The 67278-nt window shown below is 30.7% G+C and overlaps 7 protein-coding genes across 7 annotated transcripts in view; 5 read left to right on the forward strand and 2 right to left on the reverse strand.

Moving 5' to 3' along the window:
- LOTGIDRAFT_165684 (hypothetical protein) overlaps nt 1-2859 on the reverse strand; it is a gene marked incomplete at both ends in the record, with an annotated part of 3710 nt that extends 851 nt beyond the window's left edge. Inside the window, 6 exons of the mRNA XM_009062723.1 lie at nt 717-814; nt 1115-1230; nt 1454-1525; nt 1636-1707; nt 2033-2160; nt 2776-2859. Of these exons, the coding sequence (XP_009060971.1) occupies nt 717-814; nt 1115-1230; nt 1454-1525; nt 1636-1707; nt 2033-2160; nt 2776-2859 (570 nt within the window). The remainder of the gene's footprint in view (nt 1-716; nt 815-1114; nt 1231-1453; nt 1526-1635; nt 1708-2032; nt 2161-2775) is intronic.
- Nucleotides 2860-3455: 596 nt separating this feature from the next.
- On the forward strand, nt 3456-6650 carry LOTGIDRAFT_193495 (hypothetical protein). Its single transcript, XM_009062724.1, has 6 exons — nt 3456-3561; nt 4104-4534; nt 4714-4928; nt 5165-5387; nt 5688-5911; nt 6102-6650. Exons 2-6 carry the CDS (start codon nt 4121-4123, stop codon nt 6292-6294), a joined length of 1269 nt encoding a protein of 422 aa, XP_009060972.1. The 5' UTR covers nt 3456-3561; nt 4104-4120; the 3' UTR covers nt 6295-6650.
- A 22302-nt stretch (nt 6651-28952) lies between these two features.
- Nucleotides 28953-30722, forward strand: LOTGIDRAFT_165688 (hypothetical protein; the record flags this gene model as incomplete). Its single annotated transcript, XM_009062725.1, has 2 exons — nt 28953-28957; nt 29546-30722. 2 exons carry the CDS (start codon nt 28953-28955, stop codon nt 30720-30722), a joined length of 1182 nt encoding a protein of 393 aa, XP_009060973.1.
- Nucleotides 30723-31861: 1139 nt separating this feature from the next.
- On the forward strand, nt 31862-32284 carry LOTGIDRAFT_165689 (hypothetical protein; the record flags this gene model as incomplete). The annotated part of the gene is made up of 1 exon (XM_009062726.1): nt 31862-32284. The coding sequence occupies one exon, from the start codon at nt 31862-31864 to the stop codon at nt 32282-32284; it is 423 nt and encodes a 140-aa protein (XP_009060974.1).
- A 1140-nt stretch (nt 32285-33424) lies between these two features.
- Nucleotides 33425-38116, forward strand: LOTGIDRAFT_234592 (hypothetical protein; the record flags this gene model as incomplete). Its single annotated transcript, XM_009062727.1, has 3 exons — nt 33425-33659; nt 36199-36298; nt 37276-38116. The coding sequence occupies exons 1-3, from the start codon at nt 33557-33559 to the stop codon at nt 38114-38116; spliced, it is 1044 nt and encodes a 347-aa protein (XP_009060975.1). The 5' UTR covers nt 33425-33556.
- A 3101-nt stretch (nt 38117-41217) lies between these two features.
- On the reverse strand, nt 41218-45088 carry LOTGIDRAFT_165691 (hypothetical protein; the record flags this gene model as incomplete). The annotated part of the gene is made up of 3 exons (XM_009062728.1): nt 41218-41318; nt 41836-41919; nt 42322-45088. 3 exons carry the CDS (start codon nt 45086-45088, stop codon nt 41218-41220), a joined length of 2952 nt encoding a protein of 983 aa, XP_009060976.1.
- A 1099-nt stretch (nt 45089-46187) lies between these two features.
- LOTGIDRAFT_219325 (hypothetical protein) lies at nt 46188-50193 on the forward strand (the record flags this gene model as incomplete). The annotated part of the gene is made up of 11 exons (XM_009062729.1): nt 46188-46271; nt 46738-46876; nt 47057-47178; nt 47454-47559; nt 47736-47872; nt 48087-48161; nt 48393-48515; nt 48900-48979; nt 49400-49526; nt 49862-49935; nt 50124-50193. The coding sequence occupies exons 2-11, from the start codon at nt 46801-46803 to the stop codon at nt 50191-50193; spliced, it is 990 nt and encodes a 329-aa protein (XP_009060977.1). The 5' UTR covers nt 46188-46271; nt 46738-46800.
- Between the last annotated feature and the right edge of the window lie 17085 nt (nt 50194-67278).

Below are 67278 nucleotides of genomic sequence, written 5' to 3' on the forward strand. Positions count from 1 at the left end.
GGGGGGGGGGGGGGGGGGGACTTCTTTTCCGCTATTCTATAGTTATTTTCTAATCCACACTGTTTTCAGTTATAACAGTGTTAGTTTGTCACACAGTGGACTACTTAATTGAACATTGAAACCTAAACATTTACACTGCAGTTAAGTTAAATTGTCTAGCCTTTCAAATAATTAGGCAATATGATGGTGTAACAGATTTGAAAATTGTACAATACAACAGATTTGAAAAACAGATTTGAAAATTGTACAATACATTAGGCAATTAGGCAATATGATAGTGTAACAGATTTGAAAATTGTACAATACAACAGATTTGAAAAACAGATTTGAAAATTGTACAATACATCACAAACTAAAGGGATATGGAGACTGACTTCTTTTCCGCTATTCTATAGTTATTTTCTAATCCACACTGTTTTCAGTTATAACAGTGTTAGTTTGTCACACAGTGGACTACTTAATTGAACATTGAAACCTAAACATTTACACTGCAGTTAAGTTAAATTGTCTAGCCTTTCAAATAATTAGGCAATATGATGGTGTAACAGATTTGAAAATTGAAATTAGGTTGAATAAACATTCATCTAACTGTAATTGATATATATTTTACGATTGTTAAAGGGCTATTTGAAAGATGAACCTGATTGATTAGTACATTTTGGTTGTTAAATAAGCCGTTAATAATGTTATATAGCAATATCATGTATCATACTAACCTTATTTAAACATTTATAACCATGATAACCTGTTAAACAATCACATTCAAATGTTCCTGGACCAGTGTTTTTACATTCAGAATTAGCTGGACAAGATACTGTAATTAATAATGTACAATGTGACAATTAGCAGCACCAAGATGTATTATAAATGTGATGATAAACAAGTACCCTCAGTGGAATATTTGGGGGTGGGTTATCGGGCGATGTCTCCCCTACCAATAAGCCTGTGGAAGGTCTTATTTTAAAGCGAAAATTATGATCTCTATATGCTCATAATAAGTCTCAGGTGATCTGAATCTGAGACTCACCTCAGGCATTTTCAAGATACACCCTCAGAGTACACAGAATTTTCCCGAAAACAAAACATTAATTTTCATTTCTTTAGAAATACTTACTGTTAAAATGTAAACATGTATCTATTTGATTATGACATATTGTTGAGGTATTAGATTTTTCAATTGATTCCCAAGCTTCATTATCACCAGGACAATCTAAAGATGGAGGTAAGGATCTAAAAATTAAACAGGTTGATGTTAATATACATGAACTCAATGCTTTTTAAAATGTTTAAATGCCACCCAGTCACTTATCCCAACATTAAACCACCTTCATGTATCAAAATACAAAATACTGATCAAATTTTTGTTATGGATTAGGCCTACAACAAAGTGAAATATTAACAGCATCACAGCTTTTGTCAGACTCAAGTCAATTATAATGGGATCTAATCTTACAAATATACAGCATTCCTTAAACCATTAAAATCTGTATTTAAATCTGATTTAATTGGATTATCTTCTAATGATCTGAAATAAAGATATATAATCTTTACAATGGAATATAACAGAGCTAAGAATGCTAGGATTTGATTTCACAGATCAATTTTAGTATGTGTGCATATGAAAACATAACTTACATGACAATCAAAGATTCTATAACTTCATCCAAAGCCTTAATAGTACTTATATCACATCCTCTCAAATCAATTCTACAAATAAGATAAATAAGTATTTGAAATTATAAAAAGCATAATTTTGTAGATTTAGAGCACACAAAAATTGTTTTATACAAACCATAATTTTGGAGGAATATTAAAAAAAATCTTAAACGATTGAACAAATCCTCATTACTCTGGCTGCAAAGATTTACAAGAATTGCTTTTCCAAATCAATTTAGGATGTATTGAGTTTAATATATAGGTTAACATATTGTTCAGTAAGTATCATTTGGTGTACAGAATACCGGATATTGTTGCAGATGGTGGTTGATACTCATGATATACTTGTAAAAGAAAGAGTAATTCAAAATGTTACCCAATAATACGAGGTCTTGAAGAAGATGTATTGAAACAACAGTGACTATTGTTTAATGTTAAATCTACACCAGTACAGTGTTCCTCTAAGAAACCTTTACTTTCATTATTACACGCTTTGTAACAAATCTGAAAAAATATCCATAGGCTTCATGATTGATATTGATATCTAATTTTCCAAACTGTCAAAGGCTATACGCCCATATAGCAGAAAAATTCATGACAGGCTAAACTACAAAATTAAGTTTATCTTATGAGTCATTTATCATTTATCGATAAAAAAAAACAAGTTAATATCATACAGGATATCATAATTCATATACAAAATCATATCAAGTTATATTATCAAAACTGTAACCTCTAACTAAAGCTTCCTAAGCTTATTGTACCATATTTTGCCAAGTCAAGGGCATAACTCAAAACACTCCATTCAAGAAACTTCATGAATGAATTATATGTGGCATATATTAGCCATAGGATTATTTTTATTTAACGTTCACAGCCTGTTGCACACGGGGCCTCAGTTTATTGCCCCATCCGAATGACTTTTTCCATGTCAGCACCTCTTACCTGCATCACTGACAGGGGAAAACTGGGTTGGAAAATCTGATGGTGGTATCTCGACCTATGGGCTATACATTGCAGGGATAAAACTGAACACTAGCTGGACCTCTCATAAAGACTCTGGCAGTAGATTCAGTGTCGTTGTGTTAGGGATCCGTTTAGGGCTTAGACTTAACTTACATTATCTATATCTGTGTCTTCAGATGATACAATGGATGAGTTGAGCAAACTTGTGAAGACAACAATTATCACACTAAACAACATTTTAAGTTTTCATCCCTTCTTTCTCACACTGTTCAACCATAGGTCTACTAAATTTTTGGAATATTTACACTTCTTTTATTTGTAACAAAAAGAGAAAGTATTGTTGGAGGTATATTTACTTTAGATTATTCTTCATCGATAACTATGAATATAATAAGTGGTTTTAGTGGAACATAGATTTCCGACAAGTCTTATTATGATTTACTTCAGTGAGGTTAAAGAGAAAAAAATCTTGGTGAATAGTGAAGTGTAAAAGTCGGACTTGTACAGATCTACAATATAATTATTCAATTAACATTATTATAAAATCAATATATTATATCGATCACTTGACAACCAACATCCCTTTGCTTCTAGGAATACCTATATCAAAATTATTTCTTAGCGAATTTGTTTGCATTTTGAAAAAATATAATGCTTAATCCTGATCTTAGTTTTACGCACAACAAGTCAGAATTAAAAGGAAGGTCAAGGTCAAATGTTTCCCTAACAACGCGTGGTTAGTGACGCCTTAATCCAACTAACGGTTGTTTTGATTGGCTTCAACGATACAGAAAACAAATGAAAAGAGTGGTTATAAAAATCACAGGTTGAGAATGTTAGGTAGCAACGAATAGACAGTGACCATTATTACTGTACACTGTTCCTATTATTTCAATCAATTTATTTACAGTAGTGTAGTGATTTGTCAAAAATAATCAGGTAAGCCAAAAAATATAAGAGGTCCTTTTTTGATACAAAAGTAGCTGAGTTTGGGACTTCAGTTTTTCATTGTCTTGTTTGATACTTTACTTATTAGGCTTACTTAAAACTATATTGACGTTTGAGTGTCATTGACAACATACATCTACATGGTAATGGTCTAGGCTATAGAGAGACATTAAGTAGTAAAAGGCTAAAGGTTTATTCTTATTTTGATTCTCTGTGTTCATTTGTGTCTACTTCACTTGCTATGGTTTGTTTTGTACAGTAATAGGGTGGGTCTAACCTTGATGCTGGAACCAACTGTTCAGATAGCTGGTGTTCAAGTATTGATTATTATTGATTGCAAAAGGCCTTGTTGAGCTGATTGGTTTAATGAATCAAGCTCAATTGAGGCTGGGGTATCAATGATTATTATGTGGTTAGATCTAGTTAGTTAGATTAATTATTTATTCAATCAATCAATATTGTACAAACATATTGACATTGCTATCATTTTATTGTGAGCTTTATTTATTAATATTATCACTGTTTATAATCAGGATTGATTTTCTCAGAAATGGCTACTCAAGTTCGTCCAACAACAAGATTCCAACCACCAGATTGGTTCACCAATAACTACACCATTTCAACCAATGCTGAAAGACAGAGAGATGCTTCACATCAAGTTAGACAAGAAGGTCGTTTTTTAACCAATGAAACTGATAATCAAACAAAATGGGACCAACACTCCAACAATGTTAGGCTTGCTGATCGGGTTGATCATATTAGGAAATGGAAAGAAATCTTAGAGAAAACCCTTGCTGATTTAGATCAGGAAATAGCAGATTTATCTGATTCTAAGGAACTTACTGAACAGGCTCTTGAAGCCAAGAATCTTCCTTTAGATGTAGCAGTAGAATGTTTAACATTACGTGAGGGGAGACAAGGTATTGATATTGTTCAAGATGAAGCAGAAAATCAACTACACAAGGTACGTCTTTTATTAATATTTCAATGAATATTTAATTTTGCAGTTCATTCAAATGTAATAAGAATCATATCTGTTTATTGCAACTTTTAAGGAACCCTTTTCAGGACAGCCTGTTTTAGAAATAAGTTTTTTTCTGGACATTGCCTCTACCTACAATGTTTTATGTTGCTTTTTTGTAGGAAGTTGAAGTGATAGAAGGAATTAGGAAGAATTTACAACAAAGAGTTTCAGATTCATTTGAACAGATTTGTCTATTACAAGAAGCAAGACAACAAATTCAAGCTGATTTACAAGATAAAAACATAGCTCTTGGTATTGATATAGATCAATATAATTTAACTGATAGATCACCTAATATTAGTTATAAACCAGATAGCTTAAGAGTTCCTAAAGGGTAGGTTTAATAATAAACTTTTTATTTTATATGGTGCAAGATTAGGTCCAATTCAACAAAGTGACATGGAAACACAATATTGATTATGTTGCTGCAATCAAGTCTACAAGATGTACTACTACAACTGTTTAAATAAGATGTATTCATTTAGTCTTTGTGAAAAAAATGTTCAATGTATCACCGTAGACGTTCAAGTGAGATTAGCTTTTAATTTGACATGTCAATTATATTTACAGAAGCACAACACCTCAACAATGGGAAGATTTTAGTCGATATAACAAAGAAAGGGCCGATGCTGAGATGCAAGCATCAGGTAGACTAAGAGAGGCAATTCACCACACTCTTCAAAAAACTGATAATGATTTAGAGGCTCAGAAAATTGCCACAGAATTTGCTCTCAGGAAGAGAATTCATGAATTTGAAAGAGCAAAAGATGAATTGGAATGGCAGAAGAAAAATGTAAGTAAATTATCATGTAAAGGTATTGTTTGATATGGAAATGTACTTTAAATTCACTTTACAAATGCATCTCTTTGAAAATCATGAAAATTAGAATGTAGTGAACTTCATCTTTCTTAGCTTCTGAGCAAGGTGGTTATGTTCTTGTGGAGAGAAAGTGAAAGAATCTCACTGGTGATATGTTTGTGGTACTTCTGATGGCGCATCAGCTTCTTTTAACTTGGCTTCTACCTGACTATTGATCTAACTTGGATCATCCTTTCCATGTCACTGATCTTTTGGTTTTTATCGATTTTCCAGACTGAAGATGAAATAGCAGAGCTAGAAAATGACATCAGAAAATTAGCTGAAGCTATTAGAGCTAAAACTAATCCAATGAAATTAGCTCAAACCAGATTAGAGAACCGTACATACAGACCTAATGTAGAATTATGCCGAGATGCTCCTCAATATGGTTTAACTGATGAAGTCAAGCAACTTGAAGCTACAAAGAAAGCTTTAGAAGAGAAACTGAAACAAGCACAGTAAGTACAAACTAATTGAACTTTTGATCTTCATTACTTCTGGTTTTTATTTCCATATAACAAACAAACAATTTGCATTAGAAATCTAAAATATATGTTTAAAATTCTTTAATTTCTCCAAACAATATTGAACATTTCCACTGTTCATTTTATGCTCAAAGCTAATGTGAATTTCTCCTTATTTTTTCAGACATGCTTTAGATGGTTTAGAGAAGAACTTGCACAGAATCAATGATGATTTGGCCCTGAAGAACAATTCTCTTATGTTGGACAAACGTAATATGAGTGTACGAGAAAAACTGAATGCCAGACCACAAACCAGTGTTGAAAGAAATTTAACACTTACTGGCATTGAAAGAGAAAAAACAAAAGTTTTAGCATAAATCTCTTAAATTATGCAAGTTTTATCTTCATTTTAACATTCATCACTTCTGCAATAAGTTGATTGTAGAAAAACTTTAATTATAAAGCATTAAATTTGCAGCATTTCTGTAAATTATGAGACTGAACTGCTGAAATCAAACCTGAATAAAGTTTATAAGTATCTGAACCATTTCAGTTGAACTGAAAAACTCATTTAAATTATTTGTTGTGATAAGTAGAGATCATGTAATATATTTTCAACTGATTGGCAATGTGTGATATGTATATATACAATATATTTATAGATTTTTAAACTATGCTTACTATATTGTACATAATGCTTTGGGCTTAGAGAAATAAATCTTATACATGCATATATATTGAATTTTTTTTTCTATCCACCTAACAAGATTAAATCTAATGAATGAGCTGTGAACACTAACATGCTTGGCTTAAAAAATTTTCAAAACTCCAATGTTTGTGTGAATTGACAGAAAAGTTCCAGCTTAAAACATTTAGACTCTCTTCATGGACACCACCATCTTGAATATTCAGACTATTTTGTGATGTTGCTGATTCAAATTAAAGCATATATCTCTCTGGTTTTCTAGAACTAGATACATGCAGTCATGTTTTAGTCTAATGATATCAATGTTAAAGTCTTATGAAATGAAAGAACAGTTTCATAAAGGGTGATAACCAAAACAAAACTGGAAATTCAGAGACAGTAACTGAGTTACCTCTAGACAACCCCTTGTTTATTTAAATATGAATCTTTACAAACAAAACAATTCTAGTAATGACAACAATTAATGATGGGACGGACTAACAGACGGATACAATACAGGAGAATTATGTTTCATTTAGAAAAATACATGGTGTAGTATAAAAAGATACCTTTATTCACCGAACAAAAGACATTAGCACTTTCAATCTACATGATACAGATACTCAACTGAATTAAAGACACCATTACTTATCAAATATACAACAAATGCTGAACACTTTTCTTATCTTGCACATTATTTTTATAGTTTGTATTGTTTATATTTATACATGAAGTGAATTGACTCAAATAGCATGAGTTTTAAAACGGTCTAAATCCACCTTTTGCTCCTCCACGTGGAGGTCCTCTCCAAGCACTGCCACGACCTCTTCTCGTTCCACGTCCTCCCCTACCCTGGTTAGCTGTTGGAGGGGTTTGTGTACCTGGAGTTGTCTCCTGCTCACCCCAAACTATTCTTTGAATTTTTGGTCTGTTTGAAGCGCCTGAAAGAAGAAAAAGATTTGTGTTTAGCAATGACCATTTTAGAGATATCTTTCAAGTATAGAGTATTTTGAGTATAAAGGAACAGTATAACAGAAAATCCATTTTTTCAGGACACACATACATACCTGAATCTCCAGTAGCTTTATCATCATCTTGTTGTGTCATACCACTACTAGTACTAGGTACTTCTTCTGGTTGATCTGTTGATGACATCGATTCAGTTACTCCTTCACCTAATAATACATAAAAACTTAAGAGTTAAACACAGAAGGATCAAATTGAAATGTGAAATCAAGATTCAGGTCTGACTCCTCAAAATATCATGAACGGTATGATTAAAAAAAGTTTTCTTTAGCAATTAATATAGTAATAATTCGTACTAATTTCAAAATAAGAGACAAGATGCTAGTAAAGAAATACCAAAACAGAAATCAATTTTACTTGCTTCATGAAGAACAGTGGCTCTTTAAAGAAATCAATAAGTAATTTAATATTCATACCAGTTTCAGTATCATGTGTAGTGTCTTCACCAATATCTTCATCACCTTGTAAACCTTCCAACAGTGCTTCATCATCATCTTCAAATTCTCTACAATATACTTCAACATTTACAATTTCTAACATCTTCAATTTTAACTCATTTCACATCATAGCTTACAAATACTCAGAAAACTATTCCACCAAACCAATGAAGACAACTCCATGTAGAGAATGTAGCTGTTTATCAATTACAAATCATTTCCGTTACATTGAAACTCACTTCATACAATATATCAACTTATATCGATTTTTGTTTCAAATATTTACTTACATTGTTGGTTGACCAGGTTCTGCAGTAACACCAGTGGATGTTGTCATTGTTGTATCTGATGATGTTGCTGCTGATACTGCTGCTGTTACTGGGGTAGCTGATACTGCAGATGATAGAGATGTATTATCTGTACTTACAGCTATAATAAGAAAATACAGGTGATATAGGACCAGATGTAACAAATTCATCTAAGATTCTCCTTTAGTATTATTCTTACAATCTGGATGATTTATTCTTTGACGTTAAGAACACTAATTGATGTTATATATGTACAAACCTGATCTAGGTACAACTTGTGATGGTGTAACAGGAACTCTACCATCATCCAGTTGTGATAAATCCATACGAGTATCATCCATTCCAAGAGCTATAATAAATATCAACTTACGTTATACGATCATACTATCAAATACAATACATCAAATAAAATATAAACCACAGAAACCACCAAATTATTTTAGACTATATGGATTTAGCAATGAAATAAAAAATTTTTTACCTCTCTGTGATTCTAACTGAGCTAATTCTGGTTGATTCGATGAATTGTCACCACCAAAAACAAATCTTTGAGGTGCTGCAGGAGAACTGAAATAGATAAAGGTTTATTTCTTACTATATATAGTATAAATTAAGGCAGATGAACGCTATCCACTTGTTGCCAGTAAAAATTCAATAAGCCTCAAATAAAAATAAACATACCTTATTGCCTCAGCAAAACCATCTGATCTTCTGACAGGTATAAATAATGTTGGTGTACTAGGTACTAAACCATCTTCTTCTTCAAATAAACCAGGTTGATTCTAATATATAATAATAAATATTACTTTAAGTCTTAATGTGAGGAAAAAGTAAAATTGTCCGCTTATCATGGTAACAACATATGAAGTGATGTTACAACATATTACAGTCCCGTAAATCTTACGATGCACTTGCAGGTTTTATTGATAACAGACAAATCCAATGTCTTGTCTCTAGAATGCCATAAAATGTTAATATCAAATTAATCAACTGCATCTGGCCTGAATCCATTTAAATATTCAACTGGGAATAACAAAATTAGTGATATTTTACCCCTAACATAAATGGTGTTAATGGTTGTGATCTAGTTTGTAGATCAGTTGATGTAGGTCGAGATGTAGCATCTACTACTGGTTGTATTGGTATAGCTTGTTGTGCAGATGATGTTGCTTGTTCTACTTCATCTGATTCTCTTCTCTGTTGACTCTGTTCATTGTCATCTAATAAACAAAATAATGATTTTTTAAATAGGGATATGATTTTCTCAAAATGTATTGTGTAATCTCATGAGCTGAATGTTAGACAGGACCATGCCCTTGTGTATTGCACCTCATTTTGACCAGTGTAAAAGAAAGATTTTATTATTATTATCATAATCCTATAAACTTTTATTTGGGAAATAATAATTTATGGTTAATAAGAGGTAATGGAATATTGGCCACTGGAGAAATTGACAATAATGACAATATATTTTACAATGTTACCTATAATCACTACATCATTAGAGTCTTCTTGATTACTTTCTCCTATTTCATCACTTTCTTCATCTTCATAGTCATCTTCATCATCATCCTCATCATCATCATCTTCTTCATATTCCTCTTCATCATCCATCTCCTAAAAGATAAAGAACACAACTGATCAAAAATCCCAAATAAAAAAAAACAAGAACTAACAGTCTGAACTGCAAAACAAAGCCTGAAATATACAGGCAATACAGTGGTAGCAGCTAATGAACTTTTCATATGAGAAAGTATATCAATCATAAAGAAGGCAGTATTTCATAATTCAGATATAGTCAGAATAGTCGAAACATTCTAAATAATGATCTGATATATCGAGATAAATTAAGGGAAACTTACAGTATATGCCTTCATATTCTTGTCATCATTTTCTCTATACTCCTCCATTTCATAAACCTACAAATATATAACATATCTTTCAGTTCATCAATCTATTTAGATTTCTCCTCCATTAAATAGTCTTTTCATATATTGATATTATATTGAATGTAATGAAGTGTGCAATAAGGTTAATTCAGAACGAATGCAGCATATTGTAAATGTAAATTTCAAACGTGGATAATTATGGATAGACTTGGATAAGAAGGCTTGGATGTGAACACCATTACTGAAGGGCTGAGCCCAAAGATCAAGAGCATGTCTCTTGGACAAGAAAGTGCTGAATTATATCAACATATTCCACAATAATAATGAATTAAATTTACCTGTTCCTCATCATCACTACCCAGAACTATAATTTCACCACCATCATCATCATCATCTATACCAATTGGTGTAGCTCCTTGTGTTTGGTACTGCTGGTTTCGTGGTGCCACAGCCTGTCTTTTACGATCAGTCTATTGTTAACAAAATATGCAGACATTATCAGATAATTATAGACAATAATCTATTGCACACAGTAATTCATTCACAAAAGAAATTGATCTTGAACAGGCTTTTGACCCCTTAAAGTAAATCAAGATAAGAAATATATTTTACCTGAGACTGTTCTTGTAGTAAAGATTGTGATTGTGGGCTCAGATGTGTTATAGTCTGAGCATGTTCATCAGTTACTGTTATAGCTGGTATACCTTGTTCCTGTAATAAAAGTCATGTGTCATCAGCAATTTAGGCATGCTTTATTGCAGTTTCATTTGGATACTTGATACTATTTGACCTAAAAGATCAATGCCAGGATTATCCAATGACCAAGTGGTAGTAAGGATCTTCATAAGCCTACGTTGTTATCCTTGTAAAATGGTTATTGGGTTCTTTTCTTCTGCTACAGACATCAAATCAAAACAGCAGACATGCCTTTATGAGACCCATTGGCAGACACAATCAAACATAGTTTAATCAAGCTCACCTGTGATTGTGTTCTTGTCCTTTTAGTATAAGCATCTGACTCTTCTTGGCTGATAAAAAGAAGGATATAAAGTTATTGGAACATTGACAAATTGCAGAAATCACAAGAAAACATTTTGGATTTATTATGTTTTGGGACAGAAAATATTTTCAAGGTCTTTATTACACTAAATCAACCCTACCTATCAGTATCCTCTCGTTGACGTTTACCAAGCTGTGTACCAGATGTAGAGGGTTGAGGAGTCACCACTTGTGTACCACTAGATGGTGGTTGTGGGTTGACAGGGGTAGTGGGCTGTGGAGTCACTGGAGTAATACTTGGTTGAGGTGTAACAGGTGTTACACTACTCTGTGGAGGAACAGATACTGGTGTTACGTTAGTTTGAGGTGTAACAGCTACAGACGTTGGTTGTGGAGTTACAGGGGTAACAGTGGGATGTTGAGCTATTGGTGTCACACTTTGCTGAATTGGTATTGGTGAACCTGAACTGCTTGTATCGTGTGTTAAAACAGTAGCAATGGGAGATACAGCACTAGCCTCAAGGGTTGATGATTCCATAACTGTATCTGAAATGAGCACAGTGTTCATAAACAACTTGTTTAATGTTCAATCCAATCAGTGGACTCATTAACTGTGGTCTTTATTTTTTCATCTTATGTACACTTCAGATCCTTCATTCTTATAAGAAACCATTTGCTCGAGTGCTAAGTCTATCATTACTTGCTTTGTCAGATTATACATTTCCGCACCTTGCCTAGTTAATTACATGAAAGTAACAGCTGAGGCTCTATGGGTAAGGAATATAATAATTAATACTGACCATTATTAATAGTTTCTATCTGTGGTGTGACTATCTGTACTTGTTGTGTTAATCTAGGTGTAACACTAACAGCTGGTATAGTAGCACTAGGTCCAGATGAACTACTTGTTTCTAAAATATAACATTAATATTAATGATGGGGTTTAATCTGTATAGGGATACACAGCTTTTATCTCATGTTCTAATAATATTCATATTTCAAGCAATTTTTGTATCTGATAGCCATGTTAGACAACAAGATCAATCAAGCACCTGTTTAAGGGATTTTTAAAGTAACTGTGTGGTGAAGTGTTATGTGTTTAAGCAAAATCCTACCAAGCTAATAAATATCATTCAAAATCTTTGTAATGAACAGATGAGATAGGACAAATATTAAAACTTATTGTACTCAATTTTACACTTAAATTTTAATGCTCACCATCAGAAAGTTCTTGTTGAGACAATGTTGTAGGCATGACAGTGGCTGTAGGAGTTATTCCCCCTACTGATGTTGGCGCTATCGCCATAGGCCTAATACTTGCTGTTACTCTAGCAGCGGCTGATGGATGTTGATGTTGTATTGGTGCTGATGGTCTAACTGGAGCTGTTGATGGTGCCATTGGTTTAATATTTGCTGTCTTAACTATGCTTTCTGATGTTGGTATACTGAAGTGAAAAATTGAAAATATTAGTAAAAGGCGCTGGTGAAGACCAAATTCTTTGCTATGCAGAATGATAGGTTTAGGCTTGATGTATTTGATGTCATTCTTTTTAGAGTTTTAATCAAATTGAGGATAATATCATACACTTACCTAGCTACTGTTACTGGTGTCCTAGAAACTTGTTGTGGTGTTACCATTTGCTGTTGTTGCTGTTGTTTTGATAAATTCTCAACTTGTTTTTGTAATTGCTGAATCTATAATAAAGGAAAGAATTGTAAAGTTTTTCATTTCACAAATCATATAATGTAATGTATCTAGGTAATATAATTTATATTATGAATGCTAGAAATGCTCTTACAACCTACATATATATTATAGAATATATTCAAAGAACAGAATTGGAAAATTATAAACAAACCAGATTAGAATACAAGGAAATAAAAACGAGGTTGAATGGTAGATAAAAAGTTAACGTCTGCTTCCAGCTAACTTATATCGCAGACACAGTTATCGATGGTAGATTACATGTTAATTTCTGCTATCGGTTAACTGGTACCGCAGACTAAATGATACAAAATATACTATTAATGGCAGTTAAATACCTTGGACTGTAATTCTCCATTTTCTTTCAATACTTGATCTAGTTGTTGTTGATTATCAGTAGAAGATGAAGGAACACTAGAAGGATTTCTCAGACTGGATAGTTCTTTCTCTAGCCTATTTATCTTATAATCATACTGAGATTTTAATGTATTTAATCTCATCTCAGCTTCTTCTGCAAAATTTATATATAAAACACATTAATACTTTTTTTTATTTTAACTACTGAAGACTGCAAATTCAAAATATTTTAAATCACCCAATTTACTCAATAGAAAATCAAATGAATGGAGTTTTGCGTCTTACTCTGTTACACATTATTGGGCTAATGAAGATGGACAATGTCATACAGTGTGCATTAAGGGTTATATTGCCATGGAAAGCAGTATTAGCAAGCTCTTTTTTGAATTCCCAACTGTCAAGGAATCTTTAACATGCACAGCCTGTAGCATACAGGGCCTAGCATACATGTACTTTTACCAAGTACTGCACATCAAATATAGATCAACCTGATAAGAAAGTACTGTTCTTCTACCATCCATAACATTAAAATAACATACCTTTGGTTTGTCTCTCAATATCATTAACTTTCTGTTTTAATTCATTAATTTCCCCATGCTGTTTTTCTATCTGTTCTTTCTGTGTAGTTAGTTTAGATTTAGCAGTAGATAGCACATTTCTAGATTGAGTTTGTTTCTTTTCGTGTTCTGCTATATCTTCATCAAATTTCTTCTTCCTCTCTTCAAAGCTTGCTTTTTCCTGTCATAAAAAAACACACATTCATTTTCTTAACACTTAATATATTCAATATGTTCTATATAGTGGCTTATTAACGACGCAGAAACCTGTGATTGTAAGTAATAACATCACAGAGTTAATGACATCATGAATATCAATTTTGTCATGAATATGTGTGTCCACCAAAGATGAGTGGACACGCTCCACAGTAATAAAACTATAACATGTGTTGTATCTGAATTTTACAATGGCAACTGCACAAGATAAGATTTAGACTTTATTTCTTATCAAATGACAATACCCACCTTATTTAATTCATTTATTTGTTCTTTATGTTGATTTAATTCTTGATTTAGTTGATCCATGGCCTGTTTTACATCATTCTTCTCTTTTTCGACAGTATTTAGTTTCTCTGTCAATTCTTTTCTCACCTCCTCTACTCCTGTAGATATCTCACTAGTCTGTTTCTCATTCTCTACTTTCCTTTTATAATCTTCTAATTCTTTACTAGTTTTCTCTGCTTGTTCTTTATACTTTCTACCTATTTTCTTCAGCTGTATATAATTATTAAATGAAATACAAGAACATGAAACAAAATGGCGTCCAAGATCTTTAAGAGGCCTGAAGATACTGAATTCTCACCAATTGTTTAGAAAACCTATCTTTGTATCAATTTTAGAATTTTCTATTCAACATTTCTAAATGATCAAGTCATTTCTAGAGATGTAAAGAATGCAGCTCCAAATAATAGGCTAAGATCCACTAATAAGTTGATTCCCAAAAAGGCTTTTCATTGGATGATATATACATGGTATATCAAGTACCAACAATTGGTAGGCCTACAGTTTCTAAAGTGTTTAACACAATGATTGGATAATACACAAAATAAAATAGATCTCCATTACAAACCTGATTAATAGTTTTATTTTTCTCTTCAGTATCAGTGGCCTGTTTGGTAGCTTCTTGAGTTTTTAACGTTAACATTTGCTGACTGAAATATAAGTAAGTAATTTTATTGCCTTCCGGCCCACACTTCAAAGTTACAAGATTATCACACTATATAGCAGCCAATCAAATCAAAGGGATATTTGAGATATTATAAAAAGATTGCTTACTTTAATTTCATATTCTCTTGTTTGGCATTATTAAGTTCAGTCCTAAAATAATAAAATACATGGGCATTATATTCAATAAATTATATAATCAATCAAGTTCAACCTATCATCATTCATTATTAGCCACTATGGATGTCATTTATTCTGAGATGTCACAATATGGCACGTGACATTGGCGATAAAAATTAGTCATTTGAAATTTCTTTGACTTTATGACTTGATGAAAAAAGAAAGCTTACTGTAAATTGTTTATAGTTCCATTCATACGAGATATTTCAGCTCTGAAAATAACAAATATTCAGTAATCAATTTTTCAGAGAAAGCAAACGGTTAAGGGAATGCTTAAGTTTGGATGCTTACTGAAGGCGGTAGCTTAATGGAGCCATGCTCTGTGTATTTAAGGTTTGCCTTAGTTCTAATTTTTTATAAATAAAAATAGTTAAATTAGTTGAATTTTGTTGAGTGAAGATTGTAGGCTTACTTCTGTTTTGCTATTTCTTCTGTTAGAGTACTGACTTGACGTTTCAAAGCTTCTTTTTCTTGTCTAAAATTGAAATAAAATTTGTATATCTAAAACCTTTTTACAAAGACTTACTATACTTCATACAATCCTGCTAATTTAGATATAGCAAGTTTGTTTGGTATTATTTATATTTCCTTTCAATAAAGCAAATTCGTACAAGAACATGTAAAAATGATTAAGTTATTAGCTTACATTAATTTCTTGTGTTCTTCAGGATCTTGTTTATTGTGTCTCTCTATGAAATGATTAGTCCGTGATTTCCAGCGAGTCACTTCTTGTTGTAATGTTGTTTTCTCCACTGATAAGATATCTTTTTGAGATTCTAAATCTCTGACTCGTGCTTGGAGTGGATTGATATCTTCTTCCATTTTTTTAACCTATAATAAATAATAATATCTTTTAATCACACGATATAAATTCCTATAATGGTATTTACCATGATGCAAGTATATCGGGTAGTCCTAACATAATGAAAATAGAGAATACTCTTGATTTATTACATGTAATATCTGATACGTACCCTGGCCTCTAATGTAACTTGTTCTTGTTTCAATCTATCTCTTTCTTCACGTAATATCTTATTACTATCAGTTAATATATTCACATTTTCTATTTTCTTCATGATATCAGCATGTTGTGATGCTGTTTGTAAAGCAACCTGAAATAAAACCAATTCTAGCTTTTAGACAAAGAATGTTTAAAGCGACCTTTGTCTAATACCTTGACAGCAATAGTCACTGTTCTTGTATGACAGATTAGATTGGATTGAAATTATGAAATAGCTCGTCATTGTAAATATGTGGAGGAGTATGCTCATCGACAATATAGGTTGAAAAATCATTTTATACAATACAATATCTGTTTTAACCCGTATCAAAGTCTTGTGATATTCAACTAACCTGTGAATCTTCACGTTCTGCAGTCAAGGCATTGTTAGCTTCTTCTAATTGTTTCTCTAAGTGTTCAAATCTCAATTTCAATCTATTACACTCTATTTCACTGACTTCCATTTTCATTTCAGCTATCTCTTTCTCTCTTCGTAAAAATCTTTAAAAAAAAACAACACAATGAATGTTACATTTAAAAATTAAAACATATCATGTATAGTGTTCCATATTATTGTCTCTGGCGCTCACAGTTTAATGTGAACATTAATAAAAAAATATCTTCAAATTATAACTTTTATCTTATTTTTTAACAAATTTAGTTGGTCTTAGGACACCCTTCTTTTGTAAAGTAAAACTACTTTAAGACAGAGTGTTTAATAAGCATAATTTTTATCATACGTACTTGATAACTTCTAAAAGTTGATCTGAAGATTTCTCACTTTCTTCAGAGAATGACATATTAGCTGTATCAGTAGATTTCTGTTGTATTGTTGATACTTGACCACTCAGCTAAAACCGAACAAATTATAAGTTATAGTCAAACATTCAAATGCCCATTGAAGGATTTTTTGGTAATTTTTTAACATGAAATCTGATATTTTCTGTTTCTCAAAAGTTGCAAGAAATTACCTTAGACATTTGATTATGAAGAAGTTTATTTTGATTAGATAAATCATTACATCTATCTTCTAATATCTTATTTTCTTCTTTTAATAATTTCTCTTGTTCAGCCCATGATGTCTATAATAAACATACATAATAAATATCAAAATATATAATAAATATCAAAATACATAATAAATATCAAAATACATAATAAATATCAAAATACATAATAAATATCAAAATACATAATAAATATCAAAATACATACTGAAATACATAACAAACTTTGAGGTTGCATTAATCAGTAAGAGATTGAGCAAATAAAACAGACCTGTGATTCTAGTAGTTGATTTTCTAGTTTTTTAACTTCTTCTTGTAACTGAACAACTGGTTCATTAACATTCTCTAACTATCATAATTAAAATAAAGACATAACATCATACAATTCAATTATATTTAAGGCCTACTCGCTTACAAAAAATCCGAAACCGGTTTGGTACATCAGATTTGTGTTGTAAACGAGTGAAACAGATTCGAAAAGCAAGACTAATTTAAAATTATAAGTGCCCTATGAATGATGCCATCTTGAATCTGCCCTAGGAGGAGGATTCACGAATTCGAAATCCAGATTCGGATTCAGGGCAAACCGTTGTAAACGAGTGACACGGATTTGGAATCCAGTTTCAGATTGGTTGTAAATGAGTAAGGCCTTAGAAATAAATAAAGATCAGTCCCGATGAGTAAGAACCGAATAGGTCACTTTATAGATCGAATAATCAAAACAACCACAAGCTATTAGTGTGAAGTGTTCTCATTGGACAACAGCATGATAAAAGATGAAAAAATATATATTGCATAGAAAAAGATTAACAGGAAACTTGTTTTACCAACATACCAATACATACCTGTTGTTTTAATGAAGTTAAAGCCTCAACATCAGCAGCATGCAATATCAATTCTCTTTCATATTTATCTTGAGCCTAAAACATTATCACTCAGTATTATTCATAGTATCAAATAATTGTATATCAAAACAAAGAAGGTACATTTGATAAAAACAGCCAAAAGGCATACATATGCTACCCAAATATGAAGAAAAAAATGGAAAAATGGTAAGTATACATACCTCAGCAGCTATCTTAACTTGCTGTTCACATTTTATCTTAGCAGCTGATTCTGTAGCTATGGCTGTTTCACGTCTTTCTACAGCTATCATTAACTCAGACTGTAGATTAGTTAACTGTTTCCGCAGATCATTATTCTAAAATTATTATATAAAAAACAATATAGAACTAGAGTGAAAATTTTCATTGCTTTTAAGCATCATGTTTTTTGTTAAGAAATAATATATATCTTTATACATAGAAACATTTAAAATTTTAATATAACACAAGAAACTTACTAAGTTATGAGCTTCCTCTGTGACTCTTAAATTTTGTTCCTGTAGTTCTTGATTTTCTTTTTCTAAGTTTTCAATGTTCTTCTCCAGTTTATCTTTAGCTGAAAAACAAAAAAATAAGAATACAGTTTGTGTCACTTTTCAAAATTTCATTCCAGCATGCCCTTTGTTTAATATATAAATATGATTCAAATGTATATGCAGATATTGTTTAAAACATTGTCTCTATTTTCTATGTCATTTAATGTCAATTTATGAGATGTTTTCAATTGGTTAAACACCTACGTTTTGATGTAAAGATAAGATATATAAATACCCAGATTAGATTCTTCCATTCGTTTCTCTAATGCTTGTTGAAACTCTTCACTAGTCTGGTTTTGTTGTTTAATACTTTCTTCTACATTACTAGCTATCTCTTTATATTGTTCTAATTGTCTTCTAGATTCTTCACAACCTTTCTCTAGTCCTATAGTCAATATATCACACTGAATATACTTCAAAATCTTTCACAAAAACAAAACTAGAGAGCTTGTTATTTCATCTTTTAAAGATTCTTATAATACCTCATTAACAAAAAAAAATAAAAAAAATTTCCAATCTTTTTCATATGTAACAAAATATCTACAATGCCCTTTTCCAGTAAATATTTCTGAAAACTGCAAAAGTTTGATTGAAGATTTTACCTTTGATTTTATTGTTAGCTTGATTTAATTGCGATTTTAAATCTTTAATTTCTTCAATGGACATGGACACAGCAGTTATATTCATACTATCATCACCAGCTGAAAATTGAAAAACAACATTGTTAGGAATATAAAATGATATAACCATTACATTACTACAAAATATATTCTGCGTAATAGTTATAAAATAAAAGGGGTGCATTTTTCTCATACTAACATATAGCTTTTATCACATACAAATAGCAAAAGTACCTACCTAAATTAGAATTTGATAGTTTGATTTCAGCTGCAGACAATTTGGCTTCTGTAGTTGACAACTAAAATAAATAGGTTATTTGAAATATACATCATTAACTATCAATATAACAATATTTTACAAAGTTTTTCTAGCAGCTTCATTCACCTTAAAGTCTTTTCATCAATGTTTTCTATGCATATTTGAATTACTTGACACCCTATTAGAACTAGATAAGATTAATATTAACCCACCTCCTGTTTAAGATTATTGATGAATGTCTGAGCCTCAACAAGTTTAGTTTTTTCAGCCTGTATCCCTTCTCGTTCTTTACTAACTTCTGTTTGTAATTGACGTACAAGATTCTGAAATAATCAAATCTTAAAGTCAGAAACAACATCTTTGTGTATTAGCATTCAGCATAAAAATTTGATATCTTTTTCCAACAATAAGAGCTGGAGTCAATAACACTAGACAGAAACTAAAAATCTTCATAAAATGGCTGCTAGAATGCTACCAAATTTACCAGTTATGAAAAGGTACTACACAAATGACACGGATAAGTTATCATAGTAAAGGAACTAGAAAAGAACTCATTGGATTCTGGATAGTATCAAGTATCAAAGTGAACAGTATACTTACCTCCCAATGTCTAATACTTGACTTATGATCATCTTGTATATTATCTAGTTTTCTATGTAGACTAGCTATTTCTTTATCTTTATTATCTAACTGTTGATTTAATCTAGTCTTATTCTCAAAATCAACTCTTTCTAAATTATTCTGCAACAAATCAAACAATTTCACTTTTATATATTTCTATTCAAAGAAGGAAAATGTCAAAGGATTTAAAAAAAAAGTCAACCCTTTTTCTCAATCAGATGTTTCGTTTATTGTTTTCTTTGCAGGTTACTAATCTGAAGAGATTCTTCATTAAATCATGCTCTTAGGAATTTAAACCCATCGGTATTTAGTTTGTTAACCAATCCAAAACACTGGTCAGTATTGAACAATGAATATCCCAGAATACCTCACATATTGTAACACAAAACAATGCATAATAATTTTGATAGATCATGAATGGTAATGACATAGTAAAAATACAATATGAAACATCCAAGATTTTCATTTTAATTAGATTGCTCTTTATCCCATTTTTAACTGAGCCTTGAATCTCTGTCTATGCAAGCCACTAGATCAACATTTCTGATTAACAATCATATCAAGACTAATCAATATTACCTGTATAGCTTGTAGATTTAACATGACTTGATTCTGAGAACTATTTTCACGTCTGATTCTTTCTATTTCTTGTAACATATGTTGTTCAGAATTCTTTAATAAATCTTTCTCAGCTCTTAAATTTTGATTCTGAATTTCATATCTTGATAGGTTTTCTTGGGCAGACATCAAATCCTGAAGAGAAATTTATCATATATTTTATATAAATATCATTTATTCACAACAAATAATCTTTCAAAAATGTAATATAATTGTGCTTTCATTCTTCAAAAGTTGTTGCCTAAATGTTCATTCACATCTTAAATTGTGATGTCATTCTTACAATTGAAGGTATTATAAAGAGGTTTTCTAAACTTTTATGTACACTGAAAGTATCGATTTGCACCATTCCAACTTTAAGTCAGATGTCTGTAATTTGAAATAAGCGTTAATGATGTAGCTATCTCAAAGGCCCTTAGATATTATGAGCAGCCTTTACAACAATTACGTCATTTAGGATTAAGCTTAGATAACATTATTTTGTTGTATTACTGAAATCTGATGGCTTGGAATAATATTTGCATCTTTTCCAGAAAATGTAGTAAAAGTGTATTGAAACTTACATCTCTGAGTGTACTAACTGTCTGTTCTAATTTCATAACTTGAGTAGAATATTTCTGACATCTATTACTTAATGCTGTAACTTCCTTTTTAAAACTATCTATATTATTCTGTTGTACTTTATTTCTTTCAGCTGAGAAATCAAGCTACAATTGATCAATTAACAAAAATTAATAAATTCAAACATTGATTCTGATCATCATGGAGCTAAAGAAATTTCCAGGTTTTTTTACCCTCAACAGATTGTAGCCTGTTAGTTAAGTATTTTCAACTGAGAAAAATGTTCACTTACCCTTGATGAAAGTTTGGCATTCTCAACACGCAATTCTGATTCTCTATTTCTTGCTGCTTCAATGTGTTCATTTAGAATTCTGGAAATGATAGAAAATTGATGAAAAAAAATAATGATGCGTGCATTTTTTCTAAAGAAAGTACTTGTAAAAACAACATGGGAACTTTTTGAGGAAAATCTGTTTAAATGATCAATGATTGAGAGAAAAGGATTATTGTTGTTATTATTTTTACTTACTTTTCATTCTCATTGCGTTCTACTTTATATGTATTAAACTCTGATTGTAACACTTTTAGAGCATCTTTAGTTTGTGAGAGTTGTTTATCTATATCATTAGCTTGTATAGACATCATGCTACCACCCTTCACTGGACTACTGGTAGTTATCTCTGGGGTAGACGGCAACTAGAATAAATGAACAGAAATTTAATGAAAGTAAGAGTGTAGTTGAAATGAAATCAAATTTTCTAAACCTTATTGGGCTAAGGAAAACTAAAATTAAGTATGCAAGAATTCAAATTTTGCCAAGATTGTTGCAAAAGCCTACAACCCTAGATTTTTAAATCTGAGATAGGCCTACCTGTTGCAAAATTGTTCAAATATTTGATGAATATATCATGATTTATTTGATAGACCAGATTTCTTGACATGAATTTGTACAATATTATCATGATTTGCAATATATATACAATCAAATAAAAACTGCACAACTAAACTTACACAATAACAATTAATAACTAATCAAATAACTTACCAATGTATTAGCTGAATTCTGTAACATGACTTTATACATATCTCTTTGACGTACAATAGATTTTACCTTGAATAAATAAACACATTATCTAAATGAAAACCAATAATAGCTTTGAATTGGAATGCAATTCATTTGTAATATACTTATAATAATATATGTATGTAAAAGATGTTTCATTATTCATACATGTCATAATTAGAAGCAATAATAATATCTGAACCAACCAGTTCTTCTTGTCTTTGACGTCCAGACTGCAATGTTGATAATTCTTGTAAAGCTGTTTCTAACTGTTCTTTCAAATCTTCAGTCCTAAAAACCAAGATAAGTAGACAATAAGTAGGGGAAGATAAACCGAATGACAATCAATAAATGTACCAACAACATTAGCTAAGCGGCATCAGGAGTTCTGGAAGTGCTAGAATGTCCTCTCTCACTAGTGACATTCTAAATATTGAACAGAGCTCAAAGCCAATAGGATTACCTTGTGAGAAATACTATCCAAATTTAGTTAGATATGAAATATTCAAATCTGAATCACTCACTTTAAATTGACAGCCTCTTGTTCTTCCTGTTCTTTTTTCTCACTGAATTCTCTAACCAATGTTAATAAACGCTGATTCTGTTCCTGTAATTCTTCTACGTTTCTATAAATAAATACATAAAATACAAAAGTACATAAATAATGAATAATCAGAGAAAATAAAATTCAATTTAATAATGATAATTTGTATATATGTATAGCACAAAACTTCACACAAAAGTGTTAATGGCACTTAAAAATCAAAACAAATATTAATATAAATCTGAGAAGCTATGCAAAATCTCTGAAAGAGACGTTTTAATGATCATTGTAATAGCCAGAGTTCAAGAGCTATCAAATTTCAGAATGGTTGTATATAATAAAATGACAAAGTTTTCTATTTCGAGAATAAAAACAAACCTAAAAGTGACTAGATTTTCTGTGACTACATCAGCAGCAGTGACATCAGCACTAGATGATACTATAGAACTTTCACGTACAATAGGACCTCCTCTTAATTCAGATATTTCTTGAACTAATCTCTTGACCTGAAACAATAATTCACATATTTCTTGAACTAATCTCTTGACTAACAACAATAATCCAGATATTTCTAACGTATTGCATCTGAAATTTCAATTTTTTATTTTTTTTTATTCTTATGCAATAATCCAGTGACAAAATTTCCATTCATAATATTCAACTCTAATCACTGCAGTAGGTTTAATCAATATTTTGACAATTAAAAACTAATTTATAACTAGACATGCTCTTAAATAAAGACTGTTCATACCTGTCTACCTAAATCCACTGTCTGTTGTTGTAGTCTTTGATTTTCTCTCTCTAGGAAATTAGATTTACGTTTTTGTTGATCTCTATCTTTTAATAACTCCTCTCTTTCCTTTAAAACAGAAAATGTTGAAAATTTAAAGATTTTCATTTGGTATCATTAACAGACAAATATAGTAATAAAAGAAGAAATGCCAATAATTTTAGAGAAGACAATTTTATTATTGACATCATCTTTAAACAATGGTATTGTATTCTTTCTTTAATCTATATTGAACATATCTATATTGGCTCTATTGGACATATGAAAATCAAGTAGAACTTTGTATAAATATATCACAAAACTAGAATTTCACACTAACCACCATGGCAGTATTTAACTGTATAGTCATTCTACTATTACTCTGTAAAGCAGCTTCATAATCTTCACGTTGTCTCACCAATAATGGAGCTTTTTCTTCTAATTCCTGTAATAAAACATAAAAAATTGACCAATGTAGATATCAAAGACAAGAACACATGCACATTACATGCAGATAACACGTATCTGAGAACTTATCATATTATTGTGGTGTAAATATCAGTATGCATATCAAATCTAACTTCAGGAATTGTTTGAACACAAAATATAAGTGAATGTAAATTAATCTGACCTTTCCAATTTCATCTAGATAAATTCTTAGCTGACTTGTTTCAGCTTTTTCGGCCTGTAGGTTGTCTGATACCTTGACATATTCACTGTATATCTAAAAGACAAAAGAAGAAAATAAAAGTATGGATTTTTTTTCATGAAGAATAATTTAGTGAATATTTTCAGGGTAACCTCCTTCTAAATTTGTGATTGGTCCACAAATGAAACAATGTAAAATTGAACCTAAATAAATAATAATGCTAAGCCAGGTCAATGAAGAAATTGTTATAAAAAACTAACCTCTGTTAAAGTCATGCCAGATTTTAAAATTTTACTGGTAGCAGCTGCTGTAGGATATAATGTTTCTAAAGCACTAATACTCATATTACCTACAAATATACAGACAATACTCATTCACAACAATTAAACTCAGAATGTCAATTTTTGTTAAACAAAAACTCAAAAGTTCACCAAATTTATTACTAATTTGTATTGTGCTCACAGAAAGTCAAATCATACATAGTACAACAAAATAAAATTTGTTACTGATGTCTTATAATTTCTATACATAGGCAAAAGAACACACCTACTTTCAATAAAAAATGACCTGACAACCCCGAAAAAGTAAGCTAAAAAACACCATGTATTTAATTGTATGCCCCACAATGATACACAAAAAATTTCCAATATTTCATACCTTCGCCTTTTATCTTTATAATCAAATCATTAGCATTACGTAACTCTTCTTCTAAGTTTTCAATTTTCAACTCTTAAAATAAACAAGTTAAATTGTCACATCATCAATCAAAACTTTAAGTTTTGTACAATTTCAAAATTACTTCATCAAGAAACACACAAACAAATTTCAGTTTATTGATATATTCATAAGTAGTAAAACCAGAGATCAATTTACCTTTTTCATGTATTTGGTCCATACATTGTTCAATCTCCAAATGTCCCTGTTCTTTTAATTCTTTATGAGCTAGAAGAAAAACAGAGAAAAATGACAGACATTTAGATTAATATCTCCATTTTAAAGAGGCACAAAATTTAGAGAAATTCTGAAGATTTTTAGCTCATCCAACCAATAATTCTCACAACATCCTGTCAAAATCCAGTTTAAGTACAGGTCAAAAGGTTTAAGAGTACTGGATGGAAATATCTGACAACTTCTCAAGTTGAAGAATGAATTTTTAAGAAGTTTTCAGTGGTTATGGGTGTATAACATTAATGAATATGATAATAAAAGATTGTAGAAGAGAACAATTGAATTTCAACGTCACTTACCCTCAGCAGCATTTTTCAACATATTCTGCATATCTTCAACTGCTTTTACTAATTCTTCAACCTTTTTTTCATTATCACTGGCGGAATCCTGCAAGCAATTAATAGCATTGTTTATATTTATAAATCAACAAAATGAAAGCTATAAAAGTATCCTTTGAAAATGATCTAAAATTCATGTTAAAATGTTGAACTGTCTTACCTTATAAAGATCCACTAATTTAGTCTGTGCTTTAATTTCCTGTCTGAATTGTTCATCTGACTGCATTTGAGCATCTCTTGCCTAAAAATCAGTATCAGAATAAATAAACATAACATGTTAACATAACATAAAAATGCATCTCTGTGGTTACCAAACCATTTATACAACAGTATCCTCATGAGAATATGAAGACTTGCAATTTCATTAGAGAAAGTTTTCTTTTAATGAAAGAATCTCACAAAAACTCTTGTCACAGATAAAAATTCATTACTTACATCTTTCAGTTTTTGAATTAATTCATTAATCTTTATGCCTTGATCACCATTGGTTTTCTTTAAACCAGTTACAACATCATTCACATGAGATAGCTTTAAAACAAAACAATATTCATGATACAATTGGACATAATCACTTTTTTCCAGAAAATACTATTTCATAGTACAGCTCTTTGTTAATAGACAGAATTATTATAAGAATATATAATGAAAACCCACCTCATCTGTCTTGATCTCCAACTGGGACATCAATTCTAAAACTTTCACACTCTGTAACATAAAAATTGTGAAAATGTTTAATATACATGACCAGCTTACAACAATATTTAGCATTGTCAATAGCTTACAAAATAAACATTTATAGAATATGGTCATCTTCACAGAGATCAACATGAGCTTGCAAATTCAGATTAAGAAGAATTCAGATTAGTATGTCTGAAACCAAACAGAGCATAGTTTTTATACAATAGCTTCACAGCTGGCATCATTCTTCCATGCAAAAACTACAAATCACTAAATTTTATCTAGGGAGGGGGAAACCAACACAACCACTTGCGTTACAGCCCATCCCTTGAAAAAAAAAATAAATGAAGAGACAGGGCTCATTTGTCAAAGACTGCTCTCTTTATTAATGTACCTTTTCTTTTCTATCAGCTATCAATGCATTAGATTTTTCTGTTACTTGACTATTCAACCATTCAACACGTTCTAATAGCTGATCTCTTTCTTGTACTAACTTTGATTCTTTAAACTGTCAAGTAAATACAACATTAATCATTACCATTTACTTCATAACTTTAGATATTCACTCACTTGCTGCACCAGATGATTTCATAACAGAACTTGGTACACTAATCATATTTTTTTCAAAACTGGACTTAATTTTAAATGCACAATGAAAAGTGACATAAAATGGAATGCTCTTCCATATTGACATGCATTGAACATGTGACCTTAGTTTAATGCAAGTAAAGGAATCATTTCTTTTTTACCTCTCTTGTGACATCTTTTGATTGATACTCTGAAACTTTAGCCTGAAGTTCACATCTTAATCTATCTCCTTCAGAAACTTTTTCTGTTAAATTTTTCCATTCCTCTGTAAATGTGTAAAGAAAGGTTGTGTATTTACAATGAGCTATTTTTTACCATTCAAACAACTTTCTTAAATCTGTGAAAATTGAATGATTTGAATAATTTCACTAATACAATTTCAAAGATTTAAAAATCTGAACACTGTTTACATTCATATATTCATCATTAAATATAAAGGACTCAATATTCACCATTTAAAGCTTCTATCTTTTTGTCTTTCTTTTGAACCATATCAGTAAGTTCTTTCTTATCAGCTTCAAGTTCTTGTGCCAGTCTGGTAAACTTGAGCTGTTAAAATAATTATTAAATTGTAAATTCTTTGTTATTTGTTACTTGCAACTTAAGGATTTGATCTGTCAAATTTGTAATCACATCCTTTCAATATCATATCATAAAAAGAAATAAACAAACCTCCCCAAAAATGAAAGGACAGAGCATAATTTCAATCACATTCTTTTGCACTTATGATCTTAAAGAAAATAAATATACCTCAGCTTCATGAGCTTTTTCATAATCTGATTGTATAGATGATAACTTGTCATCTTCTTCTGATAATTTCTTCTCTTAAATAGTTAAAGAAAAGAGTATAAATGTAAAATTCATTATATAAGTTTATTGTGTCTTTTTATTAAACACATTTTAGCATGCACAGGTAAGTATAGATTACATGCATAAACTGCAGACTGATTTTCTCTCCACTTATCTAAGAAATTTAAGTTTTAACACTTCAGGGAAGTATGTTCATTACCTAATTCTTCAAGCTTATTCTTTAAGTCTAGTTTAGCAGCAGATTCTGTCTCTAACTGTGTTACAGTAGATATTAACTTTCTTTCCAATTCATTATATTGTTGTTCTGAAAAAAATAATCAGCATTATATCATATCATTATTTCAACTAATAGTAAATGTAGTTTTAAAAATGTGATGAGTTTCGCTTCAAAATGAGCTAATTCAAATTAAAACTGTTCTATTTTTTACTGATATTCACATAGTGATAATCAATATTTCCAAAAAAATCCTCATTTTCTTCTATTATGATTCCTGTGTTAATGTTATTTGTCTGCGACCTGGGAATGTAAATATTCCAATGCATTATCTGTATCAAAATGGGCCTATCGAAAATTAAACTTGATTTATTATTCAATCATTGATAATTAAGTCACTAAAAATGTTGTTACAAACCCAAACTTCCAATTTAACCGTCAGATATTATCGTCAATTAGCCTATCATCATTCTGACATTCATTCATTGTTTACATTTTGATTTTGTATCTGCAGTATCTTAGTAATCATCTTAGTTTACCTGAATTTACTCGAAGATTTTCAAATCGGGATTTGGCTTCAGTGAGTTCATCTTCTAGGCCACCTAAAAAGGAATCTAATTTGCCCTTTATAGGCTGAGATAATTCATTAATTTCAGCCGAATCTAAAGCTTTTAAAAGAAAATCGCAACCCGCCATGCTTGTCTATGTCGCGATAACTCTCCATGTACTTCCGGTTTCTTTTTTGTTGTTGTTGAGAAAACGTGAACGCCGAGATGAAACGAAAGATTTTGTAAACGGTGACAATAAACAAAAACTTTGACAATAGTTTTCAGTTATTGTTAAGATTGAATGTGAAGAGAAATGGCATTTTAAATCAAATTTCCGTTACATGAAAAGTAATAAAAATTGTTTTTGCCCTTGTAATTTTGGCGGGAAATATCACGTGTTTATAATTTTGCTTTTCAAAAGTTACGTGTTTGACCAGGCCTGCCTGCCTAGCCAATGTCAGTGACTTGTTACGATGTCGTAAGTTATCCTTGGAATAATGATAGCATCGATTGACACCCCCATACAAAGAGATAAGAAATAAGTTGGCAAAAAAAAAAAATGGGTGGTTGACACACATCAACCGAGCTTAGTTTCAGCCTATAGATAGCCTACTGTAGGCCTATCTAAGCCTGTGGAATGATTTCGTTAATCAAAGATGTAGTCTAGCCTTTGTTGTTTGAATTATAGTAGACTAGGCTTACATTCTTAAAATATCATACTACTTCCAAGTGCCCATAAAGGAACCAAGAAATTATAGGCTACAGAACTAACACCCTGGTTCCCCGGGGTGTGCATGGGACTAGGGTGTCAGGGGTGTGGCCAACTGGTGTAGGAGAAGAATTTATTATGAGTTGAGAGAGCAACTCACATCATCACATGCTGGAAATATGGATGAAACAAATTTTTGGGGTGTGAAAGGTCCACGTGATTGCTCCAGGGGTATGAAGGCTGAAATAGGTTGGGAACCACTGAACTCTTAATTACGAAAATGTAGAGGTTATTGGGCTTATATAAGCACCTTCCAATTTTGCTGCGATCAGTCTGTACTTTATTGTTTTCTTTCAGAGTCAATACCATTTTAAGTTATGCAGCCTTTTCAAGACTAACATCTTCAAATGATGATTTATTGGCAGATCGAATAAGTCACCTGTATACAGTTCTTACACTGATAATATTCGCCATAATAGTTGGAGTGAAACAGTTTGTAGGAGATCCGATACAGTGCTGGACGCCAGCGGACTTTAAACCAGCTCAGTCAGCGTATGTTTTATCAAATTGTTGGATCCAGAGTACATATTATGTGCAGATGGAGGATGTGGTACCATCTTCAAAAAGGGAACGAGAAGCAGCAAAACTTGCATATTATCAATGGGTGCCAATAATCCTTCTATTCATGGCATTCCTATTCAAACTTCCGTATATATTATGGCGAATGTGTTGTGAACTTTCTGGGTTCAATGTTTCTAATTTTGTTAGTTTAGCATATAAGACCCAATATGGTCTTTCAACTACACACGATGAAAACGTGAAAAATATTTCAGATTATTTGGACAGGTGGTTAGCGTTTAACAAAAAGTTGGTTACGATTCCTTCGCTCGGCGATGAAGTTCAGAAGCCCAGATATTTTTTATTTGAAAGTGCCAGTCGATGGTATCTTATGATTCTTTACTATTTCATTAAAGTCCTGTATTGTGTAAATGCTGTAACCCAATTCTTCTTGTTGAATCAGTTTCTTGGTGGTTGGTATGCTATGTATGGTAGTGAGGTAATTCAAAACATGATCTATGGCGAACCTTTCATGGAGTCTCATCGATTTCCCCTTGTTACCCTATGCGATTACCAGATTCGTCAAATGAACAATGTCAATGATTATACCAGTATGTGTGTACTGTCCATTAATCTTTTTAGTGAAAAAATCTTCATATTTATATGGTTCTGGCTAGTATTTGTCTGCGTTGTTTCCATCATTAGCTTAATTAAATGGACATTGCTCATCGTGATCAACAGGAAGAGATTATCGTTTGTGCATGATTATTTACTATTGTTGAATATTCTTTGTGGTGAACAGGATAAAAGTCATGTGAAGAAGTTTGTATTGGATTACTTGAAAGGAGATGGCATGTTTATATTAAAGATTTTAGATGCAAACGCTGGAGCTATGGTTACTTCAGACATAGTCAAACAGTTGTGGTACATCTACAGGAATCGACCATCTCCCATTACGGCAACAACTCAGTTTTAATACAACTAAAAAAAATGACAAACCAAACGATTTTCCATGTCTTCATATGAGTAACCATGTGCTTACATTCAGTCTAATAAAGGGCACGATGATGCATTGCAGCAATTCATTATAAAATACCGATTATCTTTAGGATGGATTAACTTTGTTGTTTTTTGTAACATCTTTAAATAGGTGTAAAATTTATAAAAGTTCGAAACTCCGCCACAGCAAATCGATATTAGACTAAACTTTGATCGGATAAAAAAACATGATGACGACACAATCTGGCTGTCACTGTTATTTGCTTTATATGATATATTATAGATTTAAGGAGCCCGTGTTCTACTGATTATGTTGCTGTAATCTTATACCATAATTTGTTTCGGTTTTTTTGCCATAACGATTTGTCAAAATCGATCAGAAAACTACACTCAATTAAAGCTGTAATGGCGCAGACAAATATTACTCCTGCCTTTACCTGCAACTGATTGATTTGTAGCCTAATGAATCATATGTGTCAATTATGGAAAATACATACATTTGCCGACCCTGCACGTCTCTTGTGTGCAATATAGAAAATATGAATAAGTGTAATAATCAAACTGTCAAAGCATTATATATATAAGACGATCGGGGACATGAGGGCAACATATCTTTAAAGAGAATTGTAGTTATAGTTATTATAGAAATGAGCATTGTTGATCTGTTAACCCGGATTACAATGGATTAGGTTGATTTTCATTCTTTGCATTCATTCAGTATCCACTCATAAATAATCTATACTTATTTACAATCTTATAGCCATTTATTATTGTTAGTCCTGCTAAAAACGTAAGCTTATTATCTTATCTTATTTTATTAAGTGTTTTCTTATCAAAAATTGACGATTCGATTCAGTTCGACTATTTTTCTGTGGGAATATTAGAAGAGTGCACATTTAAAGGATTAAAAGAAGTGAAATGGATTAACATGAATAGATATTTTATGTGTTAAAGCAGATCTCTGTGTGAATATCATTATGATTTAAAGTCTTTAAATTGAACAGAATATATGAATTTTGATAGAGTGGTAATATATAATTTTGGAGTGAAAATATAATTTATTTCTGTGGATAAGATATAATGTGACGGGAACTAAATGAACGTATGAAATTGAGCATGGCAAACACAAAGAAATCCGCTCAGACAGACCGATGCCCAATTGAAATGGTCGCTCGTGCTAATTCACAAGAAGAATCTTGTATCAGAAGTAGTCTTCCAGTTATAAATTCCAAAACATGTCTAGTTCATACACGACGCCATGGTCGGAATGATTTAAAATACTCTACAAATCATCATGGTCGATCTAATCATTCTCCAGCAAAGGATGTGTTTGGTAAGAGAGAACCACCAGAAATTCAACCGGCATCACGACGATATCCACGAAAACTGCCGAAAGCTTTAATAGGACAAGACTTTCTAATGAGTTGGCTTTCCCATGCCTCTGATCGCTCCGAACACTTTCCAGAAATAATTGACTATCAGAATAAAAGATCTAAAACTAGAAGTAGTGACCAGACATATTCGACAGCTAATGAATAATGAGACTTGCAAGTGCTAAAACGGATCAAAGTCTTTTGTGGGACAAAAAAAAATAAAATGGGCAGTAATTCATAACTTTAACTATTAATATGTGACAATACACTAAGAAAATGATTCAATCATTGAAGCTAAATTTAAATACACTGAGCTAAAGATCTTCTCGTTGGATCCTACCATGTTATCCTTCTGTTCGTTAGATCATTTCATCATTCCAAAAATCACATGATGGCATATATAATATTCATTTTACATTATCATCAAGATGATGATTTCATTTTTTTGTTTTCATTTTATAAACCTGTATAACATGTACATTATTATTTGTGTTCTTCCTGTTTTCCACATTCAATCAAATTACCTCCCTTGAACAATTTATTTTGAAACGACGAAAAAGTAATTTTTGACAAAAGTTGTAATTTGTTAATTTTATCAAAATATGTAAATATGTTGTATTATGTTTATGGTATTTATTGTATTAAGAAGCATTATAGGTGTATTTTATTTAACACTAAAAAGTTATGTGTACTAACCAGATACTATGTATCGCTGATTGAACGGGGGCTTATATAGCTGTTTCAGACATCGTCTTATTGGAGCGTGTGTCTGGTTGACACGGCTGAACATAGATCGCTGTTTCGTCGGCAGATCTGTTTAGAATCGATGTCCCGCTTAAACACAAGTTTCACGTATTCGGGTCTCCCGCTGCCTCGTCGCACGGTAGAGGCTCATTCTAAATTGGTCGCTCTCCCGAGTGCACCGTAGGGTTTACATGTTCACTGGTCCTGTCTAAATTCAAAGGTAGGGTTATAACTCGACTACAGTTTATGACGCTCCAATACGGCACTACAAGTGGTAGTTTGCCTTCCTTTTTTTTTTATATTAAGCAATATAAAAATACTTTGCACATTTATTTATACCATTTAGAAACAATGCATAGAAGTTATCTCCCCTACCACGACAAAGTTTGCCAACTGTGGCATTACAGCATATTCTGATAAAATGAAATAACAATTTTATGTCAAGGTTGGGACAGCAAAGTCACGTGATCACAGGTAAATTTCCTTTTTACCTGTGCTATTTATAGACCACAGGTAACTATAACAGTAAAGACTGGTATACCCCAGAAAGATATGACGTATGACGGTATGATAATAACAGTACATCTTATTAATCCGTAACATATATTCGTGGTGGAACATGTTTGTAATAGATTGGGAAATCTCTTAAAATGAAACGCCGTGGCTCTATGGTCATTCAGGAAATAGTTTGGGGATGGCTTTAATTGTGACATCATGTACAATGGGTAAACAGCCCAAACAACTGTTAGATAAAGGTCCTGACTACTTGAGAACGAAAACCAACAGACAACTATTTGGTGAGTACATAAAAAGTTACAAAGTAAAATTTCAGGTTTACAATTAGCCTTCTCATTCTTGTAGGAAAATTTAATTTTATCAATTATTGTTCTGTGACTTTGAAAATCAACTTCAAAATGTTAATGATATTCTTATAAAATGACTTGATTTAAATATCTAGGCATGATGACATATCTTTTTGAAATTTCTTTTTAACGTAGGGTATTTATCAGCCAAAATGTGGATCATTATTGGTTAAATTTTTCAGGTTGAGAGATATGTCCATATTCAATTTAAACTTAAAAATTTCTATATTTCTATTTATGCAAATGTCATTCTAAGATTATAAGCAGTATTTGTAAGCTGATATTATAATTCACACATCAGTATTTATAATTGTTGAAATTCGATTTATTAATTTGAGTGCCAAGATAGTACAACCGGCTCGTTCCATGAGTTATAAAGATTTGAAAGTTAATATTATAAATAATATTGAATCAAAAATACTGTTAAAAATTACAAAAAATTCATTTTCTCCATGTGCTTTATTTTGACTATTATGATGTGATAATTGTAAAACATCTGTAAAGTGTCCCCTTCCATATACATGTACTGACTTATTTGTCATATTTGGTTACCATTTCAAAATTTAGAATGATTAATTTGGGTAAGAGTCAGGCCCTAAAATTTGAATGTGAGCATCAAGGAAAAACTCATCAATTTAAAGTTGTAATTTAGACTATTAATTTTAAAAAAATGCCCCAAGCAACACAAGATAAATTTCTACAGGTAGAATTAATCAATAAAGGATTATTCATGTCCATACAGTGATTAATCATATATATGGATGTGTAATACTGGTAATAATAGAATGAAATACCAGGAAAACAGATAATACTTATTCTATATAGTAACAGCTGGACATGATAATTTAACAAATTTCATGAATTTTCAATACTTTAAAGGGGCATTATATTTTAATCTTGGGTCAAATTTATGAAAAACTATACACCAAAATCTGGAGAAATGTTTCTCTTAACTTATCTAAAAGTTTTTACTATAAATATTCTGCTGTTAATTTGTTAATGTCAAAACTAATAAAAGGGTTTACATCACCATTTTAAATTAATTATGCTGTTTAATAGCTGTAGGGATTAAAATAAAATTTACATTTAATTGTAGAGAAATATGTCTCTAGGTACTCCAAAGGTTTCCATATACAAAATTGAGTATTTATGAGGACCAAACATCAAAAGTAGTTTAAGCTGCTTAGGAAGCAATTACTACAATTCGTTTTTAATTAACCCTTTTAAAAAGAAATCAATTTAATCAAGTAGATACATTGATATAAATAGAAATATTTTCAGGTAACGTCTACAACATTTTATGTAACGAATATTTTGCATACTACCTCTTTAAAACTTAAACAAACTTTACTTGAAGCAAGGCAAAACATTTGAATGAATGTAGTGGAGGACTAGATCTAAATAAGTTACAGTGATAAACAACTATTTGAAATTTATAAACAAAATAAAAATTGTAACGAATTGAATTTGTGTCAAAATCTTTTGGAGTAAATAGTTTACTAAAATCAATGAAGTTAAAAAACAAAAAAAGGGGATTGTAGATATCCCAAAATTTGTGTGTGTATCTGGGACACTGATAAGATTTGCTCCATACCAATATTCAATAAGACATCTATGGTTTCTGCAATTCTACTAAAACTAAGTGTCCCATGTCACAAAATATGCTTTATCACATAAGGCCCTTTGTGATTAGTAACGTCATCAAACTCTTAGTTTTACAGGAATTGCAGGAACCGCAGACGTCTTATTGATAATTGTAATGGTGCAAATTGATCCTATCAGTGTCCTTTACACGCATACAAATTTTTCGAAAACCTCTTTATATTCCCTATAATGAATGTGCTACAATTGTAAATATGCAGAATATGGACAAATTCAGAAAACACATGTAGATTTTACAATGTCAACAGGTAGAATGAAAATGCAAGTGTCTATTTGATGAAAAATTTAAAAGTGGCCCAAAGGATCATTCTTTGAAGACATCCTTAGACAAATGGCATGCATGTAAAACAAATTTATTTGTAAATTTTCTGATTAATTAATTTTAATTAATTAAGATTAATTCAGAGTTATCAGAGCTTCTGTGAGCTTGTGTTTTTGTGGTTGTACTATTAAATACTCTGAAAGATTTTGATTGGAAGATATTGTGCTGTTCTTGTGTTTAAGTACCAGTATAGTGAAAGTATAGCAGTTCATAGTTCATGTAGAGAACCAGATGTTATAAATAGGTTAGAAGGTGAAACCTAATATTTCTTCCCCAAAATAACCTGCTATACCTCACTCCATATAGCTATACTCTCATTCACTTCAAAATATTTATTCTCATTTTTTTATGGATTGAGGAAGTTCAATTGAAACTTTTGAATTCAAATTTCAAGAGATTTTATTATCAAGGAAGTAAGTATTTATAATTCTCATTTAAATATAACACTTAATGCATGATAAGAAATAATTGTTGCATTATTTCTTGCAGCTCATCACCGAAAGAGTGCAGTCGAATTGTTAGCTGCCAGTAGACCTCAGTTTGTTAAAAGTACCCAAGCTTTAAATAAAAGTTGTAGCTTTGATAATAGGTTGGTTTATTGTTTGAATTATAGAATATCAGACTAGTTTGTTTCAATATTAACTAAGCTTAAGTCAATAAACTTTAGCAAATACATCAATGATTAAAGTGCATTTCTTCAATCATTAATGTTGAGGTATTCTAGAGTTATGAATGTTTGAAACGTTAACACATTCAAATTACTTGGCAATATTCACTGTAATTCTGCCAAAAAGTATGCCAAAAAAACTGCATTCATTAATTGTCATACACCGAAAATTGACAGTTGGGTTATTCAGAGCACTGGTAGTAGATAATTATATTCTCCAATATTCTTTGAGTGTTCTTTCCTTTGCATTGATTAGCTATAAATTTATATAAAGTTACAGCTTGTAGCAATATAGTCTACCCAAGGGCATTTTGTCAGACTATATATTTGCATCTTCATTGAAGATTGTGTAAAGAATGAAGCAATTGGTGTGAAAAATATGAAAATAAGCTATTTTTGGCAAAGATTATTGCTTAGCCTCACATATTTCTTTTTAACTTTTTCCACTAAAAGTCACATACCAGATCTGTGCTAATTTGTAGGGAACATTGTAGCTCTTCAATAAAGCTGGCTCAGAAATGGCTTCATTTATCAAAAATTCAAATTGTAGCTCTTCAATTAAGCTGGCTTGAAAGTGGCTCTAACCTAGCTTTATTTGCATTATCAGTGGAAACAAGATTGGAGCTCAAACATTTTTAGAAAAAGCTGTTTCTTTCGTGTTGAAAATTTTAATTTATGTGCCATGTCTGATTCTCATTTCTGTTTTACTTTAAAATGTTTATTTTTTGTTTCTATTGATCTGGCATTATCTTTTATAATGACTTGAAAGCACCAATTCACAATTATTGTATTTAGGCATGACTGGGTTTCATTGTTCAGACGTACTATGTGAAGAATTGTGTCCTAGATAGTTGACTTTTTTCAGAACCATAAAGGATTTAATTTTTTTATGTTGGCAGCATTCAAGGTTCCAGCTTTGGTAAGTCTGGTACCAAGTCAAAATCAGAATATAGCCTATGCCAAGATATACCGGACGGTTTGGAAGACAAGAGAGAAATTGACCAGCTAGATAGTGGAATAGTGAGAGTAAATATACAGTCAACTACCAGGTCTGAAACACACTGCTGTATTAATGGAAGCCAAGGAAGAAAAATCAATAAGTCTCACAGAAACTATGTGGATCCTGATTCATCATGCTTTAAACAACTACACAGTTTAGTCCCAACTCGTTATGGAAATAAACTGAAAGAAGCAAATAAGACTAATATTAATCAGGAAACTGTGCAGGATACTGAGCAGGATACCATGTCAGAAGAAGAGAAAATGATGGTGGATAATGTAATGACATTAAGTACAGACATGAGCTCTACACAAGATGTGGATATGGAATATAAAAGTGGGTTTGTTCAAAGGTCGCACTCAGATTTGAGTTGTCAACATTCGAGGAGTAGTCCAGTATTAATGGATCGTAATAGTGCTCGATATTCACGTGCAAGTGCAGACTTGGAAAAGTTCTTCAATGGTATGGGAATAGAACGGAATATATTAGACCCCATGTTACGGAGGCAGGATAATACTACTCAAAAAGACGGTGATATATTTGAAAGCATTAGTTCTCTAGATTCCCCGGACACTCGTAGTGTGTGTAGTGGTGTTTCAAAGTTAAGTGAAAAGACATATTCAAGTACAGACTGTTTAGAAAGAACATTACAATCAACTTCAGTGGTAGAGCGTAATGCACGCATAATTAAATGGTTGTGTAACATTAAAAAAGCTAAACAACCTTTAACTAGTGATTGAGTTCCTTAGCTTTAAAATATCACTTTGACACAAGTGCTTTCATAATGCTTCGACACCTACATTAATAAACTTAGTAAAAAGAAATATAGAGCAAAACTATAATCGAGGCTTCAGCTTTGGACTATGTTGTACTCCTTACCTGGTACAAAAGCACAGCAAATTTAGCAAATACCATGCCTGGCATTTAATCATTTTAATCAAAAGATATTTAAGCAATAATTTGAAATATAATTTATTATCTGTGATTCAGGCTTCATTTATGAACCATATATTTATATTATAACATAACTACTGTCTTCGTACTCTTATCTGTAAATCATATTTCTCTTCATTTGTGATTTGAAATATTGGGGTTATTATTGATAACCTTTGAATGACTTAACATTGATAAAATTATGGGTACAGATTACAAATTAGAAGGGGTGCTTTTGCACGGAACAAAGTTCTGGCAAAATGTTGACATTTTTGGTTTAAATTTCTATGAAGGAAGTGTGTTTACATTAAATGAATACATACAAAATTTATAGTATTGTCCATACAAAAGCATTTGCTGATTATCAATACTGTTTTCAAGATCATATTCATGTTAATTTATAATTAGTGGTGAGGAGGATACCAAATTATTTGTTATTGGGAAAAAATATTTATTTGTTTTTTTGTTTTAAACCAAAGGTATATTTATGAGCTTTAAACTTATAAAGAAAATGAAGTAATCTAAATATTTGCTTTCAGTACAATTCAAGTTGAGACTGTTCAGGCAATATTTTCATTGAATGAAGACATCATTGATGAATGGCATCATAAGAGGAAAAACTGCATGTGTGAATGTTACTTAATGCCTACATACATCAGGTCAAAATTACATGTTTTTGTTGAATTGTCAGAAAACTATTTATTTTTAAAAAATTGAGACCTGAAATAGAGCTGTTTGTAAAACAAATATTTAGATGACTATATTCTTTTAAGCATTTATTTCAGGTTATGTGTTTAATTTTTTTTTACATTGATTACTGCCTATGATATAATCAGTGGGTCTAAAATATAATGACCTTACTAATTGTGGTGCATTTTATTTAATTATGAATTCTAGTTAATTTATATATACTACATATCATATCAGTTTCAATTGAGTGGAGTCAATTTTTAGGCCAATATGAAACATGTAATTATAAATTTTGAATAGTAAACAGTTTATTAACCTATTAGCATCATAATATTATTTCACTGGTTTGGGGGTTATGTCTCCTCCAGTAAAAGCATTGGTAGAATTTGATATACTTATTACTATAACCAAAATTATTTAATTACCCTTCTATAAGTCCTAATATATATGTTTTAAAAGTATTATATAATATAAATGATTTCTAACAAGAAATCAATAAAACTTGTTGAATTGTGAAGCAATGATTATTTATTTTGTACTGGTTTTTTGTTTGTTTATTTATATAGCTATATGAAATATAGACTTAGTATAGGAAAGGGTTATTGATTTCAATATCGTGGTTTCAGAATTAAAAAGCTTCATTGACGTCATATATATTCAAAGTCTTGTTTGTTAACCAATAGTTCTTCCTCATTCAAATAGTTTATTTCGTGCAAATTCTTGTTCTGGGTTGTTTTAAGAGATAAATTACTGCATGTTCTCGTTCAAACCTTTTCAGAAATTAAGTATAAGATTAAAAAGATAATTTGTCTTATGACATATATATAAATAAGAAACTAGCAATCAATTATCCGTAATATTTAAGGATACAACTAAATCATATTGCATTTGTTATATTTATGTGTCAACTTGTTAAATTTTATGAATTATATTAGCATGAAGACAAATAATATGCTGATGAAAATTATATATCTTTTATTTATTAAGTATGCCTGAATAGATTGAAAAATCTGTCAAGGTGCTCCATCTGAAATTAGTGTCCAAAAAAGGCTCATATATCATAAAATGAGATATTTTTGTTAATATAACAGCCAGGATGCATACATTCTGAAAGATTTTTAGCATGTGCACACTATTGTTCCATCCAACCTTATGCTTAATCCATGTCAGCCCCTCTAACCTACATCTCAACCTCAACCAGGATGAGAATTATCTTAACTTATGCAAGGATCAAGTCTTGGTTTCTCAGGTTAGCTAGCTAGCTAACACTGCCCCATACCCTATTCTTGTATTCAGAAACCAGAATTTTTTTTTCGTTCACTGATGATACTTCTATTAAACATAAAACCTATAAGCTTACTTCATATTAAATAAGATTCTACAAGAAAAAAAGCTTGGCATTTCCTGTCATGTAGAAGATATTATTTCCTTTAACATTTTCATTTAACATCAATCAACACTTTTATTTAATATATAAATATTTCATTTCCCAAAACAATAGTTAGACCAGCCAACAAATAAACAACAATACGAATTGAATCTAAAATCATCTTTAAAATATAAATATATAACATTTTATATTACAAATGTAGAAGTCTAAATATGCTGTGCTAGCTATGGTGCTTAATTTCAACTATCTGTACCATTTCTCTAAATTATAATCCCATAATAGTTATTTTAGTTAATATAACAAAACAAATTTACTATGGAAATTAAGAATATTACAAAATTACTGATATGTTGTCATACTGGCCTTTGGGAGTTTTAACAACAACCTGGAAGTGACAATATTATTGATATACATAGACAAAAGATCTCCATTGCAAGTATTAGCTTTATTCCTTCTTTATTCTCCAGAAAACACTCAAAAGCTAGAATGTCTTCTAATTTAGAATGTCTTCTAAACACAACTTAGTTCAGTACCAAGCAGACAATTCAGATTCAAAGCAACTCCGAGAAAGAAATCTTGGTTAAACATTAAAATAATCAAAAAACTATATATATTTTTACATTAATATCACAGTGGAGCTTAGAGAAATTTTAAGAGTACAATATCAAGTTATAAAAAGATTTCACAAATTTAACAATTTTACAATAAGATAACTTTCTCCCATTTAAGTTGCTATTTATTTATTTGTTTCAATCAAATTAATTACAAACAATTATAATAAAAAACAAGTGATCAATGACACAAATTAACAGTTTTTCTCTGCCAAAATTAATTTCTATGCAGAGTTTTTGTCTTTTGTTTCTTTGATAAACCAAGTCTAAGAGGACGTGAACATGTCACCATTGGTTTCATACTGATAACCTCTTCACCTGAAAATTGTTACATTAGAGTCAAACTTTGTAACATTCGAATTGGGTATTTTCTCAATAAAACAAGAAAACTTTTTGAAGATACAATTACATGTACAAAATTTTAATTATTAACCCCTAATTAAAATATTGCACTTAAAACTAACCACTTAAAACAGCTTTTATCATCAATTTTCTTATATTGAACTGAGAGCAATTTGAAGATAAATAACTCGCTACTGAAAAAATGTTTTGCAATGACAATATTTAAGAGTGATTTTGAGATAATATCAAAAACCATTGAAGAAATTTCAGTATTGGCTCCTTGCCTATTCAATATCCTATGGAATATCATATACTAACTGCATACCTCTCTGTAAAGCTATTACTAAATGAACTGTATCCACCCCTAAAAGCTATCAACTACATACTTAAGTGGCTTCATAAGGGATGCATAGACTGTTGGCAAGCCTTGTTGTTACATGGTGATAAGAAAAAGTGTGTTCTTTGCTCAGGATTGAGAATACAGAAAACATACCTTTGATATCTGCAGAAATAGGCACTGTCTGATTCCACTTGAAGCATGGATTTGATATTTGACTATTTCCTTTTCTTGATTTCTCTAAAAAATAATATTTATCTTTCCACCAAAATATCATGCATTCTAGCATAATTTTAATAAAAAAAAAATCTATGTCAGTAGATCAAAGATCATAAACAAGAGACATTAATGTTTGCAGATAAGTTATATCCGTAATAAAGTAAATATATTAGTCATTACAAATGCATTCAAACATTTAAGATCGTTGAGCAATAATAAACTTGGCATGTAAATATTTTCAAAAGGAAAATCAAGGTTAAATTTCAGTAATTTCTGATGGTTAGATAGATTGTCCCCAAGGATTGAACTTGCTACAAAGCTTCCTTACTTTTCAACTATTTCACTTGAAAATAGGAATATATATATAGCTTGAACAGACACTATTCAGCTGCCTATCTGAAAAAGCATAGAAACAGAACTTACTTATCTCTGAAGCATCTTGATTTCTTAAATAAACTTGTGATATATTTCTTTTATGATAAATATCTGGTACTTTCACATCATCCAACTCAAATACATTCATATTATCAGATTGGTAAGCTTTATTTGTTTCTGCTCTGTCACCAATGACTTCTGATGGTCGAATGGATGGTTTGAAACATTGCGTTGCTGGATACATGAGAATATCTTCCAGGTCTTCCTCAAGGTCAATATAGACATCAGGTGTTTCAACTTTACTTCTATAAACATCTGATTTAACAACCGTAGTTTCTCTATTGGTGGCCTCTTTGGCAACCTGGGAGATGTGGTATGATGGCGATTTAAACGAATCGTTAAATAATTCTTTGGATTTATTCTCTTGTACTTGATCACCTGACTCCAATTCTCCTGAACTATTTATAACAGATATATCCTGGAAAACTGCTTGTGCACATGGAATAAGCTTATATTCCTGGGAATTCTGAATATTAGTATCACTACTTGTATTCATAAATTTTGAATCATTTTCACTATTACTCAAATGTTTGAAAGGTAGTACAAACAAATTATCACATAAATTGGAATCATGCATTAAAGTTGATAGTTGCTCATTGCATATTTTCTGTTCATCATAAAGGGAATCTTCCAATATTGAGCTGTCATTATCCTGAAAAATTTCCACATTTTTATGAAACATTTCAGTTGAATTGAGTTTCATCTGAGATTTTGATCTATGAATATCTGAACATCTATTTACTTTAGTGCAGCTTTCTTTGTCTGCTAGAGTATCATTGATTTTCCATTCTGCATTATTCCATGCACATTCGATATTCTTGCAGTTACTTCTCTCTCTACTTATTTCTCCTCTTGTACATTTTTCATTCACTTCAGTTTCTTCCATAAAACTTTTATCACACTCAGTGGTTTGAACTTCATTTAAAGTGAGATTCAAATTCTGATCAGCAAATTTTATTTTGCAACAGTCTTCAGCTTTAAGGTACCAAGTGCCAATATCATCATTTAATTGTTCAAGTGATTCCTGTGCTTCAAAACATTTTTTATTTTCTCCTTTATCGCTACTGACCACTTTGGTTTTATGGTTATTATAAGATGCCTTGGTTTCAATATCAATCTCTTCTATTTTACAACCCCTATCAGCGTCAGCATTCTGTGAATCAATAAACAATTGTTCCATATTTTCAGCATTGGTATCAATTTCATATTTAATCAGAGGTTCTTTATTGTCTTCAAATTTCACTTCAGTTCCATTCAAGAACTTGCATATTTTGACATCATTCATTGCTTCCAATTCCTGTTTATCATTCATTATCACATTTTCAGATATTTCTTCAGTTTTTGTGATGCTTTTATCAAATAATGAAAAGTAATTTGGATTTGAGGCATTTAAAACTATTTGTTCACTGCTCACATCAGTTGGAACATCATCTAAATAACCATCAATTATGGTATTTACACTAAAAGTTTTAGAAAAAACTTCTTCAAAATTACTGCTTTCATTTGAATAATGATCAGTGTCAACTGGATCGCATATTTCTTGAGCAGTAGCTGTATCTACCAGTAGTTTAGCATTTTCCACAAAGTCTTTTGTATCCATTCCATTGATATTTGAGGGTAAATTTGGTAGGTTAATATTTCCCTGCTGTGTTTCTGATTGTATTTCTGATGCTATATCCCAACAGTCTGTTTTTGGAACTAATGCCTTCACTGAGTAATCACTTTTCACTTGACCTAATAAATCAATATTCTTATTACTTGTATTTGAATTACCAGTAGTACACAGTTTGATAGCATTTTGTACATCTGGCAAAATTATTTTTATAGCCTCTTCTGGTAAACTGCGATGATTATAACCATTCCAATCATTTTCATGGTTCTTCAACTTTTTTCCATTGATTTCCTGAATATTACTGATTTCAGCCTCTTCGTGAACAGAAGAATTCAACTGATCACTTTCTGAGCAAACTTCTTTAAAATTTGAGATCTGGGAAACATTCAAGTTTTCAAATTCATCATTAATTTGCTCTTTGATAATTTTGGAGCTTTCATCCTCAGAGTCTGAAAATAATTGTTCTTTCTGAAGAATGTAAGATTTTGAGTCATCTTCAATTACTTCAGCAACATTAACAGGTATGTCAGATAACTGTGCATGATCTTCAGTAACTTGTTCTACAACAAGTAAATTTGAATTACTTTTACTAAACTTTTTATAACCATTCCAATCATTTTCATGGTTATCCAACATTTTTCCTTTTATTTCCTGTACATCACTAATTTTAACCTCTACAAGATGAGGAAGATTCAACAGATCACTTTCTGAGGAAACTTCTTTAAAATTTGAGATCGGAGAAAAATTATTATGAATAAGTTCATAAGCAAGTTTTAGTGAAGGAAAATTACCTGTATTGTATGATTGTATGTGTGTTGATAACTTCAAATTTTCTGATTTATTATTAATTTCCTCTACAAGAATTTTGGAGCTTTCATCCTCAGAGTCTGAGAATAATGGTGCTTCACACAGACGATATGATATTAATTCAGTTTCATTTGATTCATCTTGAATTATTTCAGCAAGATTTTCAGGTATGTCAGGTGACTGTGCATCTTCAGCAACTTGTTCTCCAAAGAGCGAAGAAGAATTACTGTTTTGTTTTTGAGACAATTTTGTTGTCTCAGAAGTATTTATATCCAGCATCAGTTCACATCTGTCCAACAGTTCATTCATTAAGCACAGTACCTCTGTTTCAATCATTTTACTGAAAGTAAAGGTACTTAAAGTAAGAACCTTGTCATAAATTATAATGAATTGATATCAAAGATAAATACTAAGAAATGATTATTAGGCACCATATTTTTCTCGCCTTATTTATTTTACACCAAAATAGGTGATGATTTTGCTGCCATTGTCGAGTTGTTTATTTGTGAAATTTAGGTGAAAATGAGGGATTCATAAAGAATATCAAAACAAACCAATTTTAATTAGAATACCTAAGAAACATCTAAAATATATTTCTGTTTTTTAATTTTGAAGAAATTTGGTAATGAATCCTTGTGCAGGAACATAGGTTCAACTGTATGAATTTTGTATGATATAGACATAGATCTATGATTTTAATAAAAAACTGAAATAAGTCTAAATTTATATTTTGTCAAAACAGCATAAATCTTTGATGTGAACTCAAAAACAAAAAATGTGTATCAGAAAATTCCTTTAACTTAAAAGACACCCTAACCGGCCCTAGGATTACTAGACCACTACTAGACCCAGGCTCATATAATAAGGTCCATACCTATTTAAATTATAAAATATTAGGACAAGGCCTAGATCTATTATAGGCTCTAGCCTAGCTCTATTATTATAGACTCTAGCCTAGCTAGGCCCTTCAAGGCTTCATTTACAACTTAGGCTTTATTTAACAACAGCTCAAAGTCACAAGTCTATTAAAGATCCAGTGAGCTAACTGAAAGATTATTTTTTGGAATTTCATTTTTCACCTGTAAGATACACCTGTAATGAAGAAAAAAGTATCTTTTAGAATGAATATCTAGCATAATTTAGCAGACGATTCAACGCGAAACAACTCTATCACGCACCTGACATTTAATCACGTGACTTGTTCAAAGGCTCTATTATCCAGACCGCTTATAAATAAAGAAAAATTATATTTGAGGCAATATTTTGAAGTTATCTTTGATATAATCTTTTCCAATCACTGAAAAATATGTATTTAATGAATAGAAATATGTATAAAGACCAAGAGATCTCTAAATTTCGATTAATATGTTAAAAGGTCGGTGTAACAGTTAATACCATATTAGGAAATAGTGGCCCCGGAAGTAAATCTTACCTGGCTCATTAATGGCTGATGGAATGTAAGATTTACCAAGGAAGTCAATGTTTTCTTCTGTCTAACTCCTCGGTATTGCTTTATAAGGTTTGTATGTCATCATTTTTTGAGAGATAGAGCTATTGGGCCCAATATAAGTAATATCACTTGAAGATAATATGAGACAAACTTTTGTAAAATCATGAATGAAATCAGTTGGATAGGTTTAATATCCTCACTTGATTATCGAAATCAGATTGAAGATTGGTCCAGACATAAACTGAACTTTTCTGACCGTCTATTATGATTTTGTGGTAGATTTATAAGTAACTGATTCTAAAGAAGTCAACATTTGGAAGAAAAATGTATGTAATCAGTAATATCAACATCATACATAGTTGATCATAGGCCTAAATCTATATAATTAGCCTGTGTAGACTAACTGTCAATGTCAGGCCAAACAGCTGAAACTTTGTGACTCTAGGTGCTGATCAGGTGCTTATAGTTGTGGAACATCTAGATTTATTGGCAGTGATAGCCAATTCTTTTGTCATACAATTATTATTTGTTTCAGATTTAACATAAGATCCAACCTTTTTAAGTGAATAGCTAACTTAATGGGATTATTGTAACAACTATGGGGAATCTTCTTCGTGTTTTTTTAAATTATGATCCACCGTCCAGAAATACAGATGTCTTTGTGGACTTTGAAAGTAGGTAGAAATTCCTATTTCTTGAGATTTTATTTTTATGTGATGAAACTGTGATGCCTGTTTACAGATAGTTTAGGTTTTCTTTTGTACTTAACTTGCTGTCTGCTTTTGTTTTGTTCTTGACTGATTAAGTTAGGAAATGTCAAATTGTATGTAATAAATTGTTATTTTACCATTCAGATGCACAGCCAACTGAAGAAGAATGTATAGTTTGGACTATGGTAAACACTGTTCTTCAGTCAGCTGAAGATATTTTAGATAAATTAAGAAATTATACAGGTGCATCAGAAAGTATACGAAATGTGAGTGTGAAATAGATTTCAATAATTATTCTGAATGTTGAAGGTTAAGCTGCCAAACAAAGTTATTGTAGACCACAACCTATAAAAGCAGTGTATATCAGTTGAACCTTTGAGAAAACGAAATAAGTTCTTTAATTTCAAAAATAATTTCATGGATCTTAGTAACATTTTTTTGTTTGTGCTTGCTAAAGAGGGCATATTAGGATGTGATCCACTATCTTGTACATATTTAAGAAAACTAATGTAGAACTTATCAATGTTATTTTCATTTACAGGCCATTTCTAATCCAAGTAGTGAAGATTTACAAGAAGTAGCTTGGCATGATGTCATTCCTCTTGTCAGCAAATTAAAATTATTTTATGAATTTTCTTTAAAATTAGGTAAGTTTTGCATTGCTGTAGTCATTTTAGTGATGTTGTCACCATAACATTGTGTAATAAGTACTTATCATGCATCTATTACTTCTGGTAGCTGTGTTCAAAATATGTTCATTCAAGGATAATATGTTCATTAGTTAAAACAAAGTAAAACTGTATTTTTGAATACCTATTTGTAGAAAAAATTGTTCCTGATTTATTGAAAGAACTGTGTTCAGGTGATATGACTCCTACGGAACATTTAGAAAATCAACAAGCATTATTCAAACAATTTGCTGAAATACTAGACTTTGTTTTAAAGTTTGATGATTTGAAGGTCAGTTGAAATTTTATCTTTTTTCATTTTGAGCTTTATACTTGGTGTAAGCTTACACTACTTACAGTTTGCTTACATGATTATACCTTAAAACTCAAGAAGAACTGAAGGGTTCAATTTTGATTGCAAAAATATTGAAAAGCTTTTTGTTGTACCAATTTTTTTTTCAAAGTTTACTATTCATTTCATTATTTTATGCGTTGTATTTTTGTAGATGACAAACCCTGCTATACAAAATGATTTTAGTTATTATAGAAGAACTCTGAGTAGAAGGAAAATGGCTAATGAGGTATTATATTTTATACTATATAAATTTTTAGCTGAAAGGGAAAATCAGACTTCTATCAGTGTATTTGTTGAACCTATGAAACAGAATGAAACTCATCATGCTTGTAGAAGAAAATATTTTTGCCAAAGAGGAAGTAACAGAATAATTGCCAAATTTTATTGACATCCCACCATTAATTCATCAGAAAATGATAGAAGTTGAATTACATAAAGTATATATTGATATCTATAGGATGATAAAGAAGATCAGTTAGAAGTATCTAACGAGATGGCCAATAGAATGTCTTTATTTTACGCCCATCCTACTCCAATGTTAAAATCATTGAGTGATACAACTGCAAAATTTGTTTCTCAAGTAAGTAAAATGACTTTTTCTTAATAGAGCATACATGTAATTATTGATTCCCCTATATTGACTACTTGGAATTCATTAAGAAAACAATCATTTTTTATATGCCCACATTCTATTGCTGTTGCCCCTGTCAATCTATTTTTGTTATTCTACAATTGATACAATGAAATTATGTTAAAAGTGGTTGGTAAATATGACAAGATAGACTTTGGGTACAATTTGATATACTGACAGGGTAAGTGGACTAATCATGACCCGCCATGTTCTAAAATATCATTGGTTTAGTAAGGTTACAATGCCCTGCTCTCTTGCAAGTTATTATACCTAGCGATTTGCTAAATTAATTCATCTAAGACTGTTTGATAATTGACTTGTGTTAATTTGCAGAATAAATATCTTCCTGTTGAACAGACAACAGATTGTTTAAGTGCAATGGCCAATTTATGTAGGGTAATGATTGAAAATCAGTAAGTATGAATCTGTTTTACTCAATATTGGAAAAGGGATAATTAAAAGTATATTGTATATTATAATTAAAAGTACATTGTATATTATAATTAAAAGTATATTGTATATTATAGTTAAAAGTATATTGTATATTATAGTTAAAAGTAATTTGTATATTATAGTTAAAAGTATATTGTATATTATAGTTAAAAGTATATTGTATATTATAGTTAAAAGTAATTTGTATATTATAGTTAAAAGTATATTGTATATTATAGTTAAAAGTATATTGTATATTATAGTTAAAAGTAATTTGTATATTATAGTTAAAAGTATACTTTTATCTTTAAAAGTGACAAAATACAAGAGTGTAAAGTTCTTGACAACATGAAATATTGAGAAGGTTGTCTTTGAATTATATTCTGTTCTGTATATTTTAGAGAACATTTTTCCCGATTTAAGAATCAAGAGACCAAATTATTTTGTCTACGTGTCATGGTTGGTGTTATTATATTATATGACCATGTGCATCCTGTTGGAGCTTTTGCCAAAATTTCTGGAATAGACGTAAGTTTTATCATCTTTGTTTGTCCTTAATATTGTCATGTCTTTTTCTTACTTTTCAAATGCTAAAATAGCCATTACAATATAATGCCATTAACAGTTTAGAAGAGTCTTGTCATAGCTAGTTATATGTTACTGTAAAATATAATATGTAATATTTTATAACAGTGTCATGTTTGAATGATTGTTTTAAAAAAATTAAACAGCCATACCAGACACATATCTATGTTTCTACATTGGTGAACTTCAGCAATTTATGCTGATTTGTGTATGAGTTCATTTGATATAATTTATTTGATGTGTGATTCAGCTGTTATTTAACATGTATTTTATTTCAGATGAAGAGCACAATAAAAGTGTTAAAAGAACAGAAACCACCAGGTAGTGTTGATGGATTAATGAATGCTCTCAGGTAAGCTATTTCATTAATCAGGCTTTGTTATTTTTATGTCTAGTTGTTATCTTTCTAAGATATGATTCTTTCCATCCATCAGTTCAAACTTCTTTTCAAATATCTTAACGTACCTGTCTGAAAAGTAGATTTCATTTGTTTGACATAGTGTAAGATGTCAGTTTATTTAATGAGATGTTTGTTTGTAGGTACACCACAAAACATCTTCAAGATGAAACAACGCCAAAAACAATAAAATCAATGTTAGCTGATAATTAAACCAGTGTATTCTACAGATTAGTGGACCAATATATCTTCATAGCTACTAGATTTCTTAATTATTATCTAACCCCTTATTTACAATAACTTCTAGAACAAAGGAACGTTTAAATATTGTTAGTGATTATAAAGCTTTTCATTCTACAAGTAACTGATAGAAATACTGCCTTTACTTTATGTAATCAATTAATCAAGCACGGCTTGATATAGTGTGCCAGTCATCTATTTGACCCCCTCAACAATTATTGAGATCTATCACACATGCATTTTTATCTATCAATACACAACAGATTTGTAAGATTGTAAAATTAGGGATATTAATGTGCATTGTGGTATCTTAGTGAAGAGTGAAGGTATTGTAAATAAGGGATAGAAAAAAAGGGCAGCTGAAGTATATTAAAGTAATATTTATATTTTGCTAAACATCTTTCTTAAATGCCATTTGAATAACAGCGTCCAAAACATTTCTACTATCAATCATACAGAAAAGGAAATTTCTAATAGAACACTTAATAATGATTTGCCATAATTGGCCTAAACTCAAATATTTGTCATTGAGTGTGAGCATTGTTGTTCATTGAATTGATATTATTGTCTAACTATTGGTTAAAAGGCTGTTAGAGCTCAATTAGAACTATTCAGAATATACATCCAATGTCTGGCATACATTGTATATTGTAAGTTGTATTTAACTGTAGGTAAACCTGATGTTTGATTTTTATTCTGAAAAGTATTGTGGATCTATAGCTGAAGAGAAATAGAGCCCCGACACAAGTGCTTAGACATGTATATCTCTTTCAGTTGTTGCTTGATTTAGTTGCCTTGCTATAAGAAGCTTATTGAAATTTGTGCCATAAGTATTCTAAATGTGCTTCCTATTTTATATGTTAGTGTAAAATAGCATATTATATTTTAGATAACTACACTTCAACTTGTCCAATACTAGCAATAAACATGTACATTATTAATTTTAACAAATAATCCATGCTAATCATATATTGGCCTTTTTAAGTAAAAAATAATAAAGATAGCAGTTAGGATATGTAATTTTGTTATGTGCCTCAAGAATTTATTGCAACGAGTTACATTTTTAAAACTTTAAAGCTAATATTGATTTAGTTAGAAATCAATTGTATGATTTTTGTTGTTTTGATGAAAAACTATAAAGCATCTTATCCAAAGCTGTCAGAAAATCCAGTTTACCTGTGTGATTCATGATTCATGATTACCCTCCATTAGTTACTAGTATAGGGTTGAATGGGTGATTCCATTAAAAAATATCAGTTTATGTAGTTTATATTGTCGGTTTGTTTTGATTTTAGAGATAAATTAGTGTAGTAAAAGCAGTATTCAGTTCTTAGCATATTACTTGATCTTTCTGTTAAATTATTGATTGGAAATTACCAGTTTAAGAATAGCTAATACTCACAATATCACCATGATTGTATTCTTTTTCTCTGTCTCACTATAGCTTTTGCATTGCATTTGATTTCGTTAATTTAATATTTAATAACAATCTTTTTGCAATTTGGTGCTTGATGATTTTTGATATAGGGTAAATTTAAAAGATAACAGTGAAATTTATTTAACCTTGGACACAGTTTAGGTCTGTCACAGCACAAAACTTTGATGTTTGATTTTGACTTAAATATATTAACATAAAAGACTTTTATCTTGATGTCAAGGAAGGAAAAATGCAGACATTTGATTATATGATATCCACATTGAAGAAATTATGAAAATGAGGAAATATTTCTAAGAGTTTTATTAATAATTGTTAGTTTAGTAACCATATATTTGTGACTTGAAAGTTTTTAGGCAATATAATAGGGACAAATATCCAATTGTGTACAGAAATATGATGTAAACTGATTATTTTACTGTGCTACTGAGAATATATTAGTTCATTCCCAACAAATATTTATCAACTTATTGTCAGTTTTTGTTATTTATTGTTTTGTTGTTTATATTTTATATATAAGTATAATATATATATATATATCATCAGTGTATATTAATAATGACTTTTTGATAGCCTTTTGCTTTTTATATGTAATTTAGGAATAATAATGTAAATACGATATAATACAGTTGAAATGCGAGTACTAAGATTATTGACAGTGTAAACTTGACAATATCATATAGTTTAAAATTAAATAGTTGATAGTTGTCATTTGTTTGTCATGATTGACAAGGTATGTGGTTGTAACTATATAGTTGTCAATTTTGCATGTAATGAAATGTAAACTTACCCAACCCATTTTATACAACAATACAGATGTTGTCAATAGAATCTAAAAACCCATCTTCTACAACAATACAGATGTTGTAAATGGAATCTAAAAACCCATCTTCTACAACAATACAGATGTTGTAAATGGAATCTAAAAACCCATCTTCTACAACAATACAGATGTTGTAAATGGAATCTAAAAACCCATCTACTACAACAATACAGATGTTGTAAATGGAATCTAAAAACCCATCTTCTACAACAATACAGATGTTGTAAATAGTATCATCTGGTTGAAGGGTATATAATTGTGAATTATCATTAACAATCTCATTTTCACTATTATAATTTTCAATAGATCTTTTTTCAATGTACACATAATCACAATAGTCAGTTCGGTTATAAATTTTGAAGGAAATGTATTACAATGTTCTGTACCCCTTTTCTAACAATTTCTATATTTATTTATTAGGTTATTATTGTTTGCATGAAATTTGTTAATACTAACAAATGTGTTTTAATACTGCAGACATATTTATCTGGAAAAAATTGTTTTCCTTGGTGATTTTCAATTGAAACTTTGCCCAGTTAAACCAGAGAAATCTTTTAAGGATGCTACCTCTTAGAATGGACATTAAATTTTTATCAGGTGCCATGACTATAGAATAGAATCTCTACATGACGATATATCTATAAAACAAAATAATGTAATAGTGCATTATTACTTAGTTTTATGGATTTATTGGATTATAGAGGGATTGAATTCTGTATAGTTATGACACCAGCTAAGTCCACTGATGAAAAAAGACTTATTTTAACCACGCTTAAAAATTCAACTTTTTGGTCATGCTTAGAGGTGGTATACCTTTCAATAAACATTAATTTACTATACAGATGTGTTACAATATGTCTGCAGTATATATTTATTATTATAAGTTTGTTAATTTGTTGATACCTTATCCTAGTTACCATACATTCCAAATAGACCTCAGTGAGATTCTTACCCTACAAATGAGAAATATATGAAAGAAATGTTAAAATTGTCCTTTTTCTGCCTTTGTTCAGACAAATTCTTTTGAAATGACAGCATGAATTTGGAAACTCTTCAACGCAAATGAAAACTTGTTAAAATATGAATCAAAGGGTTTTGAACAAAAATTGTTTTTTTTTTTGATAGATATAATTTAGCTGTTCTTGGGTTATTAACCCTGCATGAGTTTATTTTTATTCATAAATTAAATAATTAAGCAACCAGAACATAAAAATATTGCATCTTTAGTTGTTACTGTAAAAACAGCCTACAGTAATTGTACAATACACTGTTCTGTATATCATAAGTAATGTGTATTTCTATAACCTCAGTTTCAGATATCATTATACATACAGGAAGAAGGAAATAAAGTGAACTTCTCAATTTCAATGTATGAGGAAATTCTATCATATTTCATTTTGTATTTTATGTAAATCAATATTTAATAATACCATGCCATCATAATGCCTTTTTAATCATTTTCATTTTCTCAATTTTGCGCTTTTGCTTTTCATGCAGTGTCTTGTTTTACTTATAATTTCTTTAAGGCTATAATTGTTTCAAATAAAGATTTTTTTTTTCAAATTGTTTGTCTTCTGTCCACATATATTGAGAGTGATGGAAATCAAAGCAGGATTTAGGTTAACAGTCAATAGAGTTTATTCCATGTAAAGACTTGATAATAGTAATGTATTCAGCTATAAATGAACCGAGAGAGGAAAACCTTGTATAGAAACTAAAAGGGTTAGATCAGGGGTTTTCAAATTTCTATTTCCACTTTCAGATTCCTTAATTGATTACATTTCCCCCTTCCACTATAAATCCTTAGTATTTCCTGATTTTCTCTTTATCTTGCAATCTTTTTCATGTTGGAGAATATAGCCTCACTGAGAACAACTTAAATTATAATTGTTTAAATATAATTGTCCTACACCCCATTACCCTCCAAAATTTTCAAAATTTTAATACATAAACAATTTGAGATATTTACAACATAGGACTTCATTCTTTACTCACACTATACTGATATTTAAGATAAATGTGTTAGTTTGAAGAATCCAGACATTTCAATATGTGGTCAAAAAAAATAGACAAACATAGACCTGTACAGTAAATAACAAGCAACATATACATCTATTGACAAGACTCAAATTTAGAAAAATTACGCGACTCTAAGAATGGGACACATTAGTCTTCAGTTTGTGGCCAAAGGGAGGTAATTTCATTTGTTGTATCTGATCTATTTTTATTAACTCCCTTTGTTATTGCAAAACAAACGAAATGTTTGTGCTGTCAGTTATTTTGTAGTGCACACGGAATTAGATTAATAAATGTAGGAATTTAAACATGTGAATTAAGGGAGCAATTAACCTCATTCGAGTAAGGTATGTGCGTGGGATAGCTGAATAGTGTCTAGTATGAAGCCAAATATAAAATGCTGAATAAGCATAATTGGATTTTACAGATCTGCTGTCACTTGTGGAAAATGGCGGTAGTGCAGGTCGAAGAGCACGTGTTTTGGAATAATGACACTTGAAAAGTGGCCTCTTGAACGCAAAGGTAAGGATACTGACGTACAATTATTGTACTGCTGTAATCCAATTTCAAAACAAAACCCTTACATAAAGCTGATACTATTTTTTTCCACTTTAAAACATGTTATACATTGATTAACAATGTTGCACATTCTCGTTTACAGTAGATTGATTATTAGGATAAGGGGTTATTTAATATAACAGTTACCAGTGCCGCAAATTCTGACCTGTATAATATTTGCAGATTTTTGTAATGAAAAATGAATTGTATGATTACTTTGAAGTGAACAGTGTATGATTAATATGATTCTGCATTGTTAAAAAGTAAAAGTTCTGATATTTTAAACTTGATATAGATGCACTTTGAGAAATTGGTATTGATGAGACCCTGGCAAGGAGTGGCGGAGCCAGCCTCCTTAGCTAGGGGGTAAAAATATTGGTCAGATTGCATATTTGGGGGCAATTGTCGAGGTTGGAGCATCTGAGAGAGTTCTCCCCCAAGAAATTTGTTGTAAAATAGAATAAATTCAAGGGAAGCGATTGCCAGCACCCCTCTACCTCCACTGGCACCGCCACTGCTGTCAGGATTGAATTTATCTTTCAGATTATTTTCAGATAAAAAGATTTGGGTAAGAGCCTATCATGCAATAGAAGCATAAGTCATTGTCCAGTCTTGTTGTTATTTGATAGGCATGCATGTAGATGATATCTTAGTCAAGTGAGAAATTGTTAATTTTTCGCTCAACATTATTTTAGTAAATGCCCTTGATTTAACTGGTTAAAATTCTTTTGAGATTTCATAGAAGTATGATTTCAGTAATTTGACGGCACCGGTAATTTGGGTTATTGCTTTTTATTTCAAATGAGAAAAGATGAGAAAATTCAGTGTAAATTGATATTGATACATTCAATACAATATGCGTTATCAATTTTTTTTATTTGGGAGAATTTTAATATTAGTTAATAAACACACTGTTACCATTTCCAACAGCTGTCAGTAAAGCTATCCATTGATAAGATAAGGCAAAAGACTTGGGATTTAGGAACAATCTTGACCTTTCCAGTAATGGGAAGAGTATAGAAGAAACTGTGACTGTCTATTTCTCTCAAATCACTTGTTATCTCCCTTTAATTGTTTTTTTAGATATATTTTGAAAGAAAGTTTATTGAGGGCATACTAATAAACGGTGATCATATTATTTTGTGAATTAAGATGACTTACAACAGACAACAAATCGATAGAAAGCTACTGTGTATTCGGTACTGTAAATGGATTTTCCCTGTTTGTTGGCATATTTCTGCCCCTGATAGCAATCATACTAGTTTTTCTGATCTCAAGTTCAAACCCAGGATTGCAGTTGCTGGATACTTTTCATTTAGTTAGAAATAATTGCTTAAGAAAGTAAAATTGCATTTGATAAAATTGGTGTTTATCTACCTACATTTGCTGGCCATGGACAATGTAAAACTCAGTGTTGCCATTTAATGAAAATAGCTAAATTTCTTATGCAATGAAATTTGTGTAAATCTGTCTCATTAGAAGACAGACTGAGATTACTTTTTTGTCACCAAGGCCTTTATTGCATCTGTTCTATTCGGTACATGGTTTTAATTCTGTACTTGATATCCTGGAAAGAATTTCAAGTATTTGCTAATAAAATGTGCTTCAGTGATCAGTATTAAAGTTACAAAATATGACCTATAACGGTTCTTTGTGTAAAGATGATAAATAAAATGAATATGATATGTAAATTTGAAGATTATCTTGTGTAATAACAGACTTTAGGTTATAAAGATGGTAGATAAGTTTGGTCACAGTTGGAATAAGTTACTGTAATAGATGATGGGGTGTTCAAGTCGTCGCTTATTGTTAACTTCTTCATTGTAAACTATTAATTGATGATCAAGCTGAGACAAGCTCTAGTTAGACTGTATCTTGAGATCTCTACCAATGACAGTAGGCGTACTGAGAAAAAAATTTCGGTAATTTAGAGACGTTTGGAATATCAATGTTCCTTTCTTTCATGTAATTTTTGTCTTCACAAATGCGCTTACTAATTAGTATGTGTGAGGAATGGGAAAGGATGTAATAGTGCAAGTATTCTTCTGCAGGAGGAATGTTATGTTGTATGCTCGTCGTACAGACTACATCTTAAAGACAGCAGTACGGAGCAGTGTACAATGAGGGAATTTTCACTATACAAGGCTATTAGCCTGCTCTTCACTATTTTTAACTTTTAATTTTCCCATCTGATGGCTTAACACTTTTTTCCATTCAAGACTCCACCTTGCATCACTGAAAAAAAGAAAATTTTCATGACCTACGTCTGGTTTGAATCTTGAAGCATTTGGTCCTGGAACGATTTAAGTCACTAAGCCACCCCAGCTTTCAAATAATTATTGCAGAAAATATGTCATATTTATTTGTCTAATGAACAAAATCTGCAGCTATGGATTAGATGTGTGAAAATTCAGTCTGCTTAATTTTAATCAAATTGGTTTTAGAAGCATAGTCTTATATGATAGGATTGAATACTTAAACAGTAGAAACTGATTTTAACAGCTAAGGATGGGCACTTTTTTAATTTTTTAACTTGAAAGACAGATTTGTACAAAGATGTATTTTTTTTATATTATTCGGTATTGCGCAACTGTTGGAGCCTTGTCTAAAGGTCTCTATTTTGTAGGGATTTGAGTTGAACAGTGATGATAAAGTAAAAAGGTTATTATGTTGTTGAAGCGTAAAGAGAAGAGGTGGTATATCATGTTCTTGTCATCTTTAAATAATGATTATATGTTTTAACTTGTATTCACTTCACCTCATATACTTTGTCAATATAATGTTCTTAACTTACCTCTATTATATCTCATCTTAAATCATGTTTTGACTGGAGTTAATTATTATTCAATTAGTTTTGAAAAAATCCAATACCTAATACCATTATAGGTAGGATTATCACATAGGACCCATTCTTCCCTGTTTCTACACGATATTTCAAAATATCAAATATAACGTTATATATCTGGATTCATGTTCTGTTGGACTTCCAAAACTCGGACACAAATCAGGCAATAATCTTACTAGGTAAAATTTCTGGTGGTAGGGATCAATTAGAACTCACACGAGGGTATATGGAATGGCATACCTGATTCTAATTGCAGAGAAAAGAATCATTAAAACCTTTTCCTACCATTAGTAGAAAGATTTGAAGAAAACTACGTATTATGTTGCAAAGTGTTATAATTTGATATTTGAGATCATACAGCATTTAGTTTGAGGTTGATTCACATCAATAATTAACCTGCAGCTCATTTTGTTTTTTTTTTTTTTTTAACTCTAATCAGAAGTTGTCTAGAGACCCTTTCACAAACTATCTGTTACAAGACCTGTACTTTAACTACAAGTATTCAATAAATAATTCACCAGTTGTAACCTTGATAGACAGATTTCACTCCAAGTTTAATGATCTGGTTTATACTAACATTGAAGGCAGATGGTACCATGGAGAAATTAACAGGAATGGTACTATTAAAACATGGCCTATTCTACTAACTGTTGTTTTAATTTGAGAAGAAATACTCGAGATGTGTGAAAATTGACTAGTACCTCTGTCCTCAATTTACTTCATCAAGTCAGATGGTTTTATTTACTAAGTCATTCAAAGTTCAATACTCTGTTATACCAAACAGAAATGTAGCCTAGCAGAAGGAATCTTCTGAAATGAACTGTTCAGAATGTTTTGGCCCTGTTATTGGACAAATGATAGTAGTTTGTTTCTGTATTTTCAAGACTATATTTTGTTTTGTTGATGCCAAAGGCAAGATTAAGTGTTCCATTCTGAAGTAAACCTGATGTTACTTTCAATTTCTTGTCCCTGAAACTAAAAGATAATTATAACATATATTAAGATATTAATTGTTCTGTCTCTTATGTATATTATAATATGTATTGAAATAGTATTTTGTCACTTTGTATTTATTTTTTTTTTTTAAAGCTCATTTATATTTTTCATATCATTTTGTCATCATTCCCATTATTGTGTTTGGTTTGTTTTTGTTTTTTTGTATTGCTTTGACCACTTGTGGTGTAATTTATGCAATAAAATTATTATTATAACAGTAGATATGATCATATCTGTTTTAAAATTGATTGTTATTGAGATTGATATGCATATAAATAGATAAACACTATGGGAGTTTTACAAGATGGTAACAGAACACCTCCACATATTTAATTTAATCATTTCACTTGATCAGCTGAAAGAATGGAAATAAAACTAGTTTATTTGACCACATTGTGAGATATATTTGTAAATGCAGACAGGTGATAGAAATAAAATTCACAAAGCAAATAAAACGTGTGAAGGTAAAGTATAGGTAGACATGTCTCCATGAATAGAAAAGGGCAATTAGTCAAATTTATTGTGAAACTTTTTTAGGTTTTACACTAGTAAAACCGGATAAATAGGGGGCTTTACTCTATTTTTCACCTTATTATGAATACAATTATATATACTTGAATAAGTGTACATTTACATGCATGAAATAGAATCTCTTTTTGTCTCAGACAATCTTAGCCCCAAAGGAAATGACCCAGATATTCCTTGCCCAGAAGAAAATCCTCTGCTGATTTAGATGATGATGATGAGATGATAATATGATTAAAAATCATACCGATAATATGTCTTAATTATGTAACATTAAGTCAGAAATACTTTAGTCTTAAATTCCTTATAGAAATGCTTTTGTTCTGGAATGTTGTTTTTTATATTAATTTATTCAAATTCACGTGTCTGAAGATGATTTGTCTTAATTAAAAACATGACAAACTTAATGGTATAAAATCATTTGACGTAGTTTATTATTCAATATTTGTCAGTTAATAGCCTTATATGTCTTGAGCTTACGAATTTGTCTGCAACTCTGAATTGATTTTGCATCACGTGCGTATTAGTAGTTTGTTTTTTTGCTGCACGATGGAAGTCAAAATCAATGGAGATCAGACAAGGGTAATATATTAACTTGAAGAGGTGAATAACCTGTAAAACATTATTATGTGTGTATTCTAGTAAAACTAAGATAGTTCTGTTAGTTATTATTGCAGTCAGCTATCATATTGTTATGGTCTGGGAATTCCTCATTATTCTTGATATACCAATTTAATTTATAATAAAGGGGCTTCATTATCAGGCACTTATTTCATGGAAATTTGGTACATACCATATTCAATATTATGAATGACTGATTCCATTTTGATTGAAATGATAGCTTTATAGTTTTAGAACAATTAATTGAAAATATTCTTTGTACATAATGAAGTTTGATTATGCAACATCTTGTTCATGAATATTCAAAGTACTTAAAAGTAAGGCATTCTGTCTATCAAATATTTGTGGTTCTCCAAGGGTTTTTAACCTTTTCTTCCTATTACCCCTTTCAGGATTCTTGATCAATTGCATTACATATGACATTGACATCATGGAAGTGAATATGCTATATTGTCATAAATATACAGTAAATGTCTTCCAACTCTTAAGTACTTTTGGTTTACAGAAACTGTAATTAGTCTTGCCATCTTGATACCTTTAAACCTATTATAATGTTATTAACCTGTTACACTGTTAATGAGAATAACTTGGTTAGTAGGACATTGTCAACTTTAAATAGATCACTTATTGATAAGATTTGAATTTTTAACCTTTCATTTCAAGATAATGCGCTTGTACTTAGTAAGATCCTTCAGTAGTCTATTTGCTTCACGAAAATAGGAAATAGAGACTTTTGACAAGGAAGTTAAATGCTGCAGTCAACTCACTGTCAGATTCTCAAGAGAGACTTTTCAGGATGTAAAACCCCCTATTCATTTTGATGGACTCTGAGTTACTCCAGTCCATCCATATTCATCATGGGATATTATAGATATTATCAATTGCATGAATATTTACAACACTAATGTAATGTGATGTTACATAACGTTGAAAACTGTTATATGACAGGGACAAGGAAGAAAGGTTTCAATATAACCTTTTCATAATTCTCTTTAATTAAACCTGTTTATTGAACAAGAATGCTCGAGAGATAGTTTATGGTTCAAAAATAGCCTATAATGATTGAACATGAATGCATGATTGCTTTATGGTTCAAAAATAGAACAATTTTGCAGAGCTTCATAATGTTACGTCCTTTAGGTTTGGCATTTACAAAGTTGTTCAGGTCTGTCGGGCTAACTATTTAGAAGTCTGTATTTCCCAAATATGGAGTCTGACTTTTAATCCTCCTATAAATATACTGTTTAATGACAGGCGGATTAATGTTAAATTAGAGAATAGTATCATGGCTAGACACTGGCTCTTCTTACATTTTGGCGGGAAAGTAAGAATTCTTTTAGTACGTGGGATTTAGGTAACAGACACTTGTTATATATACATAATAGTCTGATGTACTCTCTCTTATCAAATGGTGGATAAATTATTGAGATTATCTTGAATTTATCTCTAAATTTGCCATCTTTCTCACCAATTTCTAATGAGAAATTTCTCTCTCGTCAGACTATTATTTGGGTGGTCATTCAAGTTGTTATGGTGGAATCTATTAAAGGATGTTTAGTATAATATAACATCTTGGTTTCTAGTAGTTAGGGTTTTATTACTTGGTGTTTTTGAATAAAAGGATATTTGATATTTAATAGGTAGTTAGAACTAATGTACTGTTATGATTGACCTAGTGATTGTAATAAATACCCCCCAGTTACCCTCTTAATCCCCACGGTATTCAACATCACCTACTCAAGAATGTCATTCACCTCTTCCTATCCATTGAATATATTTAAATCAGCCTGAAATCCTGGGAGTGTTAATCGCTCAGTGTATGGGGAGACTTTTCTTTAAGGTTGTTGCCCCTCTTGAATCTGTTTATCGAAATAAATTCAAAATTGATTATAATAAATTAAGCTTGTATATAGAGTATTAATGTCAGTATCAGTATCCAGTCAACCAAAAAGAATCAGTTCAATTGAATTTGAATATTACGTCTTGAAATTTGAAAAATTTATCTGAAAATATTGAGGGTATCATTTCAGTAATAACCGTATCAGATAATATTTTCTTTGAAGTATTTGAGTATCATATTTTTATCAAGATAACCGACCCTTATTTGCAAGTAATTGATTATACTGACCACCACACTTAGTGCAAAACTTTTGAAATTTGATCAAAACATTTTGACTACCTCACTTGTTCTGTGAATTTTTTTTAAATTGGTGGCTTCATTATGAAATTGATCAAAGAAATATGACTTGTTCATCCAGTCTGTTGTAATGAGTTAATGTATAGTTTAAGGTATCTAAGGGTAGATAAAGATGTTATTGATGAAGTTTAAAACCAACCCGCCTTTACCCAGGTATAAATTACAAGATAAGACCCGACCTGTTCACTGATCAAAACAATTTACAGAACTCCTGATAACATCTTTGTATAATGCATGAAAATTGTTTTATTTCAAATAATGTTCAACTGGACTTTTTATCTCCTATTTTATGATTTATTGTCATGAGTTCTCTTTGAAAGTGGATTTTATGGTATTAAACTCAGTAATCTTCCAGGGCATGGGAAGAGACAGATTTGATGTCTTGTGATTTGAAATAGTTTGATCCTGTCTCTATAATAATGAATGGTTTTATTATAAGAATAGAGATCCTTGGACAATTGAAAAAGCAGTACCAGTATCATATTGATAGTTAATAGTAACTAAAGACATTTATCTTATAATTATATTCTTTGTTTGAGTAATATTTTGTGCAATTATTATTCACTGTCACTGTGAGATTTTCAGTTGAAAAGTGCTTCAGATAGATAAAATGAAATTAAGTTGTTTTCAGTGGGTTATATTGGAATACAATTGAATCTTTTTATCAAAAATTTGAATGGTTTAACTTTGTTCTATTGCACTTGTATAAGCTTACTTGACTAATTAAATTTGAACTGTGGACTAGATATACGTATGAGACCCAACAGCTATTGGAACCATATGTTTCAATCATCTACCGGTACCTATATATAGTATACCAAGAGACATGTCTGTGAAATTTCAGTATTGACACAAGCTGTAAGTTATTAATGATATATCACACCTTATGGAGGTGTCGAGACATATATCTATCTAATCTCATACTTTGATTACATCTGTTTCCTTCACACAATAATGTTTATCTTTGTTTTAAAGTTCACAATTTTGGTGAAAATGGGAAGGTCCTATACCCTAGTAAAGTAGTATTATATGACAGATATTGGGGATTGATACATCATTGACCCCCTTTATCGTGTGTTTTACCTTAGAACTAAGACTTGTAACTTAGAAATCTGGTCTTTGTGTCCAAAAAGTTGTCTGCCACGCAATATTATAGTAACCAAATAGTATCTCCAGTGTTTTAAAATGATTTGTCTTTTATTTTATTCCGCAAGAAGTACAGAAATCAGTTTACTTGTACAATATCTTTATGGCATCACCATTTATGTTAATGCATGCAAATTACCCTTATTGGGTAATGCACAACATTCATCATTAAACCAATTTGAAATAGAAAAGTAGATTTTCAAACTTCATTTCAATTCATTTGTCGATGGACATCTTATGTCATGTGTATTGACTGTATCAAATATTCTTGGACCAAAAGAGTATTTTGTTTATGTTGAAATAAAAAGCTGAAACAAAGGCTAGCCAGCAGAAGAGATATAGAATTAGACAGGAGGTTACCTGTATGAGTTTGAGAAGAGTATTTATGTATGATAAGATGATTAAGATGTGGTTAAGAGGTGTTAAAGGTTGTTATAGTACTTATTAAGTAGTTAACTACTGATATACACTTGATGTAATATGATTGAAGTAGTATTAACTATCATATTTATACCTAATTACTTATATTACATATATCTTGACTCTTCAATTAATACAATATCTCATTTTAAAGGGTTGTGGTCTCCTAGTTATAAAGTTCAGCTCTCCACACTTCTGTAGTTTCAGAATTAAGACCTGTATTCCTTAAAGTTTTTCAGAATGTCAGAATAATCCAGTAAATACATAAAACTCATCAATAATTCATCAAACTAAGTAATATTGAAACATGCTTAAATGTGTGTTTCAATAATAATTCAGTTTAATGGATATATTGTCTTATATAGAGATTCTATTCTTAAGTCATGGCAACTGATAAGTTCAACTGATGAATATATACTCTCATTGACCAAGTTTTGAGACTTTTAATTTTGTGTCCATTCTAAGAGGTAGTATTCCTTTAACATGTATGATTAAAGGCCAGAAGTTATATAATATGTGTAATATCTAAACATCAGACATGTTCTATAACATATTAATATCTACCACCATCAGACTCCCTGCAGTCATATGATCTTTACACTTTCTACAAATATGTAAGAAATTTCATAGAAATTCCAACTCTGTCAGAATGGAACCACAGGAGAGTTTTAAATACTGGAAATTACTGCATTAGATGCCAATATTTTTGAATTTAATTGATGACAGGAAGCAGTCATGCTGAAGGGAGCTCACAGGAACTTAAAGGTATTATTGACATTTTGATAAACAAAATATGAGATCATCATGAGAATTTTCTCAGTGGAATTATTATTTTGAAAATTGACAGTATTTTAATATGTGATTAATACAGCTGTATAAAGGTGACGAAATGTGCACTGATCTCAAATTGTCTGGTGTAGAATTTATTCAAGTTGTGTAGAGGTTAAAGTATTATGTTTATTGTTGGTTCCTGTTTATAATTACAAGGTATTGGTATCTTTTATTACTAGTCTGACTCTAGTCATATATCAGTGAGTTTTATCATGTGGGTCTGGTTAGGGATTACTAGTAGTACACACTTTAGGAGCAGAATACTTGGAAATTCAATGTAGAACAGCAATTGAAGCAAACTCATTTTGGCCATTTTCTATAGGCATTCCAAACTTCCTCTTAAAGTTACAAGAAAACATTTTTTAAATGTGCCAGTGCCTTCTGTTGAATAGTGACTAGTTGCTTTTCAACCACCCTTATCTCTAACAGTTATATATTCTGTTAGTAACTGTACTAAAATCAAAATGAATGACGTTTTTTGGAAGGTTTTAAAAGGAATACATATGAATTGCTAAGAAATTGCTAATTGCTTCATGTAATTATGGATAATATTTATGATGAGGATGCAGTAAAATCAAAAGACTATCATTAATTATTCTTAGATTAGCCTCCTGAGCATAAACACATTACTCTCTTCAATAGACCATACCTGGGACCAAGAAAGGGTTCAAACAGAAGTTTGATTTGTGATTATGTATTTGTTGACAGTTTGTTGCCCAACATCTCCTCATTGTCAAGATCTGAATTGGAAGGCAGCAACAGTCAGGTCATATAGTACCCAGGATGAAGACTCATTATTTTCTCATTTCTTGATCAATATTACACAACTGTTAATTAATCTTGAGTTATTGCCCTTGATTGAAAGAAAGGCTCCAGTTTTCTTCTTGTCTATTACTTGATGACACACAATAAATCCCAGAGCAGACTGGAGGGTAGTGGGTAATGTTAGTTTGATTGTTTGTACAAAGATGGTCTTAATCTTTTACAGCCCTTTCATACTAAGATTGACCCTAGGGTGTCATAGATGCTGTAATATGTAAACCAGCCATTTTCCAGGAGATTACTGTACTCAATAGAAGTGTTTACCATCAGCTACCTATAGAAAACAGTAGAAAGACTGTCCTCAAATACTCACTCTAGATCTAATTAAAATGTTTGCCTTTTCACTGTAAGATGACATGCCCTCATGCCTCAATGACTTTGATTGCTCTTGTTACATCATGGTCTTACAGTCATAGTTCAGAAGTGAGGTTCATTCATCTCAGATTGTAGTTATGGGAAATCTTTGATGGGAAGTCTTTGGTGGGAAGAGTGAAATTTGAAAATGAAACCAAATGAGTCTACTGTACTTTATGGCAATGAATCTCTGTCCAGAATCAGTGATAAACTAAAGATAAATAAATTTGATAAAGTAAATGATTTATCACTTTAGTTTATTTATAACTGGTATTTCAATCAAACCTGCCTTCTGAAGAATTCTTAATGTATTTCACTTGATTGTTGTATATTTGAAACTTGTTATGCATGATATACATTATAAACAACACCTCACTCTAGTAGTCAGGTTATTTGCTTACTTCCCTCCTTGATAAAACTAAGACCACATTGCTGATATGCCTGAAATCCAATAGCAGACATTTCTCAGTCTGCCTTTAATTACTTTCATCAATATGAAAACATTGTGGAGTCTAGTTTGTTGCCCCTAGTCAGTATCTGAACAGGGTGTGTTGTCCTGTATGTAATCTCCAAACAATTCTTTAATGAGTTAAATACATGAAAGAGATTTTAATCTTATATCATAGTAAATATAGAATGGACATTATTTGGGCATTGAACATCTTACAAATATATTTATTCTTCATTTCTCTTGACCTGTCAATTGGAAGTTAAAATTGTCTGTACAAACTTTGTAGAGTGAGTTACCCTTCTTTAAATCTGCAAGTTTGTCTGTATGTTTATTGTTTTTTAAAGATGATCAACAGTACATTCTACCAACTGATCATTGAGCCACCATTAAGATCTTGGATATTGAAGGTTGTAAAATTTGAGTGGAAGACCTCAAGTCTGTCTTTGGTCATCAGTCCTTTTAATGTAAGAAGGAGTTTCTAGTAGAAAGGGCTGTCACAGACTGAATTTATTTCACTGCCTAAAGAAATGATAGAGGTGTGGGGCTCTACTAAGGGTTTATACACATCAACTATCATCTATAATTGATGAAATAAAGTAAATAGTATTAAGTATTTATTATTTCCTGAAAAAGTCAAGTATTACTATTATGTTTATTTTGAATATTAGTCACACCTGACTTGAATATTAATCATGTGAATCAATATCTATCATTTCACACCTTTATCCATAAACCTTTTATATTCATTTTAACCTTTTTGGTGTGTTGAAGTGATCTTTTTATCTCCTTATAAATAAATCATTATTGATAGTCATTATTGTTCAAATCAAGTTATCTTTTCATACTGCCAGTGAATTCTGTCAACTATAAAGTAAAAGGGGAAACATTATTTTAAGGATTAAGAGGCGTATGATTGAGAGTGTATTCAAACTAAGGGGCCGATTTCTCACTAGATTGATAAGGTGTGGTGCACCTTTTCAACTTACAGACACTCGCTGACTGGTCAAGTCAATATTAA

This window comes from Lottia gigantea, assembly GCF_000327385.1.
Source record: "Lottia gigantea unplaced genomic scaffold LOTGIsca_53, whole genome shotgun sequence".
In the NCBI taxonomy this organism is placed as follows: domain Eukaryota; kingdom Metazoa; phylum Mollusca; class Gastropoda; family Lottiidae; genus Lottia; species Lottia gigantea.

Bases quoted from the DNA above. Each gene is read 5' to 3' on its own strand.
- LOTGIDRAFT_193495 (XM_009062724.1), top strand. From the start codon at position 4,121: ATGGCTACTCAAGTTCGTCCAACAACAAGATTCCAACCACCAGATTGG. The intron at 5,388-5,687 runs GTAAGTAAATTA...TCGATTTTCCAG, and splicing joins TGGAATGGCAGAAGAAAAAT to ACTGAAGATGAAATAGCAGA. The intron at 5,912-6,101 runs GTAAGTACAAAC...TTATTTTTTCAG, and splicing joins GAGAAACTGAAACAAGCACA to ACATGCTTTAGATGGTTTAG.